At 44.1% G+C, this 72089-nt stretch overlaps 2 long non-coding RNA genes across 8 annotated transcripts; one reads left to right on the top strand and one right to left on the bottom strand.

The window, feature by feature from the left end:
• Positions 1–20837: 20837 nt before the first annotated feature.
• Positions 20838–24557, bottom strand: LOC136114575 (uncharacterized). Of its 4 annotated transcripts, none has more exons than XR_011736271.1 (2): positions 23930–24557; positions 20838–22389 (listed from the first exon to the last, which is right to left on the bottom strand). It is a non-coding gene; the product is annotated as an uncharacterized lncRNA (long non-coding RNA). The 4 variants fall into 4 exon arrangements; XR_011736272.1 differs by having other exon boundaries at positions 20838–22402; XR_011736270.1 differs by having other exon boundaries at positions 23703–24557.
• Positions 24558–37062: 12505 nt separating this feature from the next.
• On the top strand, positions 37063–40673 carry LOC136114525 (uncharacterized). Of its 4 annotated transcripts, none has more exons than XR_011736257.1 (2): positions 37063–37917; positions 39218–40673. It is a non-coding gene; the product is annotated as an uncharacterized lncRNA (long non-coding RNA). The 4 variants fall into 4 exon arrangements; XR_011736258.1 differs by having other exon boundaries at positions 39231–40673; XR_011736260.1 differs by having other exon boundaries at positions 37063–37690.
• Positions 40674–72089: the final 31416 nt, after the last annotated feature.

The following is a 72089-nucleotide window of genomic DNA, read 5'->3' on the forward strand; positions in this document are numbered from 1 at the left end:
TGCTCCTGGGGACTCAGGTTATAGGAATAATTATGATGCTAGAAAGTATTGGTGAGAATGTGCACTGTTCCGAACCCCCCTGTTACCAACGATTCTCCAGCACCATTCAAGTCCGCGTTATCTGATGACTCATATGAGGATGAGGATCTGCAGCATTTTTATTTTTTTTTAAGTTAACAGGAAAAAGAGTATGTGTACATGTTGCCCTGAGATCAGATAAAAACTATGAAAGACTCAAGCAAAATTAGATCTATGCAATGTAACAGCTATAGATCATTTAGAACGGAATGATGGGGCCACGCTGAAAGGGGCAGGTATCCCACAACTCTTGGAACAGACACTAATTGACACACCACAATTACAGGCACTATTAGTTTCTGAAATCCTGAGGCAGTCAACAGACCTTGCATATCAAGCTATAGTAGAGGTGTCTGAAAACAACAAAGCAGCCAAATCATTTGCAACTATTAATCAGGGTCCCAATGAGAATTACATGCAGTTTATTGACCATCTTCAAGAGGCCATCAATAAGCAGGTTGAAAACTTAGAAGTTAAGGAAGCACTGGTGTTGAAATTAGCAGTAGAGAATGGTAATGTTTGCTATCACCGTGTTATCTGCGGGTTTTGCAGTACATATTACATGCTTCTGTGTATTGCCCCTCTGAAAATCAAGCAGCTTGTCAGGAATGTGAGTTAATTGTTTCACTGGTTGTTGTTAGAATTGTTTCTTTGTGGTATAAGTACACCGTAAAACTTTCTTCCTACTTTTCCCACTCTCTCTGCAAGCAGCCCTGTGCTTTCCCCTCCTCCCTCCCTCTTCTCATAGTTTTTACTTACGAGATGGGGTCAGGAATGACTGTTTTCAGTTGTGTTCATAAGAAACCGGTATTGGGAGGTGTTTTAAAATATAGGAAAGCACTTGGAAATATGAGGAAGGAAGATCTTGTAAAATATTGTAATTAATGGTGGCTGCTGTATAAGTTAAATGATTGGGAAAAGTGTCCGGAGAATACGATCTTGAAGTATAACACTTGCATTTAATGTTGTTTTTAAGGTGAGAAGAGCAGGACAAAATAAATCTCTACAAGCGATCATTAAATCATTTCAGACAGTTTTACAGGTTTGAACTTCCACAAGCTGAGAGTTAACTGATAACACACAGGTCACAGTAAACTTGCTGAAGTCTGCAAGATGCTTTCCTTATTAACCTGTTTTCTTTGTAGGTATCTTTGTAGGTCTTTGTTTGTTATATGGTACAGTCAGTTCATAGACTCTTAAATAATGAGAATCTGTTGTCTCAAAAAGTGCGTTTTGTGATATTACAGAAGATCATGAGTAACTTAGTTCCTTACTGCGTGAACGTGATGGTAATTTTTTTTGTGTAACAGCTGTTACTTTTCTTTCTAGAATGCTAGCTTTATTCCAATATCCAGACTTGCGCAACTCTGTGATAGGCTGTGTCTCATCTCAATGTGCTGGATTTGGCTCTTTTGTATGCACACCAAGTAAAGAATCCTGGTTTCGGGATAACAGTTGTAGCACCCCAGATGAGACACTAATAAAAGCCTTGCCCAGTCCAGTTTGCTAGGGCAGCGGGGGGGCAGGTACCAATTGGGCTCCAGTGCACACTGACCTGTTTTGTCAGGGAGATCCAGCAGTACCACTACCTGGCTGTGCAGTAAGCGGTTCAAAGGTGCAATACTAAAATCAAGATATTGTCTTGAATTAGTGTAACTGTGATCCATTTGCATATTTGAACCGGGTATTTGGTTTTCATATCTGAGCTCAGTATTTTAATTTGCATATTTATATTTGGTACCAAAAGATTTATGTTTGGGGAGATGATTACAAAATGGGAACCAGTTCTGCTACTAAAATACCACCCTGCTCCCTCTTAGGATGCATCCTTACACATTAGAGTGACTTTTTGGTCTGATTTATAGTGCTGTATTGCAATTAATGTTGTTCTGCAGAACTTTGGAAAAAATGGGATGCAGTATTGTAAGTTAATTTGCTCTTATTGTTATCTAATAATTTTGAGACCAGAAAAGAATTTCAGTTGTTAAACTCTGATTTGCATTGGAGGTGTGGGAAACAAAACTAAATGCTGCGATGGATGTGAACTTGAAAGAGGTTGTATTTAAAAGTTGTTAGAATATGAACTGATTTGGATCTAGGAAAATGAAATAACAGATTGATGTTTAATATGCTGGTTTTTGACATCTGTAAGAAATTGCAAAAGGTAAATGGGACTGAGGAATGTAACTACTGCTCAGCTAATTAGAATTGCATATAGAGTGTATTATGGCTGGAATGAAATGGGAAAACAAAAAAGCAAAATATCCCAGGCCTGTGCTGTACACCTTGAACATAAATTTCAGGCCTGTGTCAAGCTGCAAGATAAACTCAGCTCATTGTAATCGAGGAGTCTGCCAGAGCCTGGCAGCTCCCACTTGGTATCAGTGATTATGCCATCTGTGTGGCCTTGCCTGTATCTAAACCGCAGCAAGAAGAGAAAGAAGAAAAAAAAAAAAAAAGAAAAACCTTGTGTGCCGCTGCTAAAGCGGCAAAAGGGGGGCTTTATTCCACACACATCCCCCCCCCCCAGCAATGTTGCTGCTGGAGAACTGTAATACTGAATGAAGGAGTCTGAGGGTGAAATTTAATAGACTTATTCTGTGGTAACTAGTTGTAAGAGGCTTCTTAGTAAATTCACCATGCTAGTTTTTGAGGTCATGGGAAAGCAAGCAGGAAAGGCCATTTTTCTGAAACCAGTGGAATGCCAAATTTGGAACAAAGTTTTACCATATGAATTCTTGTATTTGCCAGAAAGCCCTATACCTCTCTTGGGTCAACGTTTGTTAAGTAAATTGTAAGCTCAAATAACGTTTTCTGAGAATTCTGTTTAGCTGCATGTCCCACCAGAAGCTGCTTGGATGATGCAGATCTGCTTGTTGCAAGGAAGAAATCTCCAAGGAAATTTTGGGTGCTGTATTTCCACTAGTATGGGCAGCCAAAGTATCAGTAAAGCCAACACTACACTGATAGAACTCAAACAGGACTTTGATCTGGTAAGGAAAAACAATATCCAATAAACAAGAAAGTCAAAATGGGGTTAGAGACTTTGATGAACAGCCCCACTATTTGCCAGCTTGTTGTGAGTACTGCTGTGCTGCCTACACGTGAAGCATTCACAGAGGCTATAATATATCATTACATGGATGATATCGTAGCTTGTGCTGAACACTATGATTATATGCAGAGTGTGGTGACACACTTACTTCAAGTTCTGAAACCTTATGGTTTACAAGTTGCGCAGGAAAAAGTGCAAACTGTGCCTCCTTTGGAAGGAGGCATAAATACGAAAAGGGGGAATTGTGGGGGACTATGGTGGGTCTGTAGATTCCCTGACGGAGGGTATGGGAACAGAGATTGACCTTGAAGATATTAAGGTGTACACATGAGAAAGAAGGGAGTAAAAGACTAACACTGACGATAGCAAAATTAGCCAATGATATGTAACTATTGCAGCATGTAACTAATAGCAAAAAGACACGACTGATAGAGTATATAAGAAAATGTCTGCTGTAATAAAGAAGACTGCTGTTTGTACATAAGAACTTTGCCTGTGTCATCTGTCCATCTCAACTGTGACAGAGTGCAGGCTGCAGTTTGCTTTCACCTGAAGGGGCATACAGTAAACGTGGAATTGCTTGCCCCAAGGGTGGAAACACAGCCCTACCATCTGCTGTGGACTGATTCAAACCATGCTGAAAGAAGGTAAAGCTCCAGAACACTTGCAATACATTGATGACATCATCGTATGGAGCAACACAGCGAAAGAAGTCTTCGAGAAAGGTGAGAGAATAATTCAGATTCTTTTGAATGCTGGTTTTGCCATAAAACAAAGTAAGGTCAAGGGACGTGCATGAGAGATCCAGTTTTTAGGAATAAAATAGCAAGATGGGCGTCTTCAGATCCCAATAGATGTGATCAACAAAACTGCAGCTATGTCTCCACCTACTAATAAAAAGGAAACACAGACTTTCTTGGGCATTGTAGGTTTTTGGAGAATGCATATTCCTGACTACAGCCAGATTGTGGGCCCTCTCTATTGAGTGACTCGGAAAAAGAATAATTCTGAGTGGGGCCCTGATAAATGACAAGCCTTTGAACAAATTAAGCATGAGATAACTCATGCAGTAGCCATTGGGCCAGTCCAGACAGGACTAGATGTTAAAAATATTCACTACACGGCAGCCAGAGATAATGGTTGAATCAAGTCACTTAGCAGAAGTGAAAGCCATCCAGCTGGCTTTGGACATTGCTGAATGAAAAAATTGGCCAATACTTTGTCTCTACACTGAGTCATGGATGTTGGCAAATACCTTGTGTGGGTGGTTACAGCAATGGAAGAGGAGCAACTGGCAATGCAGAGGCAAACCCATTTGGGCTGCCACACTGTGGCAAAACATTGCTGCCCAATTAGAGAGTCTGCCTGTAAAAGTGCATCATGTGGATGCTCATGTGCCTAAAAGTCGAGCCACTGAGGAACATCAAAACAATCAGCAAGCGGATCAGGCTGCTAAGATTAAAGTAGCTGAGGTGGACTTGGACTGGCAACATAAAGGTGAACTTTTCCTAGCTCGGTGGGCCCATGATGCTTCAGGGCATCAAGGAAGAGATGCAACATATAAATGGGCTCATGATCGAGGGGTGGACTTGACTATGGACACTATTTCAAAGGTTATTCATGAATGTGAAACAGGCACCGAAATCAAACAAGCCAAACAGTTAAAGCCTGTTTGGTATGGGGGGTGATGGTTAAAATATAAGAATGGAGATGCTTGGCAGATTGATTACATCATACTTCCAGAAACCCGCCAAGCTAAGTGCTATGTGCTTAAAATGATGGAAGAAACCATCGGATGGCTGGAAACATATGCTGTACCCCATGCTACAGCCCGGAATACTATCTTGGGCCTTGAAAAGCAAGTCCTTCGGCCATACAGAATGCCAGAAAGAATTGAATCAGACAATGGGACTCATTTCAAAAATAGTCTTACAGACAATTGGGCCAAAGAGCATGGTATTGAGTGGGTATATCACATCTTATATCATGCACCAGCCTCTGGGAAAATTGAAAGGTATAATGGTCTGTTAAAAACTACACTAAAGGCAATAGGTGGTGGAACCGTCAGAAACTGGGATTCACATTTAGCAAAAGCCACTTGGTTGGTCAACACTAGGGGGTCATTCAATCAAGCCGGACCTGTCCAATCAGAAATTCTACGTACTGTAGAAGGAGATATAATCCCTGCAGTACACATGAAAAATATGTTAGGAAAGGCAGTCTGGGTTACTTCTGCCTCAAGCTAAAGCAAGTCCATTCGTGGGATTGTTTTTGACCAAGAACCTGGCAGCACTTGGTGGGTAATGGTGAAGAATGGAGAAGCTCAATGTGTACCTCATGGGGATTTGATTTTAGGTGAGAATATTCAGTATTGAACTGTATGATGTTAATTGCTACATGATGCTATATACCATACTAACAGTGTCCAATAAGTGTCTTTCAGATCAATGCAGTGGGGATGAAACCAGAGCTGGTTTCAACAAATGGCACCTGACAATTTCTTCGAAGTTGATGTCTTTGACTCACAAACTATGGGCATGAGATGCACTACATATATCATCTTTCCTGCCCTGGGAGACTGTTGTGATAAGTGAAACTTATCATTAAGTAAATGAACTTAATGAACATTTCAAAAGGATGGCCCATGGACTAAGAGAATGATGAGTTACACCTGTGTATATATGTACATATGTTTATATATAGTAGTAGTAATTACCTAGAATGTATTGATAAGGCCTAAGCATGCTGTAAATGGTATGGAATAAGGGGTGGAATGTGCTGGTTTGACTGAAGATGAGTTAATTTTTTTCTTTGTGCAGTTAGAAACCTTTCTTTTTCGTAGCTAGCACACTCATTATTTGGACTTAGTTTGAGAACAAGAGATAACACCCCAGCACAGAGCTAATGTTTTTAATTACTCTGATCTGAGAGCCAAGGACATTCTGAGTGCTCTGCCCACATGTGTGAGGCATTGAGGAAGGGGAGCATGGATGGGGCAGAGCTTGACTGACATCCAGACTCATCAATGAGAGTATTCCATGCTGTTAGCATCATGCTTCATATTTAAGGAGAGTCGAGGCCTTCTGGTTTCTCTCTCAGGCATTTCTCGCTCTTGCTCTGGCTCTTGGGCACTTTCTCTCGCGCGTGGTTTTTTTTTTCTTTGCTCTTTTTTGCCAGAGCTGGGGGAGTTTTGGTTTGGGACATTTAGTTCAACCGTTTGTCCTTTTTCAGAGGCCTACTCATTTTGCCTGTACATAGGGATTCACGCATGTGTAGTTTTCCACACTGCTTTGATCTTTGCCAGCAAAAATTTTATGGATGTATGAAAATGTGTCTTAAAGACTTTTCACAGGCCTGTTATCTGAATGCAGAGGTTCTACTTGTGAAGCACACAAGACTAAACAACAATTAGTGTGATTTATGTGTTTTTCTATACCCCAGGTGCAGTCACTTGAGTGTATTTACAGTTCTCCTTGCCAATCTTCTGTTATTGCCACACAGGTGTTTGGGGTTTTTTTTTACCTTTTATACATCTGGGCCATAAAACATCACATGGCAGTGAGTTCTGCATTTTAATCATGTGCTGTGTGAAAAAGTACTGCCTTGCTATTAATTTCATTGGTTTGGTTTTGTTGTAGTTTTGATTTTGTTGTTTGTTTTGTTGGTAGATTGGTTTTTTTTGTTTGTACCGATGGGAAGTAGGTGCACACCAGCCTGGAGTTCTAGAAGCAAAATATCTAGACATGCACTTTCTTATTCATTTTATTTGACCATGACTTTGGATTGCCTTTTCTAGTGTCATGTTCAGTGAAAGAACTGGCAGGTTTCCTCTACTCCTCTACTGTAGGTCCTGAGGCTGAGCTGCCCACCTTGCTGCAGGGACAGGGAGAGAAGGAAGAGGAAAAAAGCCTCCTGTATTAACTATAGTTTAGCCTGGTTAAGGAATTCATACTATTGTGCCAGCCTAGAAGCACCCACCCCCCTATCCCCCCCCTTTGAAAAACAAAAGACTCATTAAGGGTATATGTTATGCCTTAAACAGCTGTTTTTTGAAACTTTGGACAGGAAATGATAGGTGAATGTGAAGGCAGACACTGTCTTTTCCCCTCAAGGTCTCTGCAAAATGAAGGCATATATTTTTGAGATAAAGACAATTAACTGTGTTTGTTCCATGAGGCTCACCAAGGTCTCAGTCCTCATTCCTGGTTAATTCATCTGGAATCAAAATGGGTCATCTAGTGGACAATCAGCCACTAGGAGAAGTAACAAACCCCCAGCTACCTCTAGCAGACAAAACAACTTACTTCTGGTCAGCACTGCATTCCCATAAAGCCGCGTTTGTCTAGCAGAGAGATCTCAAAGTAGTCTCACCCAGGCTGTCATATTTATGGAATAAAGTGGTTGGCTCATAGTCAAATTGCATACAGTGGGAAAATTATGCATGAGACTCCTTGCACCCACAACTTTTTGGTGTTCAGTGTGCTGTTCTGCTTCCTTGTGGGTTTCCAAAAAGGAGTTCTTGGCCTGGCTGCAGCTCAGGCATTTACCTCCTTTGGAGTCTGTACTATACTGCTGCTGGTTTGGTTGGGGGGTGGATCAAGTGCATCCATCACAGGACCATGCCTTTAAATGACCAGAGCTCAGATCTGACCAGGCTATAAAATGGGGCTCCCACCAAAGTCCCTTTTTTAGTGGTCTTCTCAGAACAACGGGGACAGCACCCCTTCCCTTAAACAGGGATGCCCAGGATTGAGAGCCCTCACATCCTCCTTGGTGAGTATATATTTCTTCTGGATATATCCTTGAGTGACCCCTTGCCCGCACCATGTGCAAGCAATTATTTCTTCTGGGTACTCTTGAGTGAGAAAGGCCTCTTCTGAGTAAGTGCACGCACACTCATTCTTGTGTGGTCGTATGGTAATAATATCCCCAACTGATACATCGAACCTGCAGTTTTTTAAATGCTATCAGAGTTCAGACTGATTTTGAATTACTCTCCCCACTTCTCATTGTTTTCTGTCATTTGGTTTCAGTCTGTCATTTGGTTTTGGTTCCGAATTTAAGTTGTTTTAAGCTTATCATTTGCTTGGAGTCATTTTTGGGTGCCTCTGTGACATGTGGCTAGCTCCAATCTTAGTCTCAGATTTGGACAACAGTTTATGTCTAATGGAATGATCTATATAAAGTTTATAATAGTTAATATTGAGTAGCTAAATAGATTAGTAATGTTTCATTAGTGAGGCACGGAAATGACCTTACAACCGTTGAGGTTGTAAGAAAGGTATGTATTTTACGACGTTGGACACACAGGGAATCGCTTCACCCAAGATGTGTGTATTTTACAGTAGTTGTGAGCTTGGTTAAATACAGTAAAGTGTTACATAATCATGAAAGTTTTAGGAACGCCTGTACATATGCATAACCTGTCCCCAAGAAGGCGGTTCTTATTACAATGAGCTCCAGGAGACTATTTCCATAGTCTCCACCTCCTGGTTGCAGCTGTGCAGTGATCCTGAACCCAGGTCCTCTTTCTCTGTACAGGGTCACCTTTGGTCCAGTGTGATGAGTTGGTTAGGACTCAGACTGCTGAGTTGGTTAAAACTGGTGTATCTCCTGTCCTGTGCCCAAGTTTCTGTTATCTAGTTCACCCAAGGATTATTATCTTTGCAAGGCATCAGCGAACTCCTGTTTCTCATACAATAAGTTACACAAAGCTAAGCAAGGCTATGTGGGTTAAAGGGTTAGCTCTCTGTTGGCTCTTTAGTGATGTGAGGTAGGGTTAGTTCTTTAAGTGTTAATTAGTTAATTGTCAATTCCCTGTATCATTAATATTAATTCAGCATGTTATGAGTTACTTACCAAGGATCTGTTGTGAGTAAGGGATCTATCTGTTTTGGGCAAGGAAGGGTGTTTTAGTCTCAGGTAAGGAATCTCAAATCTTGAGAGGTATCCTTGCTCAAGGGAAGAGTCCCCTGGTGTGCAGTCCAGTTGCAGTTCAGGGAGAGCTCCAGTTGGGCTCATCCTGATAGCAGTATTTATAAAGTAGTTGACTACTAGTCAATAGTATAGACAAAATATATGCCTTTATTTTAGTTCTGATATCTTGTTCTGTACTTCAGTTATCTTTCACTTTTGGGCTTCTAAGCCACCTTTTGAAATATTTTTCCAAGGCACCTTCACTTGTATGTGAGCCAGGAGCTTTCCAACTTGTGGGTTCACCACAGGGCATTAGACTTGTTGCTCCTTAGTCAGCCTCAACCAAAGTATTGCTAGGGGTCAAGTGTATCCTTCACAGTCCTGTGCTAAGAAAATCCAAGATTTGTTCCTGAAGTCTTTACATGCTGAGCTTTAAAGCCAAATATAGATACTGTTGCCTAGCTCTCATTACCACCGCACCTAGAAATCCTGTAATTTCACCCTTGTAGAATGAAGATAACTCAGAGAGGGAGCCTGAGAAGCAGACAGAGGCTCAGACACATGCCTGGTGAGGAGTAACTCAGGGTTGCTGGATATTGCTTGCTTCTACCCTTTGGCTGTAGGGGGGACCTCTTGGAAAGGGAGAGTCACAGCAAGTACTAGGTTTTCTACTTAAATCTCTGAGCTCCTAGTTGTGATGCTGTTTGGGAGAAAGATTAAAGGAGTGGCTCATTGCAAGCCCAGGGAAGCATTTTCTGGAGGCTTGGATCAGGGTTGATACCAGGGCAGAAGTACCACCTCTTTAGGTGGGGAGGTGAGAAATACTGTGATCATTATGTTTTTCAGCAACAATGAGTGAGAGAAACCTGAACTGTAACATATACTAGCATTCAGGAGCAAGGAGATACAGACCAGTGAATGCAAACAGGAAGAACTGTCTGTTTAGCAAAATTACCGAGACATAGTAAATGGTCAGAAAATGATTCACAGGGGCTGGTAGAGAGGGGAGGGAAGTCTCTTCAGTTGTATGTATTTAAATGATTGCTGCAATTGCTTTCTTGATCAACGTCATGCTTTGACGTTTCCATTGCTATTGGAAATCTAACCCTAGGAAATCTTTAAAGGGTAAAGATCTTAAAATATATTGTTTCCTGGAGGGAAGGACTCTTTCTGACAGTGCCTTTGGTAAACCTGACCTTGTGCTTCTCCCAGAGAAAGGAGACCCTGTCCCTGCGCAAATGGATGTGGGTTTGGGCAGTGGGGTACACCCAGAAAAACAACCCCCAGACTGAGGCTCACTGCTTATTTCTTGATTTGATGTTGAACAGAATTTGAAATTTCACCAAGGCACATCTGCTGATTCACCAGTTCCATGATGGGGGATCTACTGGCTGCAAAGAAGTGCTTTTGATAACATCCCCTAACCCCCACAGTGGGATTTGCTGCTCCAGGCTACTCCATTGCCCTCCACCTCAGCTGCAGAGCCCCAGGCAGCTCACGTGCCCCACACTGCCGGGACCAAGGACAAATGAATGCGTTAAAACTGTCTGGCTACTGTCAGGAGAGAAGGCTCCCCTGTTGCCTCCCCATAAAATCCAGTGCAGCTCATCTGAAGTCTCTTGTCTCTCTCTCCCTTTCATTTTTTTTCCCATTTTTCTTATTTCATGCTGCTGAAGTTCCCAGGTAAATATCAGAAGAAAGGACCCACAGGCACTAAGTGCTTTGCAGATAACCCAGATGCTCTACCTTTAAGGGCACTGCAAAATGACAGGACAGATCCACAGAGGTTTGGGCCTAAACATGTTAAAACTTCATGTCCCCCTGTCCTGTAAGAGGATGTATTAGTAAGGTGTTGTCAGTCAAACTCTCCTGCATCTCATTCATCAGAAGGAAAAGGTTTTTGACCTGCTTCTTGAAGCTGTAATCTATGTGTCATTAACAAGAATGAGAGATGTAATACATTTAGGCATGCATAGAGTTAAACAGGCATTGGGCTTTAATAGGTTTCAGCAAGGAAGCACTACTGAAGAAGAGAGGATATTAATATGTATTGGTATATAAGCACTCATAGGGAATTCTGTGAATAGACATATGAAAAGCATTGACTGGACCACTGACCACAGTGGGATTATGACAGTATCCACTAAGTAAAGACCCACAACTCTGTGTTAGAAAGATTACAATTTCCTTCTCCAATTTATTTGCAGACCTCCTATTCCTAATGGCAATGATAATTCCTGCCCACAAGAATAATGCCAGCTAATAGGTTTTGTGGCTGATCTGTTCTGAAAGATAATAATAACAATATCTTGAATTTGCCACATCCTATTAATATTCAGAGGGAGCAAGGATCCCTTAATTATTAGAGTTATGTCAAAAGCAAGTGAGGAAAATAAAAACACAGTGTAGATTTCTTCAGTGACAGGCAGGGAGCAAAGATTCAAAGCTGAAAACTCTTTGCACGTTCTTTAAATGAGTCACAGAAATCCAAAATAACCAAGAAAGTAAAAAATAGCAAATTCATCTCTAGGAAACAATCTCAGGGAAATTATTCCAGGAAAAAAATATGTTTACATATGGCACTGTATGTCACATGATCTAATTATAGGAATGAAAGCAACATAGGAATTGGATGGTCTTTTCAAGTCTGTAAGGAGTGTGAACAAAGAATATAAATACACATCGAGTCAGTTGATTAACCAATTACTAGTTAAAGCAGATTTAGACTTTAAATTGATTTGGTTCTGAATTCTGGGGATTTTGGGGCAAAGGTAAACAGTTTTTGAAGACTAGTTATCCTTCTCTAAAATGAAGGAACTCAATTCTGTTAGCATATTGAAAGACTCTGGCTGTTGCATGGGAGAGGGTAGGCTGTAAATCTCAGCAGTATTAAACTGATTGATTAAAGTGAATTCTGAGACTCATTACCACTCTAATACTCACAAAAAGTGGTGATATTGCAAACAACATTGTGCCAGTCCAAATTAATATTTAAATGAAAAATAGACCAATGTTTACCTAGAGGAGAAAGTGCAGTGTCTCCAAAGGACCTGTGGTGGGTTAATTTTGGCTGGATGCCAGGTGCCCACCAAGCCACTTTATCACTTCACCTCCTCAGCTGGACAGTGGAGAGAAAATATAACAAAAGGCTTGTGGGTTGAGATAAGGACAGGGGGATCACTCAGCAATTACCATCATGGGCAAAACAGACCCAACTTGGAGAAATTAATTTATGAGAAATCAAATCAGAGCAGGATAATGAGAAATAAAAACAAATCTTAAAACACCTCTCCCCCCACCCTTCCCTACTTCCAGGGCTGAACTTCACTCCCGATTTCTCTACCTTCTCCCCCCAACTGATGCAGGGAGATGAGGGCTGAGGGTTGCAGTCAGTTCATCATGCGTTGTCTCTGCTGCTCCTTCCTCCTCATACTCTTCACAGAATCACACAAAATCACAGAATGTTAGGAATTGGAAAGGACCTCAAAAGATCATCTAGTCCAATCCCCCCACCATAGCAGGAACACCTAGATAGAAATACACAGGAATGCGTCCAGGCAGGTGCTGAATGTCTCCAGAAAAGGAGACTCCACAACCTCCCTGGGCAGCCTGTTCCAGTGTTCTGTCACCCTCACTGTGAAGAAGTTTCTTCTCAAATTTAAGTGGAACCTCTTATGTTCCAGTTTGTACCCATTGCCCATTGTCCTACCATTGGTTGTCACCGAGAAGAGCCTGGCTCCATCCTCATGACACTCACCCTTTACATATTTATTAACATTAATAAGATCACCCCTCAATCTCCTCTTCTTCAAGCTAAAGAGACCCAGCTCCCTCAGCCTTTCCTCTTAAGGGAGATGCTCCACTCCATTAGTCATCTTTGTGGCTCTGCGCTGGACTCTCTCCAGCAGTTCCCTGTCCTTCTTGAACCGAGGGGCCCAGAACTGGACACAATATTCCAGGTGCGGCCTCACCAGGGCAGAGTAGAGGGGGAGGAGAACCTCTCTGGACCTACTAACCACACCCCTTCTAATACACCCCAGGATGCCATTGGCCTTCTTGGCCACAAGGGCACAGTGCTGGCTCATGGTCATCCTGCTGTCCACCAGGACCCTCAGGTCCCTTTCCCCTACACTGCTCTCCAACAGGTCATTCCCCAACTTATACTGGTACCTGGTATTTATACCTGGTACCTCTTCCCCTGCTCTAGTGTGTGGTCCCATCCACAGGAGACAGTCCCCTTGAACTACTCCAATGTGAATCCTTTCCATGGGCTGCAGTTCTTCATGAACTGCTCCAGCATGAGTGCCTTCCACAGGGTGCAGTCCTTCAGGAACAGACTGCTCCAGTGTGGTTCCCCCACAGGGTCACAAGTCCTGCCAGCAAACCTGCTCCAGCATGGGCTCCTCTCTCTTCATGGGTCCACAGCCTCTGCCAGGAGCCTGCTCCAGCACGGGGTCTCCAAGGGTCACAGCTTTCTTAGGGCACATCCACCTGCTCCAGCATGATGTTATCCATGGGATGCAGGTGGATATCTGCTCCACTGTGGACCTCCATGGGCTACAGGGGGACAGCCTGCCTCATTGTGGTCTTCACCATGGGCTGCACCTCCTCCCCCTCCTCCTTCACTGACCTTGGCCTCTACAGAGATGTTTCTCTCATATATTCTCACTCCTCTCTTCTGGCTGCTGGTGCACAGCATTTTTGCCCCTTCTTAAATATGTTATCACAGAGGTGCCATCTTTGTTGCTGAGTGACTCAGCTTTGGCCAGTGGCAGGTCCATCTTGGAGCCAGCTGGCATTAGCTATGTTGGACATGGGGGAAGCTTCTCACAGAAGCCACCCCTGTAGCACCTCTGCTACTAAAACCTTGCTACACAAATCCAGCACATTCCACCCCTTGCCTCTGTGAATCACATATTTAAGAATTATCATTAAAATACACATTCATCACACAGTATACAATCTTAATGAATTTCACTTAAATCAACAAAAATAATTCCCCACATCAAAATCAAAATAACATCATCATAGCACTGTCAAAAGTGTACAATTTATATACACATCCCTCAATCCTTTGCCACAATTACAACAGAAATTCCCCACAATTATTCTGCTCTCTCTAACATTGTTCTGTCCATGTTTTGCCTGTCACCTGTCCCAATTACTATTCTTATCTCAAATTCTTCATGTCCCACTTGAGTGCCAAAAGGACTATGGTAGGTTAACCTTGGCTGGCCGGTAGGTGCCCACCACCTGTGCTATCACTTGCCTTCCTCAGCTGGACAGAGGAGAGAAAATATAACAGAAGGCTCGTGGGTCAAGATAAGGACAGGGAGGTCACTCAGCAATTACTGTCACAGGCAAAACAGACTCAACTTGGGGAAAATAATTTAATTTATTACCAATCAAATCAGAGTAGGATAATGAGAAATAAAAATAAAATCTTAAAACACCTCTCCCCCCTTCCCTGGCTCAACTTCACCCCTGAATTCTATACCTCCTTCCACCGAGTGGCACATGGGGATAGAATATGGTTTCTTTCCTTCAGCCAGTTCACAGTCCACCTCATTACCCAATCATCCAGACCACACTTCCTCTGTTTAGCTGTGAGGATACTGTGGGAGGCTGTGTCAAATGCTTTACTGAAATCAAGATAGACCACATCCACTGCTTTACCATCATCTATCCACCTGGTTATGTCCTCATAAAAGGCTATGAGGTTGGTTAAGCACGACTTCCTCTTGGTGAAGCCATGTTAACTGCCCCTAATGACCCTCTTATCCTTGATATGCCTTGAGATGGCACCAAGGATAAGTTGTTCCATCACTTTCCCAGGGATGGAGGTCAGGCTGACCGGTCTATAGTTACCTGGGTCCTCCTTCTTGCACTTTTTGAGGACTGGAGTGACATTTGCTTTCCTCCAGTCCTCAGGCACCTCTCCCGTTCTCAACAACTTAGCAAAGACGATGGAGAGTGGCCTAGCAATGACTCTCAACTCGCTCCTCATGCGCCCCTGGACATTACTCAATACATTGTAGTTGCTCTTGCACGTAAAGAGCAACTCCACCACCTCGCCTTGCTGGCCTGTCTTTCCTGAGAAGGACATAGTCATCCATGACCACATTCCAGTCATGTGAACTGTCCCACCATGTCTCTGTAATTGCCACCAGATCATAATCTCCTGACTGAACACAGGTTTCTAACTCCTCCTGCTTATTCCCCATGCTGCGCACATTGGTGTACAGGCATTTCAGGGAGCGAGTTGGGCACACTGATTTCACCTTAGGGGGATGGGGGGCCTCCCAGTCTTCTTCAATACTAGAGTGCTGCCCCACTTATTTTCCATCATCTGCTAGCTTAACAGAGATTATTCTCCACGAAATAACAGGTCACAATAGGAGGTAAGCTTCTCCCGTCATTCTGTACCAATGCCATTGAAAGTCTCAGGGGTTATTCATAAACGCAAGTCACTTTTGCACAAGGCAAGATGTGTCACTCAGTGCTGTGTAACATAGCTGTTGAGATTAATTAGGTGCACAAAGCAATGGACTCACTGCTGACAGCACGTTAGCAGGATACAAGCACTAAATTGGCTACACAGAAGTACACCTCTGTGACAAAAGATAGCAGGCTAGGTCTGTGTGCTGGCACTGTTTTGGTTGGAGTGGTAGCAATAGGTGAAAAGATATGGGATGTGGGTGAACAGGCCAGCAGTATTACTGAATGCTCAAGGCTTCTGGGCATCCTGGGCTTGTTCATACTGCACAAACGCAGTTTTGTTAATCTCTGACTTTCTCTGTGCTGATTAGATGTGATGCGCAATCCATTGCACTCCGTTTGCAGTTGTACATATATCATAAACTCGGTCCTGTACTTCTCTTTCCTCAACTCTTACCAAAATTAGGCCTGCATGGCTGACACTAGTAGGTATGTTGTTTTCAGCATGGTTTCAGGACAACTGATGTCAGCAGTGAGGCAATTTCACAGTGCAGCTGGGTACTGGCTGCCATAGACTTAAATCACACAATGCCTCCTTTGCCAATGTAAACCTGGTTGCCAAGTTCAAATCAGCTGGGACAAGGTGAGTAGGTATCTAAGTATGCATGAAGGCAAATGAGAAAAGCCAAAATAGGTTCTAAATGCTCCAGTCCTTATACAAGAATTAGTTTTCAGGGCACTTAGATAACTTAGCTCTGGAAGTATGAGAGCTCCCATGTGAGAAAATAGGTTAAATTACTTACCCTAACAGTCACAGACAGCAAAGACGAGGTCAGGAACACAGAACTGGATCCCCATCTCACCAGCAAGTATTTGCAAGGAGGGGCAAACAGAACAGGTGACCAAAATTGACTAAGTATTCCATCCCATCCACCTGAAACATCCTCACAAGGGCCTCACTCTCTTTAACCATGGCTGGCATCTGAAGGGGATTCTGCCTGTTTTGCCTGTAATCCAAGGCCTGGTTCCAGACCCTGCATCCCTGAATCCAGTTCTGGTTTGCTGTGGAGTCCAGCCCAGGACTTTCAGGTGTGGCACTGCAGCTGCCAGAGCAACACCAGCTCCACCGCAGCAGTGTTGTGCTGCCCCAGGAAATTCAAGATTGGTTTTATGTATTTTTGTATTGTTTTCTCTATTTATTAGTAGCATTAGTAAAGCATTTTTAACTTTTTTCCAACTTGCAAGTCTCTCTCCCTTTTTCTCCTGTTACCTTTCCTTAGTGGGGAGGGCAGGGGGTTAACAGAGAGCATCTGCCACAGTTTACACAGTTGCCCTGCAGTAAACAGTGACAACAGAAGTCCAGACAGATGACATCTGTAGCCCTTCCTTTGTCCACTGATGTAGTTAATCCATCATAGAAGGCCACTAGGTTAGTCAGGGAGGACTTGCCCTTGATGAAGCCATACTGGCTCTCTCGAAGTACCTCCCTTAAAGGCTTTGTAATGGAAATTTACTCCAATTTTTGAGATATGCATTACATCAGAGTCTTCTTTTATGGCATTATGTTATTCCTGCTGAAAAACATTATCTCTGCTTGGCCCAGCTTGTGCTAGTTTTGTTAAAAACAAGACCAGTTTCTCTTTTAGTGAATTTTCCTTTCAGCTAAGTTCTTCTAAGTAATTGCACTTTTCTGAATTTGGCTGCAGCTGCTGGGAGCAGTGGAACAGTAAATGCCACCAGCTGTGGCCTATTACTGGCCCTCCAAGTAGTCAGGGAAAGAATTGGAGTAATTAGAGTAGAGGGAGGGGCATACAGAACAGGTGACTAAAATTGACCAACTAAGTATTCTATCCCATACATGTTATATACCTTGTAAAAGTGGGAGATGATGGGGATTTTTTCTTTCTTTAGTTGTGGCTGGTGTCTGGAGAGAATCTTGCCTGTTGTGCCTGTGATCCAAGGCCTGGTTCTAGACCCTGCTGGTCTGAATCCAGGTCCAGTTTACTGTGGAGTCCTGCCCAGGATTTTGGGAGCCTGCTCTGCAACTGCTGGAGCAATGCTGGCTCTGCTGTGGGCAATGCTGCAGTAGTTTGGGAAATTCATGAGTGGTTTTGTATATTTTGTATTGTTTTCTCTATTTATTAAAAGCATTAGTGAAGCATTTTTAACTTTTCTGACTTGCAAGTCTCTCTCCCTTTTCCTTCTATTACCTTTCCTTAGTGAGGAGGGTGGGGGGTTAACAGAGAGCATCTGCCATGGATTAGTTTTGCCCTGTAGTAAATGGTGACAGATTTATTGGCACCCAATGTGGGGCAAGAGAAAGAAGGGTTAAGAGTTGTCTCTGACAGTTTACCTAAACAGCTTTCTGGGTAGTGCAAATGAGAGAACATTGGACTCCAAATATAGATCTGTGTGCTTTACAGGTCATTTGGTGATGATAAAGTAGATTGCAGTTTGTTTTTGATTTGAAGGATGTTGTATCTTGTATTGTTTGCTCACTTGGTTGAATTCAGTAATGCTTTTTTGGGGGGTTGATGCTTCTTGTAAGTGTTTATGTGCAAAACATCATCTTGGGAAGTTGGGATAAAGTTGGTATAATAGCTTTGTTGCTGGGTTGTGTAGCATTGCTCTATATGGTCACAGGCCCAAGTCACAGCTATTAAGATGTCCTTCTGCAGGATCAGCTTAAGAGAAATGGAACACATCATGAGCCTCCCTATAAAAGTAGGAGATCACAAGCATTTGGCTCTCTTTGACCGTGGCTGGCATCTGAAGAGGACTCTGCTTGTCGTGTTTGTGATGTGAGACTTGGTTCCAGACCCTGCAGCTCTGAATACAGGTCTGGTTTACTGTGGAGTCCAGCCCAGGACTTTGGGAGCCTGCCTTGCAACCACCAGAGCAACACCAGTTCCACCATGGGCAATGCTGTGCTACCCTGGGAAATTAGAGAGTGGTTTTGTGTATTTTCTATTATTTTCTTTATTTATTAGTAGTATTAGTAAAACACTTTAACTTTTCCAATTTGCAAGTGTATGGGGACATAGTAGAAGATTTGGTGAGGAGGTTACTTAAATGTAAATAGGCTCAAGTGACTTGCACCTGTCTGTAGAAAAAGCACATACATCACACTAATTGTTTTACTGACCTTGTGTGCTTGATGCGTAGAACCTCTGTGTTAGATAACATAGGCCTGTGAGAAACTCTAGGCACCTTATCACTATGGCTTTGTTGTGAGAAAGAGCAGGAGGCTGTGCCTGCCTGAAGCCTTGAAATACAGGTGAGCTCAGCAGGCCCAGTGATCTTCCAGCAGGGCTGAACTTACCAGCACCTGTGTCCCCACTTGTGTCACCTCTGCCTGGGAGCTTAGGTGTGGCTTTGGAGATCCCCCAGTAGAGAGGCAACTAAAATAAAACTTGCTCTTTGCAAATGCATTCGTGGCCTCTGGCTCTTCTTGCGACGTGCCTGCGTATGTGTACACAGCAAGTCTCTCTCTCTCCCTTTTCTCGGGGGGTTAACAGAGAGCATCTGCCATGGTTTAGTGTCACCCTGCGGTAAATGGTGATACAGCTTTAGAAATTTTTGTGGGCCTACTGCAGTGTTCCCAAAGCACTGCTGGAACCACAGATTGAAGTTTGAAATGTTTATCTTTTACAAAGCCAAAAAAAGAGAAAAGGTGTTAACATTAGGCATCATTGACTTCCTTAACCTTCTCCGGGCTATGCACTCTTCTGAAGTGCGGCACAGGCTGGGATCTACCTGGCTGGGGAGCACCTATGTGGAAAGGGACCTGGGGGTCTTGGGGGACAACAACGTCAGCATGAACAGTATGCTGCTGTAGCTGAGATGGCCATCAAGATGCTGGGCTGCATTAGCAAGAACATCACCAGCAGGTAGAAATAAATCATTATCTCACTCTACTCAGCACTTTTCAGGCCACACCTGGAATACTGTGTTCAGTTTTGGTCCCTGCTGTACAAAAATGATGTGGACATGTTGGAGAGGGTCCAGAGAAGGGCCACAAAGAAGATCAGAGGATTGGGAAGCCTGGCATATGAGGAAAGACTGAGAGAACTGGGTTTGTTCAGCTTTGAGAAAAGAAAGCTTAGGGAAGACCTTCTCACCATGTTCAACTATTTAAAGGATGGCTACAAAGAAGATGGAGACTCCCTTTTTACATGGACTAACATGAAAAAAGAAAAGGGGCAGTGTGTACAAGTCCTCAGGTGTACTTGACACCTGCTATTGCCATCTCCATGTTTGCAGGGTGACTTTGTGGCCCTAGCAGTCTCCTTTTGCGTGCAGAAGTTTTATGGTTTGGGGGCCAAATACTGCTAATACTTAGCATTTCTAAAGGGATGTGCATGGCAGGTCCCATCTTGCTGCACTTTGCAGTTGTGACAAGATTTTGCAGGTAACTCCTCTTTAGATGTAAAACTGCTACCTACAGGAGGAAGAAAAAACAGCCTAATTTGTTAATGAACCAGTCATGAGAGGTAGAAAAAATGGGCTGGAACTCGGGACTAGCATTCAGTCAGCTGATCGGAGCCAGCGCAGCGAGAGCCAGAGCCGGCGAGGTTCAGCCGAGTATGAGGTTTAGCCGAGATTAGAAAGCTCAGAGGAAAACGTACAGGGATAGCGTGATTCCCGGCGGTCCTGATCCCCCCAGAAGCCCCAGCAGCCATTGCGAGACAGCGGCTAACGTGGCGGGGGGCGTTCCCACGGTGACGGCGACCACACCCCCTCCCCTTGCCTTGAAAAAGCCTTTGAGACGGCAGAGACTAGTCGCTGCCCACCAAGTGCAGAGAGGAGCAACCAGCCTGTGCAGCGGGTGTGGCAGCTTGTGCAGCAGGGTGCACTTGTTGCTTGTCATTCCCTCCAACTTATTGCCAGCATCCCAGACTGCTGATGACCATGGTCGCCTCCAGAAGGAGAGCTTGTCTCAAAAAGACTGTGACAACGCAGACTGAGGTTCTGTCCCGAACGGTGGCTGTTCAGGTCTCTGGCTGCAGGGAGTGCCAGAGCCTGCTGCTGCCGGGGTAGGGAGGCCAGCACTCTACTTGTGTGAGGTGCGAGTAGGTGCAAGATCTGCTCGACATGGTTGGGAAACTTAAGGAGGAGGTTGAGACGCTGAGGTCCATCAGGGAGTGCGAAAGGGAGATCGACTGGTGGAGTAACACCCTGACGTGCCAGTCGGAAAGGCCCCAGGGAGGTACCCCCCAAAAGGAGATGGACCTCCTGCCCTCTCGGACAGAGGCGGAGGTCCTGAGACAGCCCCACCTGCAGGGGAGAAACAGGGTAGTTTCTTGAGGCCCGGCGGATCAGCGGAAGAATACAGCCGACTCCATGGGAGTGATAAGTAGACTTCAACTTTATTGCGCAGCTACCGTGATATTTAAACAATCCCGTAATTAACTACTTGAATATTCTATATACTTATACTCTATTTGTTCTTTCTCTAAATGTTGATCCCTCCCCTAGTTCCTGGCTTTGTTGAAACTGTTCCTCATACCGCACATTCTTTTGACCGCAATGTTTACTCTGTAGCTTCCTTATCTCAGTCAAGGGCACTATGCCCTTGCCACGTCTGTCACGTACACACTTTAGCTAAGTAGCTATGCTAAGGCCTTAGAGGCCTAGTCATGCTACGCTAAAACGGACTCTCCATTAACAACTCTGTCGAGTCCTGCCACTTCCCAACATCTCCCCCTTTTTCTTTTAATATCATCAATGCTTTACTAGAGAGGCTTTTTTCAATAAATTGCATACAAATATGCTGCAAACAAGAAAATAAGCAGAATATAAGAACTACAATCGCTATTAGAAAAACAAGTCCTACTATTATCAGCGGTGACATTTACAATTTCTGTGGCTGGACTCATAGATACTAATAGGTCTAATTCTTGCGGCGAGCTTACACTACTATTTAAAGCGAGTAACATACATTCTAGTTTGCAAGAAGCATTAACAAAAGGCAGACTACAACTACTATTCCTAAGTTGACCAGTACAATTCTGTATACAGTTGCTATAGGCAGTCTCATTAAACCATCCTGCTAATTTGCTGGGTAACTCATCGCTATCTATGGGTACACCAATCAAGCATGTTCGAAACGGGTCCCTTGCTGAGGCAAGACTAAGGCAAAAGTCCATGTTACCCGTTCTATTTGCTCACGTTACCCATACATTATCGTTCTTCAAGATTGGAGGGCTAGCTATGAGGAGTCCGCAGGTGCAGAGGATGACGCAGAGGCGATATATGGCCGAGTCCATTTCGCAGGAATCCATTTTGATCCTTGGTCTGTAATGACACAAGCATAACCCTTTCCCCAAGTTATTAATTGGAAAGGACCCTCCCATTCACCAGTAACTCCATTGCGTATTTTGACCTGACATTGATTTTCTCTAAGGTCTGTCAAGTGTCCTTTTAAGCTTGTTCCATGACGAATCATAGGTGGAATGTCGAACCCTTGCGGAAGGCGTAAAAAGTTCAAGACATATAATGCTTTGCTTAGTCTGTCATGTGGAGTAGTACAGTCAGTTCCCCCTTTTTGTTTGTCAAGCTGATGCTTGAGAGTTCGATTCATCCTTTCTACCAAGGCCTGACCAGTAGGAGAATTTGATATCCCTGTCATTAGTGATCCCACAAATGGTCCGGACCCAATTCAGATCACCCACTAGTTTCACAAAATGCACATTTTGAGTCAACGGAATCTCATGATTTAACAGACTGTGAACTTATCGTATCATATAACAAAGACCTATCAAAATTGCAACATGATTAAACAGATACCCACAAAGAAAACAGGTTAATAAGGAAAGCATCTTGCAGACTTTAACAAGTTTTCTGACCTGTGTGTTATCAGTTAAGTCTCTCTCAGGTTGTTGAAGTTCAAATCGCCCCGCCTGTAAAAAAAAACTGTCTGAAAAGATTTAATGATTTCTTGTCCGAGTGCTTTCCTATGTTTCAAAACACCTCCCAATACCGATTTTTTAGGAACACAACTGAAAACAATCATTCCTGACCCCATCTTGCAAGTAAAAACCTTGGGGGGGGGGGGGGGGGAGGCGGGGGGGAAGCAAAGGGCTGCTTGCAGCCTGAGTGGGAAGAGCAGGCAGAAGGTTTTATGGCGCACTTAAAAACAACTAGTGAAACAATTAACTCACATTCCTGACAAGCTGCTTGATTTTCAGAGAGACGGTACACAGGAACACCTAATATGTACTGTAAAACTCGCAAATAACATGCTGATAGCAAACATTAGCATTCTCTACTGCTAATTTCAACACCAGTGCTTCCTTAACTTCTAAGTTTTCAACCTGCTTATTGATGGTCTCTTGAAGGTGGTCAATAAATTGCATGTAATTCTCATTGGGACCCTGATTAATAGTTGCAAATGATTTGGCTGCTTTGTTGGTTTCAGGCACCTCTCTCATAGCTTGATATTGCTGACTGTTGGATTCACTCGCTAATAGCTGATCTGATCTTTCACACAGTTCTTTTGCCCAGTTCTTATCCGGCGACTCCTTCTGTTCTCTTGTAGGAGTTAGAAGGAGAGAAAGCGGTGAAGGCGGACACAAATCAGTAAAAGAATTGATATTACACTTATTTACGACTTTAGCATTCTCAACTTTCACCAGTCCTTTTGACAAATTATCTGACTCCAGTTCTTTGGACTTCTTGGTCTCTCCAGGGTCGTGTGATGGTACAGGAGGCCATCCACTCGGTAATTTTCCTCCCTCTGCCCCAGACTGTTGTATCATCGGGGGCGCCGAAGGCACAACAGGGGATGGAGTAAGGAGGGTATTGAAAACACGAACTGGGTAAGCTTCACAGTTATTTTTAGAGTTCTTATCAGGCTGTAACGCTGCAAAAATTCCAGTAACCGCAGCCCGCTCAGCCTTAAATTCTTTTAAGGTGGAAATTATAAGCTTCCATGTAGTCGCTAATGATTTAGCTTTTTTATCTCCATCGCTAACCTTATCCCATAATTTCTGCCCTGTATCATCCCAAAGTTCAATTTTAAAAGCTTTCTCAGCTTCTGTCGGGTAGCCGTTAGTTCTACACCAAACCAACAGTCTACGTATGCTACTTTCTTTATATTTAAGTCCTCTCATAGAGAGAATATGCAGGAGGATTTTAACTATAGCTTCTTCCTCAGAGGATATATTCTGCCCCATAACTTCAGTCTTCCCTCCTCCTGCTCCCAGCCGCTCACCTTTCCCGGGGCCTTCTTCAACAAAATTTATCCGCGGAACGTCCGTACGTCTCCATTCTTCTACATCAAACAGCAAATCGGGGTCCTTAAAAAACCCTTTGAGCCTGCCTGTTGCTACTAGGCCAGCTAGATGCTTTAGGCAACTAGGCTCTACTCCCCGCTTTTCCAAAAAGCGCTGTAATAAGTCCAGGGCTACTTCCGAATCCATAATAAAAGAAATTTATTACCTGCCTACGTGGCGATATCCTGCAGCTCTTAAGCGTGCCTGTAGCCCTGCAGAGACGACAAGCGGAGGACGCCTTGCTTAAGTTCCTCGCTGTCAGGCTCCTGAGTCAACTTAGGACACTCAACACATCCATCGCTCTTGCCCGCTGGTAGCTGCTCCCAGCATCTCTGTCCTGGCTGTCCGTCGGGTCCCTGTTCGGGCGCCAAATGCAGGGGAGAAACAGGGTAGTTTCTTGAGGCCCGGCGGATCAGCGGAAGAATACAGCCGACTCCATGGGAGTGATAAGTAGACTTCAACTTTATTGCGCAGCTACCGTGATATTTAAACAATCCCGTAATTAACTACTTGAATATTCTATATACTTATACTCTATTTGTTCTTTCTCTAAATGTTGATCCCTCCCCTAGTTCCTGGCTTTGTTGAAACTGTTCCTCATACCGCACATTCTTTTGACCGCAATGTTTACTCTGTAGCTTCCTTATCTCAGTCAAGGGCACTATGCCCTTGCCACGTCTGTCACGTACACACTTTAGCTAAGTAGCTATGCTAAGGCCTTAGAGGCCTAGTCATGCTACGCTAAAACGGACTCTCCATTAACAACTCTGTCGAGTCCTGCCACCTCCCAACACCCACCCTTGTCACTCTCGGGCAGAGGTAAGTGACCTAAAAGAAGACGAGGGTTGGAAGCGTATTCCAGTTCGGTATCACGGGCAGCCCCCCTCCCTGCCTGCTTCGCCTCCCCAGGTGCCCCTCCGTAATAGGTTTGAGGCCCTGGATCTTGAAGAAGAGGTAGGTGAGGAGGTGGTGCCAAGCCTGCCTACAAGATCACGTAGGAAGAGGCAGTTGACTACACAACTTAAGACTGCCTCTGATGAGAAAGAAAGAAGGGTGATTGTAATAGGAAATTCCCTTCTGAAAGGAACAGAGGGCCCAATATGCAGGGTTGACCCTCATCTTAGGGAAGTCTGTAGTCTACCTGGAGCCCGGATCAAGGATATTGCTAGAGAGCTCCCCAGACTGGTGCACCCGACAGACTACTGCCCGCTGCTGGTCTTCCAGACAGATGGGGAGGAAGCTGCTTCCCGTAGTCTGAGGGGAATGAAGAACAATTTCAAGGTCTTGGGAAGGATGGTGAAAGACTCAGGGGCTCAAGAGATCTTCTCTTCACTCCTTCCATCTTCAAGTGACGATGTGGGGTGGAATGGGAAAATTCAATCTCTAAATGGTTGGCTCCAAGACTGGTGCTACAGGCAGGGCTTTGGTTTTTTTGATAATGGCTGGTTTTATAAGACTCCAGTCTGGACAGTGTTACGCGGGAAAGGCTTATCTCGCAGGGGCAAAAGGATGCTGGGGCAGGAATTAGCTGGGCTCATTTGGAGAGCTTTAAACTAGGCTCGAAGGGGGATGGGGTTGTAGCTGGGCTTGCCCCAGTGGGGCAGCATTCTAAAACGGATGAGGACCGGATGGCCTCCTGTGCCCCTAGGGAGAAATTGGCGTGCTCTGCTCGCTCCCTGAAATGCCTGTACACCAATGCGCGCAGCATGGGGAATAAGCAGGAGGAGTAAGAATCCTATGTTCGGTCGGGAGATTATGACCTGGTGGCAATTACAGAAACGTGGTGGGACAGTTCACATGACTGGAATGTGGTCATGGATGGCTACGCCCTTTTCAGGAAAGACAGGCCAGCCAGGCATGGTGGTGGAGTTGCTCTCTCTGTGAGAGAGCAACTGCAACGTACTAAATTCTGCCCAGGAGTGGATGAGGAACGAGTTGAGAGTGTATGAGTCAGGATCAAGGGGCAGGCTGGCAGGGGTGATACGGTTGTAGGTGTCTATTATAGGCCACCAGATCAGGCTGAGGAAGTTGATGAGGCCTTCTATGCACAGCTGAGAGTGGCCTCACAGTCACAGGCCCTGGTTGTTGTGGGTGATTTTAACTTCCCTGATGTTTGCTGGAAGGATCATTCAGCCAGCCAGCCACAGTCCAGAAGGTTCCTCCAGTGCATTGATGATAACTTCCTCATGCAGATGGTGGAGGAGCCAACTAGGAGAGGTGCACTGCTGGATCTCATCCTCACTAACAAAGAGGGTCTGGTCGAAGCAGTAAAGGTTGAGGGCTGCCTGGGTTGCAGTGGCCACGAGATGGTGGAGTTCAGCATCTCGTGTGGCAGGAACAGAATAGCAAGTAGAATTGCAACCCTGGACTTTGGCAGGGCTAACTTTGGCCTTTTCAAGCAATTGCTGGGGCATGGGCAAGACTGCTTGAAGGAAAAGGGGCCCAAGAGAGCTGGATCGCATTCAGAGATTGCTTCTTCCATGCTCAGGATCAGAGCATCCCCGCACGTAGGAAGTCAAGGAAGGGAGCCAGGAGGCCTGTGTGGTTGAATAGGGATCTGTTGAGTATGCTCAAGCAGAAGAGGAGAGTTTACAGGTCATGGAAGCAGGGGCTGGCCACTTGGGAGGAATATAAGGCTGCTCTTAGAGGATGTAGGAAGGCAGCTAGGATAGCCAAGGCCTCCTTAGAATTACAGCTGGCGAGAGGGGTCAAGGACAGCAAAAAGAACTTTTTCAAATACATAGCAGATAAAACTAATACCAGAGGCAATGTAGGCCCACTGATGAATGAGGTGGGTGCCCTGGTGGTGGAAGACACAGACAAGGCAGAATTGCTGAATGCCGCCTTTGTCTCTGTCTACTCTGCTGGAGGCTGTCCTGGGGAGCCCCGTACCCCTGAGACCCCGGATGAAGCCAGGTCAACAGAGGAGTTTGCTTTAGTCGATGAGGACTGGGTTAGGGAGCAATTAAATAGTCTGGACATCCATAAATCCATGGGTCCAGATGGGGTGCATCCGCGGGTGCTGAGGGAGCTGGCTGAAGTCATTGCTGGACCACTCACCATCATTTTTGCCAAGTCTTGAGAAATGGGAGAGGTGCCTGAGGATTGGAGGAAAGCAAATGTCACTCCAGTCTTCAAAAAGGGCAGGAGGGAGGACCCGGGTAATTATAGACCGGTCAGCCTCACCTCTGTCCCTGGGAAAGTAATGGAACAGCTTATCCTTGGTGTCATCTCAAGGCATATCAGGGATAAGAGGGTCATTAGGGGCAGTCAGCATGGCTTTACCAAGGGTAAGTCATGCTTGACCAACCTCATAGCCTTTTATGAGAATGTAACAAGGTGGATGGATGATGGCAGAGCGGTGGATGTGGTCTACCTTGACTTCAGTAAAGCCTTTGACACAGTCTCTCACGGCATCCTCACAGCTGAATTGAGGAGGTGTGGTCTAGACAATAGAGTAGTGAGGTGGGTTGCAAACTGGCTTAAAGAGAGAAGCCAGAGAATGGTGGTCAATGGTGCGGAGTCCAGTTGGAGGCCAGTATCTAATGGAGTGCCTCGGGGGTCAGTACTGGGGCCAATATTATTCAATGTATTCATTAACGATTTGGACGAGGGAATTGAGTGTACTATCAGCAAGTTTGCTGATGACACTAAGCTGGGAGGAGTGGCTGACATGCCAGAAGGCTGTGCTGCCATCCAGTGGGACCTGGACAGGCTGGAGAGTTGGGTGGGGAATAACCTGATGAAATTTAACAAGGGAAAGTGTAGAGTCCTGCATCTGGGCAGGAACAACCCCAGGTTCCAGTATAGGTTGGGAAATTACATATTAGAGAGCAGTGTAGGGGAAAGGGACCTGGGGGTCCTGGTGGACAACAGGATGACCATGAGCCAGCACTGTGCCCTTGTGGCCAGGAAGGCCAATGGCATCCTCGGGTGTATTACAAGGGGAGTGGTCAGTAGATCGAGAGAGGTCCTCCTTCCCCTCTACTCCGCCCTGGTGAGACCCCATCTGGAATATTGTGTCCAGTTCTGGGCCCCTCAGTTCAAGAAGGACAGGGAACTGCTGGAGAGGGTCCAGCGTAGGGCAACAAAGATGATTAAGGGAGTGGAGCACCTCCCTTATGAAGAAAGGCTGAGGGAGCTGGGTCTCTTTAGTTTGGAGAAGAGGAGACTGAGGGGTGACCTTATTAATGTTTATAAATATATAAAGGGTGAGTGCCATGAGAATGGAGCCCGGCTCTTCTCAGTGGCAAACAATGACAGGACAAGGAGTAATGGGATCAAGCTGGAACACAAGAGGTTCCACTTAAATTTGAGAAAAAACTTCTCAGTGAGGGTGACAGAGCACTGGAACAGGCTGCCCAGGGAGGTTGTGGAGTCTCCTTCCCTGGAGACATTCAAAGCCCGCCTGGACACATTCCTGTGCGACCTCACCTAGGCGTTCCTGCTCCAGCAGGGGGATTGGACTAGATGATCTTTTGAGGTCCCTTCCAATTCCAAACATACTGTGATACTGTGATTTTCACCAAAAATGTACCTGTGGGTTTTGGGCTTTTTGACAATAATTCCTTTCACCAAGAAGAGGTGATGATGTGCTGTGATAACTTATCCAAGGAAAACATGCATGTCATGACAAGACAGTGAGTTACCCACTATCTGAAATGGCAAAAAGGGAGCCTGCAGGCAAGTGGGATTACTGGCTGCAGAGCCCTCAGAAAGGTCGGGGGCTAATGTCATATATAATGTGGTAGGAGCTGCTAGATTCACTGAGGTGAAGTGCTGTTACAGACTGGTACTTTATGGGTCCTGCTTGGCTTGGGATGTTAAGCCATGACTCACAGGCAGAGGAGAATACATTGATCTGAGAGATCCATGCTTCTGAAAGGTGCTTTGGTAAAGTACCACAGCAAAATGCACTTAAAATTCAGAGCAGGTAAATACAAATACTTTTGCTCTGTACCCCCTGTACGTCTGTACTAGTAAAACTGCAGTCACAGCATTATAAAATCACAGGAACAAATTCTTGTCCCTGTTAAGTTGTAGGGGAGTACAGAGTCCAGGTCAAACACTCTTCCAGATATACCAAATAAACAGCTTGTGTTGGGTTGACCTTGACTGGCTGCCAGGTGTCCACCAAACTGCTCTATCACTCAGGATGGGAAGGAGAATATAAGATGAAAAAAACCTCATGGGTCAAGATAAAAGCAGTTTAATAAAGCAAAAGCAAAGGCACGCATGGAAGCAAAGGAAAACAAAAAGATTTATTCTCTACTTCCCATCAGCAGGTGATGTTCAGCCTCTTCCTGGGAAAGTAGAGCCTCAGTATGCATAGAGGTTGCTCCAAAAGATCAATGCATTAATAATGGATATCCCCGTCATCCTTTCTCTTAGCTTTTGTTGCTGAGCATGACGTCATATGGTATGGAATATTTCTTTGGTCAGATTGGGTCAGCTGTTCTGGCTATGTCCCCTCTCAAGATCTTGCCCACCTCCAACCTATTGGCCTTTGGGGGTGGATGGGGGGATGTTGGAGAGACAGCCTTGATGCTGTGCCAGCACTTCTCAGCAGTAGTCAAAACACCCAAAACATCAGTGTGTTATCAACACCTTTCTAGCTACCAATACAAAGTGCAGCACTATGAGGGCTGCTATGGGGAAAATTAACTCCATATCAGACAGACCCAATACGCAGCCAAAGGTTTGAAGTTGCTTGCACTGGGGGTCCAAGCTAGCTGAAGCCTGTGTGGACACAGAAGAGCACAGAAGGAGAGACCTAGTAACTCCAGAGAAACTAGGGAAAAGGAGTATTTCAGTATATTGCTAGGAGGCAGAGGTACGGCATGGTCCTTCCAAGTACGCAGATGTCTGAGATATGCTGAAGTCAAGCACACACATTCTGGGAAACTTCTCTGAAATGAGCTTTCTGTTTCTGATCTGACTTCAAGATGAAGTGTGTAACTATTAACATGGTATGACTCTGATATCTGTACGGTTTTAATGTCTGTGAAACGTGAAAACTTGCAAATCTGGAAAGACCCTCAAGAGCTCACCAAGTTCTGCTGTGACAAGATCGCTTACTTTTGTTACCATCCCTCTGTACAAGGCTCTCTGCAGGTAAGCCATTCCAGGGCTTCACTATCCTTATTCCTGGAAAGCTTCTCATGATCTCTAGCTTGCATCCAGCTAGCTTGCTGCAGTATGCCCACTTTGCCTGGTCTGTTCCGCAGGCATGGGGTATCATGGTCCATTTGGTGATGGACTCGTGATGGTTCGTTTACCTTGATCTCGAAGAGCAAAATTAAGGCAACCAAAATGCCAAGGGGTTATAATTCAATCAGTTACTTTATTATTTTGCCCATTAAGTGGCACGCGATAGAGAGAGAGAGTAGAGAAAAGGGGAAAGGAAAAAGAAAAAGGGAAAGAAAAGAAAAAGGTGGAAATGAGGATTTGGTTACCACCAGACGAGTTCCAAAGGCATTCCTCTGGTCTCTGGTCCTGTAGAGTCCTGCCGGTCTTGCGTCATGATCCGGGATCCTCTGGTGGGAAGATCTTAACGGTGTCCATTCGGGAGTCACTTTTTATGTTTCTTCACCCCCCCTTGCTCCCATTGTTTGAGGCCAATCTCCGCCTTTGTTTCGCAATCCAGGCTTAACTGCGCAGGCCTGAAAAATCCTCGCTCTGCTTGCCAGGACCCATCTGTGACTGCGTGGCCTCACAATCAGGAGTCTCTTTCTGGTCCTTTGGGTGACCTCAGGACCCTTGGTGAGCTTCTGGGCATGCTCTTCTTCGTTGGCCTTTGTTTCAGGGAGGAGGTGAGGGACAGGTGTGACTGAGGTAGCAGGTGAGAATCCATCTTCTGGACGGCAGTTATTGTCCCCGAGTCAGAGAGACCCGTATAACAATCCCTTTTAGGAGGCGGGGACTAGTTTGGCTGAGGCAGCAGGTGAAGTCCATACAGCAGCCATTGTTATCGGTAGCCCCCCAGGTTGGAGAGACCTGTGCAACACAATTCTCCTCAGGCCTCTCTCCAAATCATTGTCCATCTGTTCTTTCTGTCAGGGCCTCAGTTCTCCTAGTCCCTGATGACTGTGTTTCAGGCAAATACTGTTCCATCTTCGGACTGACTCTTACATGGGGACGGCCAGTTTTTCTCCTCTTTGCTGTAACTTTTAATGTATTTGACATTGAATTCCCCACAGATGCATTCTTGATCAGCTCTTTGGAGATAACATTCAGCACAAGTTTGGTGCTCCAAGACTTTCAGAAATGCAGTGGAAAGCAACTAACTCTAAAGTCTAAACTCTTCCAACCACTGCTAATAAATTTCCCATTCTCTGCCCTGAACGGTCTCATGGTACATGCTGTGAAATGTCAAAGATGGAAAGCCCCTTTGGCACAGAGCCTGTCTTTTCCTTGGATGGATGAGAACAGTCAATTGTGAATCTGTCTGGGCTGCTGTAATGATGCTAAGCATGGCTCTGCTTAGTACTTCTGTCCAACCAGTAGCCCACACAAGCTTGTGATTTTCCTCTTATCCAGTATCTGGACACATGATCAAAATGGCTATTTATGGTCTATCACTCCCTGTTGGACTTTACTGTTACTATTGAGGGTCAGCTATCAGCATTTTTAATTCCCGTTTACCCAGGAATTGTAAGGTAGATTTTTTCTCTTGTGTTATCTTTTCCTGCATACAGTGTAAGATGTAACCGTGATCTACATCCATGAGAAATCAGCACCATTGCAAAGAGTGTGCTGAAAGTACAGTCAATCACCTTGTGTGTATTTATAAGCACCATGATGAAGTCTGAGCATCTTCAGCACACAAAATGACCTTATTACACTGATTCCTTATTTGAAGTCTTAATTTTTAAATGTTCCTCTGTTCCATAGTTGAAAATGCTTACATTAACAGTAAGAGCTAATTGTTTCTGCCCTATGGATGAGACCTGTAGATGAAGCCAAGAATAACTTCATGGATGGTGGGGTCACTTCACAGTATCACAGTATCACAGTATGTTTGGGATTGGAAGGGACCTCGAAAGATCATCTAGTCCAATCCCCCTGCTGGAGCAGGAACGCCTAGGTGAGGTCGCATAGGAATGTGTCCAGGCGGGCTTTGAATGTCTCCAGGGAAGGAGACTCCACAACCTCCCTGGGCAGCCTGTTCCAGTGCTCTGTCACCCTCACTGAGAAGAAGTGAAAGAATCCAATGAGAAGGAAGAAGTCTCCAGAATCAAATATTACTATTGGACTGAATAATCACATGAAGGGCAGGTAAATAGTCTGTAAGGGTAAAATTACCCAGGGACTTCTGTGCTCAGCTCAAGCTGACCCTGCTGCTGTACTAGTCCATTTAATTATTCATTTCTACGAATTTTGATGTCTGAGAATTTACTTCAAGAGACTTAGGATCCAGACTTCAGAGTGACCTGGCAGCAGACCCCTAGAGGGAAGGTGAGCAGGTTGAGATGCAGAATGCTGAAACTTTGAAAACCTAGCCAAGTGATATAAAGAATCAGGTGTGCACATATAATCCTTTGGCCATAATAATTATATAATCATTTACCTGTTTTCCCTTACACTCCATGTCTCTTAGACACGAACTGTTGACCAAGTCTGAGGCTAAGTTTGGATCCAGCCACATCTAGACTCCTCTGAGAAGGAGTTTAGAAAACATTCTGAACCTCGTGACCCTTTTGCATCTCCTGTCCCCATAGAAATCACTCTAAAACCACTGTCACCCAGTCCCCTTTGGCATATTTCCTCCATGCAGTAAGTAACAGAGTGAACCTTGCCATCGAACTCTGTTGAGTCGTACTTCTCTTTAAGCATTCTATACATTGCTCTGTGGCAAGTGGGACCCTAAATCACTCATCTGCAACAAAAACAAATCCCCAAATGCCAAAAAAACACAACAATCTTGAGTTTTGGTATACTTTTGCCACTTTTTTTCCATCGCTTGGCACTATTAGCCAAATTATGTTCTCACTTAAACCTGCATAAATCTCAAATAGCTCCACTGGACATTGAGGTATAATCAAGATTTATGCCATGCTGATTAGGAGCAGAATTTGTTCCTGTGATTTTATAATGCTGTGACTGCAGTTTTACTAGTACAGACGTACAGGGGGTACAGAGCAAAAGTATTTGTATTTACCTGCTCTGAATTTTAAGTGCATTTTGCTGTGGTACTTTACCAAAGCACCTTTCAGAAGCATGGATCTCTCAGATCAATGTATTCTCCTCTGCCTGTGAGTCATGGCTTAACATCCCAAGCCAAGCAGGACCCATAAAGTACCAGTCTGTAACAGCACTTCACCTCAGTGAATCTAGCAGCTCCTACCACATTATATATGACATTAGCCCCCGACCTTTCTGAGGGCTCTGCAGCCAGTAATCCCACTTGCCTGCGGGCTCCCTTTTTGCCATTTCAGATAGTGGGTAACTCACTGTCTTGTCATGACATGCATGTTTTCCTTGGATAAGTTATCACAGCACATCATCACCTCTTCTTGGTGAAAGGAATTATTGTCAAAAAGCCCAAAACCCACAGGTACATTTTTGGTGAAAATCACAGTATCACAGTATGTTTGGAATTGGAAGGGACCTCAAAAGATCATCTAGTCCAATCCCCCTGCTGGAGCAGGAACGCCTAGGTGAGGTCGCACAGGAATGTGTCCAGGCGGGCTTTGAATGTCTCCAGGGAAGGAGACTCCACAACCTCCCTGGGCAGCCTGTTCCAGTGCTCTGTCACCCTCACTGAGAAGTTTTTTCTCAAATTTAAGTGGAACCTCTTGTGTTCCAGCTTGATCCCATTACTCCTTGTCCTGTCATTGTTTGCCACTGAGAAGAGCCGGGCTCCATTCTCATGGCACTCACCCTTTATATATTTATAAACATTAATAAGGTCACCCCTCAGTCTCCTCTTCTCCAAACTAAAGAGACCCAGCTCCCTCAGCCTTTCTTCATAAGGGAGGTGCTCCACTCCCTTAATCATCTTTGTTGCCCTACGCTGGACCCTCTCCAGCAGTTCCCTGTCCTTCTTGAACTGAGGGGCCCAGAACTGGACACAATATTCCAGATGGGGTCTCACCAGGGCGGAGTAGAGGGGAAGGAGGACCTCTCTCGATCTACTGACCACTCCCCTTGTAATACACCCGAGGATGCCATTGGCCTTCCTGGCCACAAGGGCACAGTGCTGGCTCATGGTCATCCTGTTGTCCACCAGGACCCCCAGGTCCCTTTCCCCTACACTGCTCTCTAATATGTAATTTCCCAACCTATACTGGAACCTGGGGTTGTTCCTGCCCAGATGCAGGACTCTACACTTTCCCTTGTTAAATTTCATCAGGTTATTCCCCACCCAACTCTCCAGCCCGTCCAGGTCCCACTGGATGGCAGCACAGCCTTCTGGCATGTCAGCCACTCCTCCCAGCTTAGTGTCATCAGCAAACTTGCTGATAGTACACTCAATTCCCTCGTCCAAATCGTTAATGAATACATTGAATAATATTGGCCCCAGTACTGACCCCCGAGGCACTCCATTAGATACTGGCCTCCAACTGGACTCCGCACCATTGACCACCATTCTCTGGCTTCTCTCTTTAAGCCAGTTTGCAACCCACCTCACTACTCTATTGTCTAGACCACACCTCCTCAATTCAGCTGTGAGGATGCCGTGAGAGACTGTGTCAAAGGCTTTACTGAAGTCAAGGTAGACCACATCCACCGCTCTGCCATCATCCATCCACCTTGTTACATTCTCATAAAAGGCTATGAGGTTGGTCAAGCATGACTTACCCTTGGTAAAGCCATGCTGACTGCCCCTAATGACCCTCTTATCCCTGATATGCCTTGAGATGACACCAAGGATAAGCTGTTCCATTACTTTCCCAGGGACAGAGGTGAGGCTGACCGGTCTATAATTACCCGGGTCCTCCCTCCTGCCCTTTTTGAAGACTGGAGTGACATTTGCTTTCCTCCAATCCTCAGGCACCTCTCCCATTTCTCAAGACTTGGCAAAAATGATGGTGAGTGGTCCAGCAATGACTTCAGCCAGCTCCCTCAGCACCCGCGGATGCACCCCATCTGGACCCATGGATTTATGGATGTCCAGACTATTTAATTGCTCCCTAACCCAGTCCTCATCGACTAAAGCAAACTCCTCTGTTGACCTGGCTTCATCCGGGGTCTCAGGGGTACGGGGCTCCCCAGGACAGCCTCCAGCAGAGTAGACAGAGACAAAGGCGGCATTCAGCAATTCTGCCTTGTCTGTGTCTTCCACCACCAGGGCACCCACCTCATTCATCAGTGGGCCTACATTGCCTCTGGTATTAGTTTTATCTGCTATGTATTTGAAAAAGTTCTTTTTGCTGTCCTTGACCCCTCTCGCCAGCTGTAATTCTAAGGAGGCCTTGGCTATCCTAGCTGCCTTCCTACATCCTCTAAGAGCAGCCTTATATTCCTCCCAAGTGGCCAGCCCCTGCTTCCATGACCTGTAAACTCTCCTCTTCTGCTTGAGCATACTCAACAGATCCCTATTCAACCACACAGGCCTCCTGGCTCCCTTCCTTGACTTCCTACGTGCGGGGATGCTCTGATCCTGAGCATGGAAGAAGCAATCTCTGAATGCGATCCAGCTCTCTTGGGCCCCTTTTCCTTCAAGCAGTCTTGCCCATGCCCCAGCAATTGCTTGAAAAGGCCAAAGTTAGCCCTGCCAAAGTCCAGGGTTGCAATTCTACTTGCTATTCTGTTCCTGCCACACGAGATGCTGAACTCCACCATCTCGTGGCCACTGCAACCCAGGCAGCCCTCAACCTTTACTGCTTCGACCAGACCCTCTTTGTTAGTGAGGATGAGATCCAGCAGTGCACCTCTCCTAGTTGGCTCCTCCACCATCTGCATGAGGAAGTTATCATCAATGCACTGGAGGAACCTTCTGGACTGTGGCTGGCTGGCTGAATGATCCTTCCAGCAAACATCAGGGAAGTTAAAATCACCCACAACAACCAGGGCCTGTGACTGTGAGGCCACTCTCAGCTGTGCATAGAAGGCCTCATCAACTTCCTCAGCCTGATCTGGTGGCCTATAATAGACACCTACAACCGTATCACCCCTGCCAGCCTGCCCCTTGATCCTGACTCATACACTCTCAACTCGTTCCTCATCCACTCCTGGGCAGAATTTAGTACGTTGCAGTTGCTCTCTCACAGAGAGAGCAACTCCACCACCATGCCTGGCTGGCCTGTCTTTCCTGAAAAGGGCGTAGCCATCCATGACCACATTCCAGTCATGTGAACTGTCCCACCACGTTTCTGTAATTGCCACCAGGTCATAATCTCCCAACCGAACATAGGATTCTTACTCCTCCTGCTTATTCCCCATGCTGCGCGCATTGGTGTACAGGCATTTCAGGGAGCGAGCAGAGCACGCCAATTTCTCCCTAGGGGCACAGGAGGCCATCCGGTCCTCATCCGTTTTAGAATGCTGCCCCACTGGGGCAAGCCCAGCTACAACCCCATCCCCCTTCGAGCCTAGTTTAAAGCTCTCCAAATGAGCCCAGCTAATTCCTGCCCCAGCATCCTTTTGCCCCTGCGAGATAAGCCTTTCCCGCGTAACACTGTCCAGACTGGAGTCTTATAAAACCAGCCATTATCAAAAAAACCAAAGCCCTGCCTGTAGCACCAGTCTTGGAGCCAACCATTTAGAGATTGAATTTTCCCATTCCACCCCACATCGTCACTTGAAGATGGAAGGAGTGAAGAGAAGATCTCTTGAGCCCCTGAGTCTTTCACCATCCTTCCCAAGACCTTGAAATTGTTCTTCATTCCCCTCAGACTACGGGAAGCAGCTTCCTCCCCATCTGTCTGGAAGACCAGCAGCGGGCAGTAGTCTGTCGGGTGCACCAGTCTGGGGAGCTCTCTAGCAATATCCTTGATCCGGGCTCCAGGTAGACTACAGACTTCCCTAAGATGAGGGTCAACCCTGCATATTGGGCCCTCTGTTCCTTTCAGAAGGGAATTTCCTATTACAATCACCCTTCTTTCTTTCTCATCAGAGGCAGTCTTAAGTTGTGTAGTCAACTGCCTCTTCCTACGTGATCTTGTAGGCAGGCTTGGCACCACCTCCTCACCTACCTCTTCTTCAAGATCCAGGGCCTCAAACCTATTACGGAGGGGCACCTGGGGAGGCGAAGCAGGCAGGGAGGGGGGCTGCCCGTGATACCGAACTGGAATACGCTTCCAACCCTCGTCTTCTTTTAGGTCACTTACCTCTGCCCGAGAGTGACAAGGGTGGGTGTTGGGAGGTGGCAGGACTCGACAGAGTTGTTAATGGAGAGTCCGTTTTAGCGTAGCATGACTAGGCCTCTAAGGCCTTAGCATAGCTACTTAGCTAAAGTGTGTACGTGACAGACGTGGCAAGGGCATAGTGCCCTTGACTGAGATAAGGAAGCTACAGAGTAAACATTGCGGTCAAAAGAATGTGCGGTATGAGGAACAGTTTCAACAAAGCCAGGAACTAGGGGAGGGATCAACATTTAGAGAAAGAACAAATAGAGTATAAGTATATAGAATATTCAAGTAGTTAATTACGGGATTGTTTAAATATCACGGTAGCTGCGCAATAAAGTTGAAGTCTACTTATCACTCCCATGGAGTCGGCTGTATTCTTCCGCTGATCCGCCGGGCCTCAAGAAACTACCCTGTTTCTCCCCTGCATTTGGCGCCCGAACAGGGACCCGACGGACAGCCAGGACAGAGATGCTGGGAGCAGCTACCAGCGGGCAAGAGCGATGGATGTGTTGAGTGTCCTAAGTTGACTCAGGAGCCTGACAGCGAGGAACTTAAGCAAGGCGTCCTCCGCTTGTCGTCTCTGCAGGGCTACAGGCACGCTTAAGAGCTGCAGGATATCGCCACGTAGGCAGGTAATAAATTTCTTTTATTATGGATTCGGAAGTAGCCCTGGACTTATTACAGCGCTTTTTGGAAAAGCGGGGAGTAGAGCCTAGTTGCCTAAAGCATCTAGCTGGCCTAGTAGCAACAGGCAGGCTCAAAGGGTTTTTTAAGGACCCCGATTTGCTGTTTGATGTAGAAGAATGGAGACGTACGGACGTTCCGCGGATAAATTTTGTTGAAGAAGGCCCCGGGAAAGGTGAGCGGCTGGGAGCAGGAGGAGGGAAGACTGAAGTTATGGGGCAGAATATATCCTCTGAGGAAGAAGCTATAGTTAAAATCCTCCTGCATATTCTCTCTATGAGAGGACTTAAATATAAAGAAAGTAGCATACGTAGACTGTTGGTTTGGTGTAGAACTAACGGCTACCCGACAGAAGCTGAGAAAGCTTTTAAAATTGAACTTTGGGATGATACAGGGCAGAAATTATGGGATAAGGTTAGCGATGGAGATAAAAAAGCTAAATCATTAGCGACTACATGGAAGCTTATAATTTCCACCTTAAAAGAATTTAAGGCTGAGCGGGCTGCGGTTACTGGAATTTTTGCAGCGTTACAGCCTGATAAGAACTCTAAAAATAACTGTGAAGCTTACCCAGTTCGTGTTTTCAATACCCTCCTTACTCCATCCCCTGTTGTGCCTTCGGCGCCCCCGATGATACAACAGTCTGGGGCAGAGGGAGGAAAATTACCGAGTGGATGGCCTCCTGTACCATCACACGACCCTGGAGAGACCAAGAAGTCCAAAGAACTGGAGTCAGATAATTTGTCAAAAGGACTGGTGAAAGTTGAGAATGCTAAAGTCGTAAATAAGTGTAATATCAATTCTTTTACTGATTTGTGTCCGCCTTCACCGCTTTCTCTCCTTCTAACTCCTACAAGAGAACAGAAGGAGTCGCCGGATAAGAACTGGGCAAAAGAACTGTGTGAAAGATCAGATCAGCTATTAGCGAGTGAATCCAACAGTCAGCAATATCAAGCTATGAGAGAGGTGCCTGAAACCAACAAAGCAGCCAAATCATTTGCAACTATTAATCAGGGTCCCAATGAGAATTACATGCAATTTATTGACCACCTTCAAGAGACCATCAATAAGCAGGTTGAAAACTTAGAAGTTAAGGAAGCACTGGTGTTGAAATTAGCAGTAGAGAATGCTAATGTTTGCTATCAGCATGTTATTTGCGAGTTTTACAGTACATATTAGGTGTTCCTGTGTACCGTCTCTCTGAAAATCAAGCAGCTTGTCAGGAATGTGAGTTAATTGTTTCACTAGTTGTTTTTAAGTGCGCCATAAAACCTTCTGCCTGCTCTTCCCACTCAGGCTGCAAGCAGCCCTTTGCTTCCCCCCCGCCTCCCCCCCCCCCCCCCCCAAGGTTTTTACTTGCAAGATGGGGTCAGGAATGATTGTTTTCAGTTGTGTTCCTAAAAAATCGGTATTGGGAGGTGTTTTAAAACATAGGAAAGCACTCGGACAAGAAATCATTAAATCTTTTCAGACAGTTTTTTTTTACAGGCGGGGCGATTTGAACTTCAACAACCTGAGAGAGACTTAACTGATAACACACAGGTCAGAAAACTTGTTAAAGTCTGCAAGATGCTTTCCTTATTAACCTGTTTTCTTTGTGGGTATCTGTTTAATCATGTTGCAATTTTGATAGGTCTTTGTTATATGATACGATAAGTTCACAGTCTGTTAAATCATGAGATTCCGTTGACTCAAAATGTGCATTTTGTGAAACTAGTGGGTGATCTGAATTGGGTCCGGACCATTTGTGGGATCACTAATGACAGGGATATCAAATTCTCCTACTGGTCAGGCCTTGGTAGAAAGGATGAATCGAACTCTCAAGCATCAGCTTGACAAACAAAAAGGGGGAACTGACTGTACTACTCCACATGACAGACTAAGCAAAGCATTATATGTCTTGAACTTTTTACGCCTTCCGCAAGGGTTCGACATTCCACCTATGATTCGTCATGGAACAAGCTTAAAAGGACACTTGACAGACCTTAGAGAAAATCAATGTCAGGTCAAAATACGCAATGGAGTTACTGGTGAATGGGAGGGTCCTTTCCAATTAATAACTTGGGGAAAGGGTTATGCTTGTGTCATTACAGACCAAGGATCAAAATGGATTCCTGCGAAATGGACTCGGCCATATATCGCCTCTGCGTCATCCTCTGCACCTGCGGACTCCTCATAGCTAGCCCTCCAATCTTGAAGAACGATAATGTATGGGTAACGTGAGCAAATAGAACGGGTAACATGGACTTTTGCCTTAGTCTTGCCTCAGCAAGGGACCCGTTTCGAACATGCTTGATTGGTGTACCCATAGATAGCGATGAGTTACCCAGCAAATTAGCAGGATGGTTTAATGAGACTGCCTATAGCAACTGTATACAGAATTGTACTGGTCAACTTAGGAATAGTAGTTGTAGTCTGCCTTTTGTTAATGCTTCTTGCAAACTAGAATGTATGTTACTCGCTTTAAATAGTAGTGTAAGCTCGCCGCAAGAATTAGACCTATTAGTATCTATGAGTCCAGCCACAGAAATTGTAAATGTCACCGCTGATAATAGTAGGACTTGTTTTTCTAATAGCGATTGTAGTTCTTATATTCTGCTTATTTTCTTGTTTGCAGCATATTTGTATGCAATTTATTGAAAAAAGCCTCTCTAGTAAAGCATTGATGATATTAAAAGAAAAAGGGGGAGATGTTGGGAAGTGGCAGGACTCGACAGAGTTGTTAATGGAGAGTCCGTTTTAGCGTAGCATGACTAGGCCTCTAAGGCCTTAGCATAGCTACTTAGCTAAAGTGTGTACGTGACAGACGTGGCAAGGGCATAGTGCCCTTGACTGAGATAAGGAAGCTACAGAGTAAACATTGCGGTCAAAAGAATGTGCGGTATGAGGAACAGTTTCAACAAAGCCAGGAACTAGGGGAGGGATCAACATTTAGAGAAAGAACAAATAGAGTATAAGTATATAGAATATTCAAGTAGTTAATTACGGGATTGTTTAAATATCACGGTAGCTGCGCAATAAAGTTGAAGTCTACTTATCACTCCCATGGAGTCGGCTGTATTCTTCCGCTGATCCGCCGGGCCTCAAGAAACTACCCTGTTTCTCCCCTGCAGGTGGGGCTGTCTCAGGACCTCCGCCTCTGTCCGAGAGGGCAGGAGGTCCATCTCCTTTTGGGGGGTACCTCCCTGGGGCCTTTCCGACTGGCACGTCAGGGTGTTACTCCACCAGTCGATCTCCCTTTCGCACTCCCTGATGGACCTCAGCGTCTCAACCTCCTCCTTAAGTTTCCCAACCATGTCGAGCAGATCTTGCACCTACTCGCACCTCACACAAGTAGAGTGCTGGCCTCCCTACCCCGGCAGCAGCAGGCTCTGGCACTCCCTGCAGCCAGAGACCTGAACAGCCACCGTTCGGGACAGAACCTCAGTCTGCGTTGTCACAGTCTTTTTGAGACAAGCTCTCCTTCTGGAGGCGACCATGGTCATCAGCAGTCTGGGACGCTGGCAATAAGTTGGAGGGAATGACAAGCAACAAGTGCACCCTGCTGCACAAGCTGCCACACCCGCTGCACAGGCTGGTTGCTCCTCTCTGCACCTGGTGGGCAGCAACTTACGTGCTAACAGATTACATAACAAATTTTGTGTTATATATGGGGAAGGTTCTGGCATAAAAGGTATGTCTAACTGCATCCACTACCTAATTCTTGAAGTTCCTAAGAATGCAGAGTGGCTTCATACTTTTGCTGTAACTTTTCAGCTTGACTATCTATTGTTTTCCTAAGAAAAGCCCAAGAAAAGTAAGCCTGAGCTCTTACAGGCTCTAATAAGTATTATGGGGTTTGAAGGTGAGATCCAGGTACCATGAGTGTCTATGATTTTAGCAGGCTGAGGACTTTCCCTGGAAGATGTTTTTAAGGCTCATCATAACCTGCTTTGGAATAACAGAACCTGGGTATTTTGGAGTGCACTCATCATCCCCTCCAGCACTTTCTCATGTTTTCTCACTTGGTACTGGGTTTACTTAGTGATATTTTTATATCTCTGTGTATCTTTCCTTTTTCTCTTAAATCTTTCCCGATATCAAGAAGACTGACTTTTCTGCAGGAACAAAGAGGGAAAGTGTGTGCACCTAGCCTCTTGTATTTGACCTTGTTTGAGGTTAATGAGCCAATTAATTTTATACAAGATACTGACACTTGGACTGGTTAGTTTTTCTGTGTAAAGAGTGCAACTAGTACTACTCAGTTGCTCTCTGCACCTTTAAATTAGGCCTAAAAATTATTAATCAGGACCCCATGAAAGCATGAAGTATTATATTTTTCAGCAGGAGAGTCTCTCACTAACAAAAAACAATAACTATTTGTTGCATATAAGTTCATCCCTTCCCTCTCCCTCCCCTCTCCACTTTTGTGTTATTGCACTGTTAAAAATGAGATTTAAAGCCATGCAAAATCAGGACCTAAAGAATTATAATTTCCATGACAGTTGAAAATAGTGGGTTTTCACATATAACCTTCTTTATTTCAGCATGCTGTGGGGGACTACAGTGGGTCTCACTTGCTACAAGTGAGAAATCTCCAAGGAAATTTTGAATGCTGTATTTCCATTAGTATTGACAGCCAATGTTTCAATAAAGCGAACACTGCATTGATAGAACTGAAACAGGACTTTGATCTGGTAAGGGAAAACAATATCCAATAAATATGACAGCCAAAATGGAGTTAGAGACTTTGATGAATAAATTTATGACAACCTTACAGGCTGACTGCATTGGATTGGACTTGCAGATTTGTCTTTTTAGAGCTACAACATAGAAACAACCTGTGGCTATTGTGGGACAGTATGATGAGAATGCTAACAGACTGATATACCAATTGTTACTCTGATCAAGAAATGCAGGGAATGAATTTAAGTCTTAATAGGCCATGATCCTTTTGTCATATATGTACCATTAGTGAAATTTAAATTTATTTTTTTCATTTTTTGTTTTGCCACCTATGTCCTTGTAAATTGCACTAGCTGGTTTTCTTAACAGCACAGCTTTTGGCATGCCTAAATGTAAATTGCTGCGGAACCTGCAAGTCTTTAACATCAGGTCACAGATCATACTTGTATCTGGTCTGATCCTACATGCTTGCACAGTTTTTGTTGGTGGTTCTGGGAAGTCTCAAAAAGCTGTAGTGGTCTGGCATGAAGATAACAATTGGCATCATTCTGTACAAATTACTGAAGGTTCAACCCAATTAGCAGAACTTGGCACAGCTTTACATTACTTCGAACTTTTTAAGGAGGAACCTCTAAATTTGATTTGTGATTCTGAGTATGTAGTCAAGGTCCAACGTACATATCTGATTCTGAACTGGTTTTGTTTTATTTTGTTTTGTTTTAAAAAAAAAAAACAAAAGTAAAAAGGGGGAGAAGTAGGGGAAACACCACAAAACTGATTGTCAAAAGCATTGTATGTGATGAAATACTTTGCAAGTATGACCCAAAACCATGCTAAATCAGAAAGAACCTGTATTAGTTATGTTCAAATCACTAGTTAATGGTAAATGGAAAAGGCCACACCAATTGATAACCTGGGAGAGAGGCTATGCTTGTGTCTCTACAGATCAAGGGCCGCAATGGTTGCCTGCGCGAAATGTGAAACCTGTGTTGCCTTCCTAATGATGATTGCTGCAGCTGCTGCATCTTGGATGCCTGCACAGACAAAGACTAACATGTGGATTACTTTAGCCAACATGACTGTCCAGGACTCCATATGCCTAACTATGGCATCTCCGGAAAACCTGTTCCACACATGCTTGGTTGGCATCCTCCTTGACGAATACAACAGCATCACATAACTGTTTCAAAATAGTGGTCCGTGCAAAGGCATTGCAATGAACTGTAATAATACCAACATGGCACTTTGGATTAATTGCCTCCCAGAAGCAGATATTGAACCACAGGAACTGGAATTGCTGGGATCTGTGCCCATGGACACTTGTATCCAGCTGGTTTGTGAAAAGTGTCAGAACAATATACGAGAACATGAATGGATAAAACTGCAAAATGTTAATGCTACCCTTGGTGACTATAGAAATAAAACTCAGTGGTGTAACGCCTCGCAGAAGAATCCAAGGGGTGTCATTAATGATGTGGGACAGCGACACCAAAAGCTCCCGTATGGTGTATTCTTGATCTGCAGAGATAGAGCCTGACCAGGAATTCCTTCTAATGCAGTTGGAGGACCGTGTATTTTGGGACTATTAACTCTCTTAACACCCAATGTATCCATGATAACAGATCACAGAGGAACAACATGGGAAAAATGCTTTTTGCATATATATAAGTCAAAATGTGATGATAATGTAGATCTTTGGGGATCAGAATTAAGGGTTTTAGGATCACTTGTACCTGGTGTTGGCACAGCTAAAGCTTTAAATACTTTAACAAAATAGGATGCTTGCTATCTAAGCAAGCTAACAGAACTTCTAAGGCTTTAAGTGGACTTTTGTTAGATGTAGATTCTGTAGGACATGCTGTACTGTGGAACAGAGCTGCAATAGACTTTTTGTTATTAGCTCAAGGACGTGGGTGTGAAGATTTTGATGGGATTCATTAAATAAATTGCTTAGTGGTTGGGCTCTTTCAGGGTGGTTGTTATCAGTAGTGAAAACGGGACTGATTGTTTTGATGATTGCTGTGGTTGTGTTACTAATGTTGCCATGCATGATTTCTCTCCTGCAAAGGGCCCTGCAGCGGACAATGAAGGCAATTTTTTAGCACAAAAACAAAAAGGGGGAATTGTGGGGGAGTACCGTGGGTCCGTGGATTCCCTGACAGAGGGCATGGGAACAGAAATTAGTCTTGAAGATATTAAGACCTACCTGTGAGAAAGATGGGATTAAAGGAGTATCTGGAGATATTAAGGTGTACCCATGAGAGGGAAGGGAGTGGAAGAGTAACTGATGATAGCGAAAATAGCCAATGAGATGTTACTGCTGTAACTTGTAACCAATAGTGAAGAGACACATGAATTGGTAAAACTATGCACTTGTGGCAATAAACAGCATCTACTACTTTCATCCTGGAAGAACTTGGTCTATGTCGTTTGTCCATCTCAACCACGACAGCACGCAATGATAAAAATAAGAGCTTAACCTGTAGAGGTTTCTCTGCAAGATGCTCAGTTTCCAGTTACTGAGGAAGCTGTTGTGGGAGATTTGAGGGATTTTCTTGAGGTTGTTGTGTGGACGGGTTTCTATTAGATGGAGATTTATTTCTGAACTAGCCAGGCTCAAAGGAATTTCAAGGCCAGCTCGAAAGGTGAAAACAGGACCTGCTGTGGGAGTGAGGCAGTTCTACAATAACAGGACCTCAACAAGATGTAAATCAACAGACCTATTAGCAGTGAGACTCGGGTGCGTGGACAACTCGTGAACATGGACAATATCTGTCGAGGGTTTAGATAAGGAATCACCGAACACAATGTAGAAAATAACTGATACAACTTATGTCTTTAAATCAATGTAATTCACTTTGCCTTAGTACCACTAAATAATGTCCGAAGCAAACAGACGCGCAAGTATCACAACTCTATGAGTTGGCACTGTGCCAAGAAAATTGAAAGGTACATCAGAGCAGTAGAGAAGCCAAAAATCTTCAAATTAATCCCTTTTTCTCGCCCCACCTTGGGCACCAATTATCTGTCGAGGGTTCAGATTGCGGTGTGACAATAAAACCCTGGCAGATGTATTGTTTACCACTCTCCCCCCACCACTTCCCCCTTTCTGCCCCTCCCTCTCCCCCCTTCCCACTAAGGACATGTGATTGGGAGGAAAAGAAGGACAGAGAGAAGAGAGTTGGAAAAATTAAAGATGTTTTACTAATGCTACTAATAAGAATAGAGAAAATAATACAAAATATACAAAACCAATCTTGAAAGTCTCAGCAACTGCAGAGCCAGCACCCAAAGTCCTGGATTAGACTCTGCAGCCAACCGGAGCTGGATTCAGTCTCTCACTAGGTCTCAGTTCGCAGGGACGACTAGCAAGGTCCTCTCCTAATGTTGGCCATAAGGAAAAGGGAAAAAAGGGATGAGATCCTCGTGATCTCCCACTTTTATATGAAGTATTCACATGAATGGAATGTTATACACAGTTGGTCAGTTTCTTGATCACTGGTTTCTCATTGTCCCTCTCGCGAGATGTCCATCCGCGCTTATCAATAGCTTTGCATTCCATTGCTATGTTTACCAAAACATGTATCTGATTCTCCAGGAAAATGCAGCTAATATGAAGACTTTAGCTGACAGGCAAATTCACTAAAAGAGAAACTTGTTTTTTAACAAAACCAGAACAATATCCAATCAGTGAATGCATGCTGGGAGCGTGGACACGTGATCAGAGAATAGCTGCATATATAAGAAGGGTTGTTTCTCTAATAAATGGCTTTGCTTGAATTCATATTGGATTTTGTGGAGTCCATAAGTTTTTGCCCTCGCAAGTGGTGACCCCGACGTGAGGATAAGGATAATTTATGGAAGGTGGACGACTTCTGCGGGGAGGGACCCCCAGCTGGAATGGCCCTGCTGGACTGTGACCAGGACACAGTCTGAGGGCTGTGTGAGTCCTGATTGATTGCTACAGAAGCGACAGAGGAGGGATAAAGGATCTGATATCATTGCAACGGACACCCAAAGAGGTGAGCAGCTGGGATTGAGAAGAGATGGGGCAGAATATTTTTAAAGAAGAAGAAATACTGCAGCTCCTCTCGCATATTCTCTCTAAGAGAGGGGTGAAGTATGAGGAGAGTAACCTCAAAAGACTATTAATTTGGTGTGGAGGCAATGGGTTTCCTGCTAACCTGTTAGGAGCTTTTCAAATAGAGACTTGGGATAAAGTGGGAACTGTGTTGTGGAAGGCAATCATTCGCAGTGAAAAATATATTCTCGGCCTTGTAACCACCTGGAAACTGATAATTACTACACTGAAGCAATTAAAACCTGAAAAGACTGTTACGAGCATTAGTGACTCAAAACTTGAACTTTGGGATGACAGAGGGCAGAAATTATGGGATAAAGTCAGCAGTGGAGATAAAGAAGCTAAATCATTAGTAACTACATGGAAGCTTATAATTACCACCTTAAAAGATCTTAAGGCTGAATGGTCTGCTGCTGCCGGAATTTTTGCAGCGTTGCAGTCTGATAAGAATCCTGAAAGTCGCTGTGAAGTTTACCCGGTTCGTGTCTTTGATACCCTCCCTATTCCATCCCCTGCTGTGCCTTTGGCACCCCTGATGGTTCAGTAGTCCGGGACGGGGAGGGAAAACTGCCGAGTGTGTGGCCTCCTGTACCATTGTCCAACCCTGGTGAGAACAGCAAGTCCATAGGATTGGAGTCAGACAACTTGCCCAAAGAACCTGTGACAGCTGAGAATGCTAAAGTCGTAAACAAGTGTACTGTCAGTCCTTTTACCAATTTGTATCTGCCTTTACTGTCTTTTAACCCTCCAACTTCCATGAGAGAGCAGAAGGAGTCTCTGGATAAGAACTGGACAACAGAACTGTGTGAAAGATCAGATCAGCTATTAGCGAGTGAATCCAGCAGTCGGCAATGCAGTCATGCTGATCGTGATGGGAAAGGGGGTGCTCCTGGGGACTCAGGTTATAGGAATAATTATGATGCTAGAAAGTATTGGTGAGAATGTGCACTGTTCCGAATCCCTCTGTTACCAACGATTCTCCAGCACCATTCAAGTCCACATTATCTGATGACTCATATGAGGATGAGGATCTGCAGCATTTTTATTTTTTTTTAAGTTAACAGGAAAAAGAGTATGTGTACATGTTGCCCTGAGATCAGATAAAAACTATGAAAGACTCAAGCAAAATTAGATCTATGCAATATAACAGCTATAGATCATTTAGAACGGAATGATGGGGCCGCGCTGAAAGGGACAGGTATCCCACAACTCTTGGAACAGACACTAATTGACACACCACAATTACAGGCACTATTAGTTTCTGAAATCCTGAGGCAGTCAACAGACCTTGCATATCAAGCTATAGTAGAGGTGTCTGAAAACAACAAAGCAGCCAAATCATTTGCAACTATTAATCAGGGTCCCAATGAGAATTACATGCAGTTTATTAACCATCTTCAAGAGGCCATCAATAAACAGGTTGAAAACTTAGAAGTTAAGGAAGCACTGGTGTTGAAATTAGCAGTAGAGAATGGTAATGTTTGCTATCACCGTGTTATCTGCGGGTTTTACAGTACATATTATATGCTTCTGTGTATTGCCTCTCTGAAAATCAAGCAGCTTGTCAGGAATGTGAGTTAATTGTTTTACTGGTTATTGTTAGAATTGTTTCTTTGTGGTATAAGTACACCGTAAAACTTTCTCCCCACTTTTCCCACTTGCGCTCCAAGCAGCCCTGTGTTTTCCCCCCCTCCCTCCCTCTTCTCATGGTTTTTACTTACGAAATGGGGTCAGGAATAACTGTTTTCAGTCATGTTCTTAAGATATCGGTATTGGGAGGTGTTTTAAAACATAGGAAAGCACTTGGAAATATGAGGAAGGAAGATCTTGTGAAATATTGTAATAAATGGTGGCTGCTGTATAAGTTAAATTTGCAGTCTACATCCTTGTAAAGTGTACTAGCTGATTTTTTTAACAGCAGAGCTTTTGGCATGCTTAAATGTAAATTGATGCAGAACCTGCAAGTCTTTAACATCAGGTCACAGACCATACTTGTATTTGGTCTGATCCTACATACTTGCACAGTTTTTGTTGATGGTTCTGGGAAGTCTCATAAAGCTGTAGAGGTCTGGCATGAAGATAACAATTGGCATCATTCTGTACAAATTACTGAAGGTTCAACCCAATTAGCAGAACTTGGAGCAGCTTTAAATTACTTAGAGCTTTTTAAGGAGGAACCTCTAAATTTGATTTGTGATTCTGAGTATGTAGTCACGATCCAACGCATGTATCTAATTCTGAACTGTTGTTTTTGTGGTTTTGGTTTTGTTTTGTTTTTGAAACAAAAAGTGGGGAGAAGTAGGGAAAACACCACAAAACCAATTGTCAAAAGCATTGTATGTGATGAATCACTTTTATCTAAGTGATGCAGCCCAAATTTGCCCTGTGATGAAACACTTTGCAAGTATGACCCAAAAACATGCTAAATCAGAAAGAACCTGTGTTAGTTATGGTCAAATCACTAGTTAATGGTCAATGGAAAAGGCCACATCAGTTGATAACCTGGGGAAAAAGGTTATGCTTGTGTCATTACAGGCCAAGGATCAAAGTGGATTCCCGCGAAATGGATCAAGCCATGGCTGAATAAAGACAACAAACACTTAACAGATGCATATGGACAGGGGGGAGATAAGTTGTGAGGACTGTTTCAGATGTAAACCGTGGATCCTAATTCAGTGTTATAGATGCTCACAGACCTGGTGATCTGGAAGCCTATTAGCAAGCAGGGGGAGTACCTTCTGTGGAGAATGGCAATTTGAGCAAACAGCAGGAGAGCCAAAAGGGCGATATTACACTTAGACAGTCAATGCAAAGATGAGGTAAAATTATGAGACATTCCTACCATAGTATCTACTGCACTCCTTCTCCCTAGTCTAGCAGTTGGTAAAGCTTTAGGAGACCTATCAAAGTTAAGCTATTGGTCTTTTAAACAGGCTAATCTAACTTCTGAGATACTAACTCAATTAATAGTAGATGTTGATGGTATTAGGCATGTTACACTTCAAAATCGTGTTGCTATAGATTTTTGTTGTTATCGTAAGAACATGATTGTGATGAATTTAAGAGAAAGATGTTGTATTAACTTGTTTAATCATTCTGGATCTATTCATAGTACTTTAGACAAACTAAATCAACACATTAATAAGATTGTCATAGTAGAATTAAGGTTTGACAAATGATTTAAAAGCTTGGAAATAAGTGGTAGTTGTTTGATCTTATTATGTAAGGCTTAGCTACATTATATGTAACTGTAATCATTGTTGTTAATCATATGTTGTATGCTGCAGCGTATTTCAAAGATGATTCAGCGCGTTGTAAACAAGGCCTGGCTGGTTAAAAAACAAAAAAGGGGGAATTGTGGGATATTTGAGGGATTTTCTTGAGGTTGTTGTGTGGATGGGTTTCTATTAGATGGATATTTTTTTCTGAACTAGCCAGGCTCAAAGGAATTTCAAGGCCAGCTTGAAAGGTGAAAACAGGACCTGCTGTGGGAGTGAGGCAGTTCTACAATAACAGGACCTCAACAAGATGTAAATCAACAGACCTATTAGCAGTGAGACTCGGGTGCGTGGACAGCTCGTGAACATGGACAATATCCAATCAGCTAATGCATGCTTGAAGCGTGGACGCATGATCAGGAATTAACTGCATATATAAGGAGTCTTGTTTCTGTAATAAATGGCTTCGCTTGAATTCATATTGGATTGTGTGGAGTCCATGAGTTTTCGCCCTCGCAAGCTGTAACACATTAGTGTTTGAGACTGACTTAGAAAAACCTTGGAGCATGGACATGTAACTCTCTCCTGGCCTGCAAGAGGGTTCTTCCCAACACCTTATTGAAAATACTTAACCAAGTGCAATGATGGATATATGCATTACATGTTGAAGTCCTTTTCCTGAAGTGCTACAGGTGAAAGAAATCATGGGATGAGGGCACAACTCACCCGCTTCTGATCTGTATTATATAGGGTTTCTTTCCATCTCAGGAGCATCAAACAGGAGGCTACTTCCCCTAGAACATTCTACTCTGCTGCTGTGGGGATGCACGGGAGCTTGTGTCACCTCCCCTGGGTACATCTCCTGCTCCATCTGTGACAGATACTTGTACCAACAGTGAAGCCACATGGAAGACATTAGAAAAAGTCAGTTTATCTTGTGCTTTACTGGTCCATGAAGTTCCATGTAGACTTACAGTGCTGCATACAGGAGGAATAGCAAGGAATCTGCTTGCTCATTAGTGGGACTTTGCTGCTGCCTTGTATCACTGGGAAATGTCTCTGGGGATGGGGTTTGGGGGAAACAAACAACTCATGCCTTGCTCTCAGAGGTTGTGACAAGGCAAGGAAATTTAGAAAACATGGTTCTTTTCAGAGTCTCTACCTATGCACCTGGTGTCAGTGAGAGCTCATGTTGATTCATCACCAGTGAAGGTCATAAAAAGGGAATAACAATGGAAAAACAGTAATGGAAAGAAAAATACGTGGAAAGCACCTGATTTCTGTCATCTCTTTTTTCCATGCTAATACATATTGACTGATGTTGGAACTAGTGCTCTCTAGAACAGGCATAGATCAGTCCCTAGCATTTCTCATCCTACAGGAAAACACACAAAGTTGTATGGGGCAGGGAAACATGGGAGAAGGTATGCTGAATAGATGGCCTTGTTGGGAGGAGCTGTTGACACTCTCAAGGGCAGAGAGGCTCTGCAGAGGGATCTAGACAAACTGAAGAATTTGGCAATCACCAACTGCATGAAGTTTAACAAGGGCAAGTTCTGGATTTTGCACCTGGGACGTGGCAGCCCTGGCTGTACATACAGATTGGGGAACAAGAGGATGGAGAGCAGCTCCACAGAGAGGAATCTGAAGGTTCTGGTTGACAGCAAGTTGAACGTGAGCCAACAATGTGCCCTGGCAGCCAAGAGGGCCAACCGTGTCCTGGGATGCATCAAGCACAACATTGCCAGCTAGGTGAGGGAGGTGATTCTCCCACTCTACTCTGCACTGGTGCAGCCTCACCTGGAGTACTGTGCGCAGTTCTGCGTGCTACAGTATAAAAAGGATATAAAGCTGCTGGAGAGCATCCAGAAGAGGGATACAAAATTGGTGAAGGGTTTGGAGAGGAAAGCCGTATGAGGAGCGGCTAAAGTCACTTGGTTTGTTCAGCCTGGAGAAGAGGATACTAAGGGGAGACCTCATCATGGTCTACAGCTTCGTCACAAGGGAAGGAGGAAAGGTAGGTGCCGATCTCTTTATCAACCAATGACATAACCTGAGGGAATGGCAGGAAGATGTGCCAGGGGAGGTTTAGGTGAGACATTAGGAAAAGTTTTTTCACCCAGAGGGTAGTGGAGCACTGGAACAGGCTCCCCAGGGAGGTAGTCATGGCCCCAAGCCTGTCAGTATTCAAGAAGAGACGAGACAATGCCCTCAGACACATGGTGTGAACTATGGAGTTGTCATATGCACGGAAAGGAGTTGGACTCGATGATCCTTGTGGGTCCCTTCCAACTCGGGACATTCTATGATTCTGTGTAAGCAGCTACTGTATATACTGAAAGCCAATTTTCCCATATATTTTAGTGTGCTGCTGGCGGAAAAATAAATCATTAATCTATTTTCAGTTTAATTACCCTTTATGTGATATTAATACAAAAACATCCTTTAGCTTATTCTACTTGTTTCTTAGATGAAAACTAGAAGAAAGGCTTCTTCTCTTTATGCAAATTGGCAGTTAGCTGTTCATCAGTACAGAAGGGAACAGACATTTTCTACAGCAAGAGAATTTTGGAAAAAGGATATATCTATTGATTGTATGTTGTTTTACTTCCACGCATGGAATAGACTGGGCTAAATTTTGCTGCCATTGACACCAGTATAACATCTCCAGAAAACCCCTGATGAATGCAGAATATTTTTTTTTTTCTTTTGAGCATGAACAACCATTTTAAAGAATCATGGTGTAAATATACATATATATATTAGTCAACCGCAGCTCCCTCTCATCCTCTCTATGAACAATGTAATTTTAACAGATCAACAAAATTACAGTAGATCTCAGCATTGTGCTTACACTGCATTGCTATAAATCAAGAATAATTTCATTAAAGTTCATCAAATTCTATTGATGCAACTCCAGTGTAAATGAGGTCAGAATCAGGCTTCATGACCTCTGGATCCTCTGCCCACTACATACACAGAACATAATGAACTAAGTAAATGTGGTAAGCAAGATAATGCTACTCCTGTAGCATACAAAATACTTGTCCTGGTTTTGTTAAAAACAAGTTTCTCTTTTAGTGAATTTGCCTGTCAGCTAAAGCCTTCATGTTAGCTGCATTTTCCTGGAGAACCCAACACATGTTTTGGTTAAACCTAGCAATGGAATGCAAACTTATTGATAAGCACGGATGGACATCTCGCGAGAGGGGCAACGAGAAAACTGATGACCGAGAGACTGACCAACGGTGTATAACATTCCATTCACGTGAATACTTCATATAAAAGTGGGAGATCACGAGGATCTCGGCCCTTTTCCCTTTTGCCCTTTTCCTTTTTTTCTCCTCATGGCTGACATTAGGAGAGGACCTTGCTGGTCGTCCCTGCGAACTGAGGCCTAGTGAGAGACTGAATCCAGCTCCGGTTGGCTACAGAGTCTAATCCAGGACTTCGGGTGCTGGCTCTGCAGTTGCTGAGACTTACAAGATTGGTTTTGTATATTTTGTATTATTTTCTCTATTCTTATTAGTAGCGTTAGTAAAACATCTTTAACTTTTCCAACTCTCTTCTCTCTGTCCTTTTTTCCCTCCCGATCGCCTGTCCTGAGTGGGAAGGGGGGAGAGGGAGGGGCAAAAGGGGGAAGTGGCGGGGAGAGGAGGTTAACAATACATCTGCCAGGGTTTGATTGTCACCCCGCAATCCTAACCCTCGACAATACTAAAGGCAATATCACTGTTTACTGCAGGATGACAATAAACCGTGGCAGATGCTCTATGTTAACCCCCCTGCCCTCCCCATTAAGGAAAGGTAATAGGAGAAAAAGGGAGAGAGACTTGCAAGTTGGAAGAGTTTTAAATGCTTTATTAATGCTACTAATAAATAGAGAAAATAATACAAAATATACAAAACCAATCTTGAATTTCCCAAGGTAGCACAGCATTCCCTCAGCGGAGTTGGTGTCACTCCAGTGGCTGCAGGGCAGGCACCCAAACGTCCTGGGCTGAACTCCGCAGTAAACTGGAACTGGATTCAGGAATGCAGGGTCTGGAACCAGGTCTCGGATCACAGGCATGACAACCAGGGTCCTCTTCAGATGCTGGCCATAGTCAAAGCAAATGAGACCCTTGTGATCTACTTTTATAGGGTGTATGATGTGGATGGGATGGAATACTCGGTCAGTTTTAGTCACATGTTCTGTCTGCCCCTCCTTGCAAATACGCCCCTCTCACTTATGGGACATGCAAATTTTATCAGTAACCCTGGTTGCTATAGCAATAAATCTAAACCTGGGCCTCTTCTACATACCACTGCTCACCTTATCAGCTCTGGAGCAAAAAACGTCTCAAAAAACATGCAGCTAAATTCAGAAAAGTGCAGTTAATTAGAAGAACTTAGCTGAAAGGAAAAATCACTAAAAGAAAACTGGTCTTGTTTTTAACAAAACCAGGACAGGCAATTAACAACATCAACATTACTAGATGAGCATTATGAATGGCCAAGACTTAAGAGAAGTAAAAGAGAATCGCTTCTTTGGAGACCTGGCACTAGGAGACAGAACCCATCATAAGAGATCAGTGCTCCAAGCTTGTTCTGGTTTGGTAATTACTTAAAGTAGTTACTATCTGATTGCAATTAGGTGAACTAAGTGAAAGACTTCATGGTTTCGCTTCCATTCCTAAGCAACAAGACCAATACTCCAGTTGGCTCACATGGCTCTCTTGCATATTATGAATCATACAAATACCAAATTGAGCTAATTATGGTTCATGTTAAACTTATACCATCCGATACATATCCCATTATCTGAATACAAAAATTTGCAAGGGATTCCACATGGTTTGGATCTACAATGACAACTGCCAAGTTTGTGAAGTCAGTGGGGCTACTCTGATTTATGAGAGTCTGAGAGAAGAATTTAACCATTAGTGATTTGCACTGGAATAGTGTACTTCCCATTTTATAGCAGCCCTAAAGATATTTTTTTTCCAAAAAAAAACCCTAATTATTTTTTCTTTCAACTGTAGCTATTACATGTTCTCCTGATGGTTTTTCAGAGGTAAGATACTCCATTTAATAAGCTCATGGTTTCTTCTGGTAAAGATATTTGTTACAACCTATAATAGGGCAGGAAAGCTTTTAGTACAATGTAGCCTTTGAGTCAAATACAGCTCTTATATTTCAGTGGGATTCTGTTCTCACTTGACATCAATAATGTTGCCTAAGAAGAAGTGAGAGAGGGGTTTGGTCAATTATACATGTATACTTTTTACAGAAACAGCTTGAAAGTGACAGAAATAATCATTAATGAAGACTAATGGGAAGATTCAGGGGTACAGAAATAGCTATTTACTATTTCACTTTAAAGGCAAGGAGGACAAAAAATGAATGATTGCAAGAGCCATGACCCGATATGGAGCAGTGTATTTAGGAGTATATGGCTATTAATACCTTCATATGCCAGTATGAATAAGATCACAAAGCTTTATGCAGCTGCATAAATCATGAAATGATTGATAAGCCTTATTCCAAAGGCAGCCTTCAGAGTGCCACTCCGTTCTGCTTTGCTGAGAGATGCAACACCGCATTTGTGGGCCATGGTTGGAAAGGTGGCACAAAGATTGCCCCGTCAACCTCTCCGCACTGACTGCAGGCCACGCTGGTCAGGGGCAACCACCTCTAGGGCAGCCTGTGGAGGTGGCAAGCCTGCTCTGATGTTTTGCCTGGGGGCCTGGAAACGAGCCCTTGCATGTACCTCATGGATGACCCTGCACTGCAGTGTACTAGTTACCACACATAGACCATTTCATTTCAGTGAAGGAAACGGGGATGCCCCAAGCTGTACATGGCATCAGAAACAATGTGCCAATAACTTCCCTGGCTCTGAGCATGTTGGTCTTTGGATGCCTTGTCTTTACAAACCCAGAGGGTGTGCAGGAACGAATCAATTGGTTAAGGCAATTTCATATGCCTGGAGACCTCTTCAGTGCCCATTTGCAGTACCTGGTGGAAGGAGTGAGGAAAATATTAAGTGGACAGCAGTCACTGGCAAAGCCAAATACACATCAGGAAGAGGACAGGACAAGATTTTGACCAGAAAGGTGAACAAGAGGGTAAAGCTGCCATAGTAACAGATATTTAAATACCAAATCACAGTCCAGAACATCTGCCTGCACTGGACATCATTAAAACTTCTGGGAAAGGGACATTTAAATGAATACTCTGAAAGAAACTTCTCACTAAGGAAAAATTATCTCAAGGAGAAAGATCTTTCAAGAGCACAGCAACATTCTCCTGGTGCTCAGGTCACACCTGTCACTGTCCACCGTCTTCTGACAAGGTAGCAGGGCAGATGCCTTGTCAGTGCTGAAGCCCTGGCCAGTGCCCCCTGCAGCCACTGGAGCTACAAGCCCTGCACCCTGTGAGCCTCCTGGATGGCTTTTACCCACTGTCACTCTGCTCCGCACGAAAACCTGGGTGCATTGCCAGCTTTGGACACAGATCCAGATGACCAGCAGTGTCAGGCATAATTGCAAAAAGTAAACTACTTAGGTAAATACCAGAATGAAATTGTGTTGAATTATGTGTCTGTCTTATCTCTAGCTCCTGTCAAATATGGTGATATTTCCCTTGTTCTAGTCTCAGAAGTCAGTGTGGCTGCCATGTTGGCAGCTGTCCTCGCAGAGGGCAGTAAGTCTGTCAAGCATGCAGATGGAGCCGTCACACACACACACATGGGGCACAACAATCAGCCTGTGCTCACTTCTGACCAGAGACTCCATTCATGTTTCTAGCTTTTCCCTTCAGGAAGAGATTTCTGGAGAGTCTCACTGATTGCTGGCTGATGGGCCTGCCTCTGCTGCATCACTTGATGGTGGAATATTTAAACCAGCTTCTTTTGTGACTGAATTGTTTCCCACAGTGTAAATTTTGTGTGCATTGTCCACATGGGGATGTTTATTTATAAATGTTATTGTTTTCTACCCATCTGTGTATAAGTACAGGTGTAAAATAAATCTCTGATGTTACTTATGGATATGTTTCTTAGAAATAAAAGAAGGTAGAGAAAGTGACCTAATATATGCAAATGTTAAGATAGGCTTCATTAAATCACAAATATAACAAGTTTAATTTATAAATTATATAATTATAAAGATACCAATGTTCTTTCTAGAGAAGTTCCCTTCAAAGCTGGAAGAAGTGCAGTAGCCTCAGCAGACCAGCACGGCGAGCTGCCACCTGCAGGACACCTGTAGGACACCAAGGAGGGTGAAAGCATGGCTGCCTGCAGCTATCACATCTGGCAGAGGGGATGTTGGAGCAGCTGGTGAGGTGTTAATTGAGCCATCATCCTTCAGAGGATGTTTCTGAGTAGGGCCAACCACAACTCAGTTTATAAAACTTGTTGCACCAATTTAACATGGACTATCCGCTCTATAGAGGATACTGGGTAGGATTCATTTAATTACCCAATGAGCCCCTGAGATCATCAAGGTAGGCAGATCCTGAGCCCTGAGAGCGTGTTATCACACTTTGCTTTGCTACCCCACAGAACAATTGCAGCTGGCCGAAGAAGAGCTGGCTTTGGTCTGACTGAGACATTTTGGAATGTCTGAGCATCCAGTCTTGATATGGAAACATCAGGAAATAGAAACTCAATCTCCTGCCTCTATGGTTTACTCCAGAAATACCCTCCCACCCAGCACTATGGCTACAGCTAGTTACACCTTTCTGCACTACATTAAATACTCTTTTAATGGCTACTACTTTCTCCCCATATAAGTGTTACTCGCTACAAGTAAATCACCTATCTGATACATAACAAAGACAGAAAATGTTTTAATACTGGATTCTGCAGGCGGTAAAGTGAGGTGAGCATGGCAGATGCAGCTTATCCATAACCTTCTTTTGAGAGGACAAAGCCCCTCTAGGTGGGAGTCACTTCCTTGACTTTGCCCAGGTCAAAGCTGGTGTCTGAGGTGTCCCATTTGGTAAGAAAGGCCAGCAGCCCTCCTTCTTTGGTTTATGAATTAGTTTTTCTGCACTGAAACATATTTGTTTTAAATGAGTGAACTTCTGAGTGTGCCATTATCAGCAGTAATTACCATTCCACCAATCCCTGTAGTGGCATAAAATTTTGAACAGAAGCTATTTTAGCTTTGGAAAAAAGGTTACCAATAACAGTGTTGAATAATATGAGGCTTAGTACAGATCTCAGCATTATAGTCACCCCAACTCCATAATACTCATAGAATCAAAGACTCACAGAATGGTTAGGGTTGGAAAGTACCTCTGGAGATCATTTAGTCCAACTCACCTGCTAAAGCAGGTTCACCTAGAGTAGATTGCACGGGAATGTGTCCAGGCAAACCCCACAGCCAAGCACTCTTCCAGACCTGTCAGCTCATTCCCAGTCCATGGGCTTTCCAAATATTAAAAAACAAAAGGGGGAGAGCAAATTAGAAGTCAACATGTGCTGCATCTTTGCAGCTGGGCCTCGCTGGTAAACTTGTCCTCTCATCCAAAGAGTGTCTCAGAAAATCATGGTTTTCTGAAGCCAGCTCTGGAAATCAGATGATTGTGACCATTCAAATTGGTGACAACTTCTGCTGTTTCCTGTCGAGAGAGGGGTGAACAAGTGCACCTTTGCTGCCAGCAAATATGATTCAACTCACGGAAAATGTCTAATGCCTATGTCTATAAATAGTCTAGCAAAAATACACCAAAACTCTTGTTGCTGCTTTCTGCCTCCAACCACATTTCCTCAGCAACAGAAACATGGAGAAAATATTGATTTCCTTCCACAGAATGACTCTGTTTGAAAAGCAAAGTTTCCAAAGACAAAAGCATTCACACTTCCAGCTGGAAGCACTGCCCAAGTGCTCTGCCAAAACACATCAGGCCCATAAGGCATTCATGTATTATCAGCCTGTTGATAACACTGTACCTTGCCACTAGAAAGTCTCTCTTTACATGGTCTTGGAGGAAGGATGGTATAACTGCTACCATGATTTTCAGATTTAGCATTTTCTGGTCTGCAATAGTTCTGTGATCCTCAGCAAGTCACTTAATATTTTCCTGAAAATTCTTCACTCTTTAAAAAAATGTAAGGATAAAAATTATTTTCTGTTCACAGCAGGTTGTTAGGATAAATGCAGCTCAGATGCTGTGATACCTAAGATCGAAAGTTAGTAATAAAAATAAGTTTCATAGATGTTATGTGTTAGGTTACAGGAACGGTATTTATTGCTAGAACAAGTTGGGAGGGGCGGGGAAGAACTGAAGGACAACACGCTCTGAGGGTAGTAGATAAGAAGACCAGCTAGTGCAGGAACCGTTTCAGGACTACTATTGTTAGCAATCAGGACACATAACCACGGGCGTAATTATATGCGGTGCTTTATTTCAGCCCTGGGAAACCAGGGGTTCACACCCAAAGCTGGCTTCAGCGGTCAGTTTAAGTTGCACAGTATTTATACAGTCCATTCACATACATATTCATATATTCATTTAGGATCATTAAAATATGTAATAGTTACTCAACATTTATTGCAACATCGATTGCAACACCTTGGAATTACTTTGATCATGCGCAGTGTCCCCTGGTGGTCTTTCAGGGGGTCTTCAGGATGAAGTAAGTAGTCTTCATCGCTTCTGTCCTTTTCACCTTTGGGTACTCCACATGCGCACTACTCTATAATTGCATAACTGCTGACTAGCTTAATTTCCAGAGATACTGTGTATATTTCTTCTCATTCTAGGCATATTTGGGCTAAGATAAATGCTAGGTTGATAAGATAAGAATATACTCAAATCCCTTATTAGGTAAAACACAATATGCAAAGGATAAATCAGTTTTGCATTGCATAGATCAGTTTTGCACCTGTTCCAAAAGGGAACATCTTGTAAAATTGATTCTGTTACTAACATTTCCCCCCTTTGAAAATGCTTTTCTATTCTTAGACAATGCATTTTCACCTCAATCAACTACTTCAATTATTGATTCATTTACTATGATTTGATTGGTGATTAGGCAGATGTGACAGTTTGAGTCACACTTCTTCATAAGCTGGAGGGTTATCAAATATAGGATTAACATAATTCCTACTCAGGACACTGAAAATGCGATCATTCCTAGCACTTGTTTGACTAATTACACGCTTAATACCTACATACAATAAGCAAAGAAGTACAATCACAATTGCAAGTACAACTACACTTTCTAGTAGTGAATGTACCCATCCTCCCAAATTTAAACCAAATGTATTCAACAGAGCTCCTATCCAGCTCTGTTCTGCATCCTGCTTTTCTTTTTGCAGCTCCATCTCTGTTTGGGTCAGTTGGGAAATGTCCTTCTCAACTTCTGAAGTTACATTTGGAATACAGATGCAACAATGATCAATTCTATCTTTCAAATATCCACAGACACCATTTTCTTTCAGTAACATTATGTCGAGTGCCATTCTATTCTGCAAGGCCATTTTAGTCGTAGCCTGTAATTGTATATTAAGTTCCCGAAAACCTTTCTTAGTTATTCTAACCAATCGATCCATTTGCCCGATCAATTTATCAATCATTTCTCGGTTTCTGTATGCCGCAATTGGTGCAAAGAAAGATTCTAGTGCCCAGCCGAATTTAACACTGTTTGATGGTTCGTGCCACACATTGTCTTCATCTATCTCTCGTTTGTGCCTAACCTGTAGAAGTTCTTGCCTATTTTTCAAGGGTGACTTTTTCCAAATAGGACACAGGGTTGGCAGTCCCAAAGTAATTTCCCTTACTGGTCCTGCTATTGGTAAATGTGTTGTCCAGGTCCCGTCACTTAAGGCCCAAACTAGATGTCCCACACTACCTACAATGCTTCTACAATCAATTCTATCTCCAACAATGCCTATCTTGGTTGCTTCCTGTGGATCCAGTTGTTTCTGACAAATGCAACCTGCAATTACTGCAACATTAATGATGGATATAGGTACCTCTCTCATCTCTGTCTGGCAAGTTATTACTCGTGAACAATTCTACCATGGTACTGTCGTTCCTCCTGTTACATTGGACCACCGTACACACCATGGAAATGCTTCACTATATTGGTATTGTTGTACAATACTCAATGTCCACATGTTACTCCATGATTCAGTTATATTTTTGTTATCCTGATCTTTGCATTCCCAGTAGGTCCGTTCAACCTTTTCATATACCATCTCTTTGGTCCAGCTTTCTTTGAGACCTACTTTTCCTCTAATTCTCACTGGTTTGGGTCCTGTTTTTACCCATCGTTCAGTTGGGACTTCTTCTACTCTAGTGCGGGATTCGCATGCTATTTCACCTGTTCTATTTATTTCTGGTAGAGTGGTAGATATTATTCCCCACTGTATCGGGTCTTCGGCTGATTTTGGAATGGGAATGCAAGCAGTGATGCTGCTGGTATTCTGAGTCAGGGCGAAATCTCGAATTAACCCTATCATCAGATTCTCTGCCTGATTCTGTACACTTTGTACCACCTGTGGTATCTGAGTACTTTCGTTATTATTGACTGCTCTTCGTGTCCTAATTTGCAGTTCCGTTTGAATAGTCCCATTTTCCCACTGTTTATCAGAGGCCTTGTGGAATAGAGTGGCACTTCCCCCTCCAATTTTCAAAACTACAAACACTCTAACCAAAATCACAATTTGGTAATGCAAACCAGACATTACTGCAATATAATCTTGAGCGTGGTAGGACCCACTATTTGCGATTGCCACAGCCTTGGGACTCTTTTCACTCGGGTATAGTGTATCCAGGAGTCTACTCCAGCAACTTTGACTGCGGTGAATGTAGTTAGGAGTACTTGATAGGGTCCGTCCCAACGCTCTTTTAAGGGTTCTTCATTCCAAGTTCTTATATACACCGTGTCTCCAGGCTCTGTATCATGTACCGGATTCTCCAGCGCCAGTGGACGATTCCACACTAGTGCGGATCTGAGTCGATTCAATGTCCTGCCAAGAGACAACACATAATTGTACAAGTCCTGATTGCCTTTTACATGTACCTCTGGGTTTGGGTTTGGTGCTTCATATGGTTTGCCGTACAGAATCTCATATGGACTTACTGACATCCCACTCCTAGGTTTAATCCTAATACACAACAATGCTATTGGCAAGGCCTGAGGCCTTTGAATTTTTGCTTCCTGACAGATCTTGCTAAGTTGCCTTTTTAGGGTTTGATTCATTTTCTCCACTTGTCCACTAGACTGGGGTCTCCATGGGGTATGTAACTCCCACTTAATTCCCAAACATCTGCTGACTTCCTTTACCAATTTTGCAACAAAGTGTGGTCCCCTATCGGATGATATCCCCAGTGGTACCCCAAATCTAGGGATTATTTCCTTTAGTAACCATTTCACAGTTTCTTTTGCCTGGTTGGTGCGACAAGGGAAAGCTTCCGGCCATCCTGAAAAGGTATCTACCCCAACTAGTATATATCTAAATCCTCGAGTTCTGGGGAGTTCTGCATAAAGTATTTGCCAATAATCCCCAGGTTGTACGCCTGTCTTAATTTTCCCCATTTCTATTTTTCTTTTTACTAAAGGATTATTTTTCAAGCAAATTTCACACTTAGCTGTAATAGACTTTGCCATTGTTAACATCTGGACCGAGATAATTTGTTTTCTTAGATAAATTACCAATGCTTCTGCACCCCAGTGACACTTCTGGTGTTCCGTCTGAAGTATTCCTCTCATAATAGTGGTTGGCACCACTACTTGTCCGTTGGTGGTTACATACCACCCAGAATTATTCTTGCTGGCTCTTACTAGACTTGCCAATTTTTCATCTTCTGTAGAATATTTAGGTGGTTCTGAAGGTAATAAATCAATTGCTCTTACCTTCTGGGAGACAAGACCCACCATTGTCCTCACTTGCCGTGCTACTGACCGAGCTGTTTGATCAGCAAGCCGATTTCCCTCGATGATTTTTGGTGTTCCACTTTGATGAGCTTTACAGTGCATTACAGCAACTTGTGATGGTTTTTGAACGGCATTGATCAGGTTCAGTATCTCCTCCTGGTACTTAATGTTTGTTCCTTGTGAAGAGAGCAGTCCCCGCTCTTTCCAAAGGGCTCCATGCACATGAACAACTCCGAAAGCATATTTTGAGTCAGTCCATATGTTAACTTTCTTGTTTTCGCTGAGTTCCAATGCCCTGGTTAAGGCGATTAACTCCGCTTTTTGTGCTGAGGTGTTTGACGGTAAGGGTTTAGCCTCAATTACTGCCTTGGCAGTAGTGATTGCATATCCTGCATACCGTATTCCACTTTCCACAAAGCTACTGCCATCAGTAAAAAGTTCCCAGTCAGTTTCTGCCAGCGGAGCGTCTTTCAAATCAGGGCGACTTGCGTGGGTGTATTCGATGACTTCCACGCCATCATGTTCCAGGTCTCCTTCTTCAGTACCTGCACCCAAAAACTCAGCAGGATTCATTAAGTTAGTAGTTTTTAGAACATCATCATCTTGTTCTGTCAGAATTACCTGGTATTTCATCATTCTGCTTGGGGAAAGCCAATGGCCCCCCTTTTGTTCCAATACTGTTCTCACCATATGGGATACAAACACTTCTATCCTTTTTCCCATAGTTAATTTTCGGACTTCCTGCATCAGTACTACTGTAGCAGCCACCGCCCGTAAGCACGCCGGCCACCCAGCACTTACCGGATCTAGCTGTTAAGAAAAATAGCCAACAGGTCTTTTCCAGGATCCCAGTCGTTGGGTTAATACTCCCAAGGCAAGTCTTTGTCGCTCGTGTACAAACAACTGGAAATCTTTGCTCAAGTCCGGCAGGCCCAAAGCAGGTGCCTGCATCAAAGCTTGTTTCAGTTTTTGGAAAGCCTCTTGTTGTGGCTTTCCCCACACTAAGGTCTTATTCTTCTGTGCCTCATATAAAGGTTTGGCAATAAGTCCATAGTCCATGCACCATCCTGTCATTCGTAAAAAAGATCTTAATTCATGTAAGTTTCGTGGTTCTGAGATAGCACAAATAGCGTGCACACGGTTTGTACCTAATTTTCACTGTCCTTGAGAGAGCTCGCATCCTAAATAGATCACAGTCTCGGATGCAATCTGAGCTTTATTTTTCGATACTTTGTACCCATTCATTCCCAATTGGTTCAGTATTTCAATCGTTACCTGGATGCAGAGTTCTCGTGTCTCAGTTGCAATCAAAATGTCATCCACGTATTGTAGCAACAGGTACCGTTGTCGAGGGATCACGATGTGACCTTTCGGAGTTCATTCCTCGAGGTCCTTGGCTAACTGATTTCCAAAGATGGTTGGGCTATTCTTGAATCCTTGCGGAAGGCGTGTCCAGGTTAATTGAGTTTTCCTTCCATTGTGTGGATTTTCCCATTCAAAAGCAAATAGCTTTTTGCTTTCCTGGTCGAGGGGTATGCAGAAGAAAGCATCTTTTAAATCAAGTACGGTAAACCATTTATATTTCTCTTTCACAGATGTTAACAAGGTATATGGATTTGCAACTACCGGATAAATGTCCTTAGTGATCTGGTTTACAGCCCGCAAATCTTGGACTAATCGATAATTACCATCAGGCTTCTTTACTGGAAAAACTGGAGTATTATATTCTGATTCACATTCCTCTAGAATTCCATATCTCAAAAATTTTTCAATTAGAGGTACTATTCCTAACCTAGCTTCTAGTTTCAGTGGGTACTGCCTCAACTGTACTGGCCTGGCATCTTCCTTCAGTTCCACTTTAACGGGCTGGGCTGTTTTCGATTTCCCAGGTATGTCAGTCTCCCATACCATAGGGATCACGGTCTCCTCCACAGCTTGTGGTACCTCCGCTACCAGGTTTTCTTTTAATAGCAGAACTTGTCCTACCTTAGATTCTGGAATTTTCATTACCAGGTTTCCATCCTCGAATGTTATTACAGCATCCAATTTGGTCAATAAATCCCGTCCTAAAAGGGAAACTGGACAGTCTGGAACATATAAGAACTCATGGGTTAATTCCTTTTCTCCAAAACACAGATCTAAGGGTTGTAGGAATGGCCGTACTTCTTACTTCCCTGTGGCACCAACAATCGTTGTCGTTTTATGACTTACTGTTCCCTGTAAAGAATTTAGCACAGAATAGGTAGCCCCTGTATCCACTAAAAATCTCACATCCTGGTCCCCCACTTGTATTGTCACCAGGGGCTCCTTATTCTGGGCATCTGTTTTCGTGCTGCCATATAGTCAGCTGTTGTTACTATACTCTCCCAACACCATAGTTTGTACTGCATTTCCTACTGCATTTGGTACCCGACTCACGGGACCTGGACGGTTTGGGCATTCATTTTTCCAGTGTCCTTCCTCCCTACAATAAGCACATTGATTTAAACCAAGCTTTACAACAGGCCTCAGAGGAGTTCCCTGAACATTCCGAAAACCGCGCCCTCGACCGTCTCTAGTTCCTCTACCATGGACTCCCATTCCTACTCCCCTGCCTTGTCCTTGGACCAGGGCCAACAAGTCTTGTTGATGACGCCTCGACTGTTCCTTTTCTCTATTATTATAAACTTTCCAGGCTGTTTCTAACATAACATCCAGATCTCGTAATTGCGCTCCCTCCAGTTTCTGTAATTTCTTTCGAATATCATCCTGAGACTGTCCCAAAAAGATTAAAGCCAACTGAACCCTTGCTTGTTCTGTTTCAGTATCTAAATCCGTATATCTTTTTGCAGTTTCCTTCAATCTTTCTAAAAAGGCTGAAGGGGATTCGTTCTTTTCCTGCTTAACACTATACAATTTTGACCAATTCATTTGTTTTGGCATAGCAGTCTGAACACCGATTAATAACCAGTCCTGATACCTCCGGAGGCGAAGTTGACCACCTCCAGTATTATAATCCCACCGGGGATCCTCTTTTGGGAAATTTTCATCAACATTACCGCCCACTATTCCATTCCGAATATCCTCCCTTACTTTATCTCTTGTTACCCATATAACCATATCTTTTTCTGTAGAATCCATTAATGTGTCAAGAATCACCTGCAAATCATCCCAATCAGGATTCTGCGTTTTAATTATAATTTTAATTACCCTTGCAACCTTGTCTGGGTTTTCCCGGTAAAGACCAGCTGATTGTTTCCAGATCACTAAATCTCCTGGTGAAAACGGGACTTTTACATAAACTGGATACCCCCCCACTCCTACCGCTTGTCTTAGGGGTGCTATTACATTTGATGGTCCACCCCCCTTTTGGGCTTCCTTTTCTCTGTTCCTAGTCCTGTGGGATATTGGTGTAGTTGTTACTCCTTTTACACCGGCTGCTGCCCCCTCATCCCCACTGGAATCGACATCACTTCAGTAAGACGCACAGGTGCCGAGGGTTTGAGGGGTTTAGGTGCAGAGGGTTCGGTTTCTGAAGGCGCAACATCGAGACACGGCAGATCTAATTTTAAAGCGTTACCGCTACTGTTCTCTACAGCCAAACACGTCATGCATTTCTTTTCTGCCGTACATCCCATACATTTATCATTAGTACCGCTCCTTCGGACTAACATTAACCCACATTCCTTCCTCCAGTCCTGTTTTTGTTCAAGACAGAAAAAGAGATCCACATACTGTACCTCATCCCATTTACCTTCCCTTTGACAAAACCTCATTAATTCAACAATAGTTCCATGTTCTAAAGTACCCTCCAGTGGCCACCGTACTTCATTAGGCAAGTCATATTCAGGCCACCAGTGAGTACAATATTCAATTAATTTCTTTTTACTCATTGATTGTCCAAATCCAGCCTCCTTCCAATGTTTCAACAAACAATCTAATGGTGACATCTTTGTACCACACATCAACACAAAAGAGTAACACACAGACGGTTAATACAGAAAGATAACACACGGATAACTTTGAAATCACCAGTTTCAACAGTGAATACGGATCATATTACCAGAACGATAAACCAGGTGCTGAACAGCATAAATAACCAGATAAATAACCAGACCAAGTGGTGAGCCTGAATAACACAAATAACAGACCAGGTGCGCACAAATAATCAGACCCTAGGTGCCGAGCCTGTGGCATAAATAACCAAACCAAACCAGATGCCGAGCCTGCAGAGGTTTCCCTCTGTCTAACGGACAGCTGCCTAGGCAATACCCCAGGAGCTCCCTGCCCAACCGAGCATGGCTTTCGCCACGTCTGACCGGCAGGCTACCAAATGCCTGACCAGCAGGCTACCAGACCAGAAGGGTACCCAATAATCCAGATAAAACAACAGATAAAGCACCTTCTTACCAGTCAGAGGTCCGTCGTGAGCAGCGGAGGGTCGGTCGCGTCCGATGCACTCCCCAAGAATACCTCGGTGCTAGCTGGAGCAGGATCGAGACGCGATCCGCCTCAGTGCTCGCAAGGTCCCATCTGGGGTTGCCAAAAATGTTAGCAATCAGGACACATAACCACGGGCGTAGTTATATGCGGTGCTTTATTTCAGCACTGGGAAACCAGGGGTTCACACCCAAAGCTGGCTTCAGCGGTCAGTTTAAGTTGCAGAGTATTTATACAGTCCATTCACATACATATTCATATATTCATTTAGGATCATTAAAATATGTAATAGTTACTCAACATTTATTGCAACATCGATTGCAACACCTTGGAATTACTTTGATCATGCGCAGTGTCCCCTGGTGGTCTTTCAGGGGGTCTTCAGGATGAAGTAAGTAGTCTTCATCGCTTCTGTCCTTTTCACCTTTGGGTACTGCACATGCGCACTACTCTATAATTGCATAACTGCTGACTAGCTTAATTTCCAGAGATACTGTGTCTATTTCTTCTCATTCTAGGCATATTTGGGCTAAGATAAATGCTAGGTTGATAAGATAAGAATATACTCAAATCCCTTATTAGGTAAAATACAATATGCAAAGGATAAATCAGTTTTGCATTGCATAGATCAGTTTTGCACCTGTTCCAGAAGGGAACATCTTGTAAAATTGATTCTGTTACTAACACTATGTGGTTGCAAGTCGAGTAGCATAACTGAGCATGGCTAGGACTTGAGTTCATTGAAAGGACAACGTGATGAAGACTACTTACTTCCTCCTGAAGACTACGTACTTCCTCCTGCAACCCTTGAGAGACCACCAACTCACTGCTCTGCACATGGCTAAAAGACATTTACATTTGCTAAGTGGTTCTGAGAAATGTAATACGTATGTAAAGACCTTCCCAGAAATGTAATGAATATGTATGATCTGTGTGAATGTAACCTTTGTCTGGAAACTACTCACTTGGTGGAGCTATCCCTGCAGGTGCCTGATGCCAATAACAGAATACTGCTTCTAAAATATTAAAAATCATCAGGCTTGGAGCTGTGACTACCTACCTGGGGTGTGGGAATGGCAGAACGTGCAGTTCCAGCTAAAGGGCCTTGGACAGGTTATACAGAAGTATGTTTTTTATGAGTGTAAGGAGTGATAGCCCAGGCCAGTGAGAATGATATCTGGGGACGGAAAACCACCCCCATATGTATGATGTGTGACTGTTAGGCCCGGGCGTGTGAATGAGTGGGTTGGAATGCCGCCCACAAGATATGCATGAGAACATGACTGAACAGTCACAACATGAGCGTGGTGTGTTTGGGATAACATTTTTTGAAAAAACATCCTGTCTAACCTCTTAGTCGAGGCCCATATCTGTAAACCTATACATCGAGAATTGTTAATTAAAGAGGGCTCATCTCTGCCTAGAGGATATAACAGCTGGAACTCCAAACCTTAGTATTATTTCTTGTACTAATGTTTTAGTTACCTCCCGAACTTTTGCTGTTCTGGTAGGGAATGCTTCTGGACAACCTGAAAAGGTATCAGTTAGTACCAAGAAATATCGGTACCCCCCTTTTCTTGGAAGTTCCAAAAAATCAATTTGCCATTGTTGCCCAGGTCCATTTCCTTTCCCAATTTGACCCATTTCTGGCTTGGATGTATTCTTAGGATTAGTCTGGAGGCAAAGATCGCATTGCTGTGTATTACAGTAGTATACAAATTTCTAGCTACTATTTTTGATCAAATGTTTATACAGTGCTTCTGCTCCCCAGTGTCTCCTTCTGTGCTCTTCCCTTACTAAAGGCCAAACTAAATAGGAGGTAACAATAGGTTTTCCCTGTGGGGTGTGAGCCCACCCTTCCTAATTATATGATCCCTCTAGATCTATAATAAATTTCCTGTCTTCCTTAGTATATTCTGGCTTACCTTCTAGAGTAACCTGCTTGTCAGGGACTAGGGCACTTTCCACTTTTACCTTTTGTTTAGCCGCCCATTTTGCCTCTCTGTCCGCCAACTCATTTCCTTTTTCCAGTTCCGAGCTCACTTTCTGGTGTGCCTTGATATGCATGATTGCCACCTTCTTAGGAAGTTGAGCTGCCAATATTTCTTCTGCATGTTTGATATGTTTGCCTTGAGAGTTCAAGAGTCCTCTTTCTTTCCAAATTGCTCCCTGTGCATGCACGACCCCGAAAGCATACTTAGAGTCCATATAAAAGTTCACACTTTTACCTTCAGCTAGTTCCAGAGCACAAGTAAGGGTGAGTGTACCCTCAGTAAGCTTGCAGACAACACTAAGTTAGGTGGGAGTATTGATCTGCTTGAGGGTAAGAAGGCTCTACAGAGGGTCTGGACTAGCTGGGTCAATGAGCTGAGGTCAGTTGTATGAGGCCAGTTGTATGAGTGTCACGGAGGCACCCCAAGGCTAATTTAAGGGACAACAGGGTCCAAAACAACTTTTATTAAACCGGTGAGAAACAGGGTTTTAGCACTCCAAAAGTGACTTAAATATAGGTTCGGGTATCAGTTGAGGAAAATTATTAAGGGGCAGCAACTAATACAACAGGCGGTCCACAGAGTGCATGCACGTGGCTTCACCCAAAACAATGCCGGAACCGTCCCTGAGTCCCAGAGGGGTACACACTTGCCTGAACACGGTGCGGGATTATTCTTAAAGAGATAAAGGTAAAGCGTACGCTCGCGATTCCGCGAGGGTAAATTTATAATACACTCGCAATTCTGCGAGGGTTAATTTACTTACACGTGCGAATGTGCACGGAATACTACACGTGCTTATGTGGAAGCACGGGAGGAAAATACACTCGCGATCGTGTGAGGATAAATTTATAATACACTCGCAATTGTGCGAGGAAATAAAGTTACACTCGCGATTGTGCGAGGAAATAATTTAAAGTACGCGTGCAAATGTGCACGGAATATAAATACACTCGCGATTGTGCGAGGAAATAATTTTATACGTGCTTGTATTAAGCACGGGAAGTTACACGTGCATATGTGCACGGAAAGGATAAATATACTCGCAATCCTGCGAGGGGTTTTACTCACACCCGTGGCGGTAAGGCAAGCGGGGTCTTCATCCCGGGGAGTGGGGTTCTCAGCAGCAGCATCTTCCTCGTGCTCCGAGAGACCGGCGACAATGGGCCCAGTCTCGACGAGAGAGTCCCGTTTTTATACTGGCTGATCAGACCTGACTGTAGGCATTCTAGAAGCTTCTCTGCACCCCCACACCATGTGTGGGGCGCCCCTGAAGCCTCCAAACATCCCCCACACTGGTCACAGGTGCCCAGCGGCTCACTGGCGCCTCAGCAATCCCTTCTCCTAATGGCCCTGGCCAGGGTGCTCTGGGCCAAACAAAAGAAGCTGTTAGCCTCAAGTGGCAGAGAGAGGGAGATGTGCCTACTCCCTCCATACTGAAGGAGGTGGGGGGAAGAGAGGGGGGTTTGCATTCTGCCACAATGAGGTTCAGCAAGGCCAAGTGCACTTGGGTGACAACAATCCCATGCAGTGCTAGAGTCTTAGGGAAGAGTGTCTAGAAAGCTGCCTGTCGGAAAAAGACCTGAGGTTGACATCTGGCTGAATATGAAAGAGCAGTGTGCCCAGGTGGCCAAAAAGGCCAACAGCATCTTGGCTTGTATCAAGAATAGTGTGACCAGCAGGACTAGAGAAGTGATCATCCTCTTGTACTCAGCACTGGGGCGGCTGCACCTTGAATACTGTGTTCAGTTTTGGGCCCCTCACTATAGGAAAGACATTGAGGTACTGAAGAGTGTCCAGAGAAGGGAAGCGAGGCTGGTGAAGTGTGGGAGATTTGAGGGATTTTCTTGAGGCTGAGTTATGGAGGGGTTGCTGTTAGATGGAGATTTGTTACTGAACCAGCCAGGAATTTCAAGGCTGGGAACAGGACCTGCCGTGGGAGAGAAGGAACTCCGAAATAACAAGGCCCCAATGTGGTGTAAATCAACGGACCTATTAGCAGTGAGACTCGGGCGCGTGGACAGCCCGTGAACATGGACAATATCCAATCAGCTAATGCATGCTTGGAGCGTGGACGCATGATCAGGAAATAACTGCATATATAAGGAGGCTTGTCTCTGTAATAAAGGGCTTCACTTGAATTCATATTGAATTGTGTGGACTCCATGAGTTTTTGCCCTTGTAAGTGGTGATTCCGATGTGATCCATAAGGAGAATTTACGGAAGGGGAACGACTATTGCGGGGAGCGAGCCCCAGCTGGAATGGCGCTGCTAGACCGTGACCGGGACGCAGTCTGTGGGCTGCGTGACTCCTTATTGATCGCTACAGAAGCAACAGAGGAGGGATAAAGGATCCGATATCGTTACAACGGACACCCAAAGAGGTGAGCAGCTGGGGGCGAGAGGAGATGGGGCAGAATATTTTTAAAGAAGAAGAAGAAATACTGCAGCTCCTCTCACATATTCTCTCTAAGAGAGGGGTGAAGTATGAGGAGAGTAACCTCAAAAGACTATTAATTTGGTGTGGAGGCAATGGGTTTCCTGCTAACCTGTTAGGAGCTTTTCAAATAGAGACTTGGGTTAAAGTGGGAACTGTGTTGTGGAAGGCAATCATTCACAGTGAAAAAGATATTCTTGGCCTTGTAACTGCCTGGAAACTGATAATTACTACAGTGAAGCAATTAAAACCTGAAAAGACTGTTATGAGCATTAGTGACTCAAAACTTAAACTTGAACTTTGGGACAATATAGGGCAGAAATTATGGGATAAAGTCAGCAGTAGAGATAAAGAAGCTAAATCATTAGTAACTACATGGAAGCTTATAATCACTACCTTAAAAGATCTTAAGGCTGAACGATCTGCTGCTGCCGGGATTTTTGCAGCGTTGCAGTCTGATAAGAATCCTGAAAGTCGCTGTGAAGTTTACCCGGTTCGTGTCTTTGATACCCTCCCTATTCCATCCCCTGCTGTGCTTTCGGCACCCCCGATAGCTCAGTAGTCTGGGGCGGGGGGAGGAAAACTGCCGAGTGTGTGGCCTCCTGTACCATTGTCCAACCCTGGTGAGAACAGCAAGTCCAGAGGATTGGAGTCAG

The sequence above is a fragment of the Patagioenas fasciata genome, chromosome W (assembly GCF_037038585.1).
Source record: "Patagioenas fasciata isolate bPatFas1 chromosome W, bPatFas1.hap1, whole genome shotgun sequence".
In the NCBI taxonomy this organism is placed as follows: domain Eukaryota; kingdom Metazoa; phylum Chordata; class Aves; order Columbiformes; family Columbidae; genus Patagioenas; species Patagioenas fasciata.